Raw genomic sequence first — 69648 nt, forward strand, 5'->3', positions numbered from 1 at the left:
ACAAGTACAGCCTGGAGAGAGCAGGAACCTATACTCTTGAGTTATCTCTGAATTCCCTCTTCTATGCATGTCTCTTGGGATTGTACCTTTAATAAAAGTTTTTCCTTGTTTACTGTTAGAATTTACCATCTTAGTCTCTGCTTCCTCTTCTCCTTGTCTTTTAACTACTTCTTGATGTAGCTTTTTCCTTTGAAAACAGGAAAGAACCGGAGGCTGAAGCAGGCCAAAGAAGAAGCTCAGGCTGAAATTGAACAATACCGCCTGCAAAGAGAGAAGGAGTTCAAGGCCAAGGAAGCTGCGGTGGGCCTGGTTTATATTCATTACTGCTTTCGTGTCTTGAGGCTTTCCTCTTCTTCCCTTTTCCCCAGGTTCTCAAAATACACATCAGAGCACAGAGATTGTGATTCTGGTTGAAAATTGAAATTTTGACTATTAAATGTCCAGGCTGAGTCTCTTAGGTGATCGGTTTTTAACTAACTTTGAATCCTAGTCTTCACTTACTCAGATCATTTCACAAATATCTATTGAGCATGTTAACCTGTGCCCAATGTTAGGGAACCAGCTGTGAACAGAAATAGACACGGTCCCTGCCTCATGGAGCTTAGCTTACAGTGTGATGGTCAGGGAGACAGTAATAAAGTGGGAGTCATGCAGACCTACAGCTGTGAGAGGGGCTGTGGCAGTCATCATGTCCATCAGCTGGAGCCCACTGCAGTATGGTAGAGACACTTAGCAACAGTGTGGGCTGGGCTATGAAGCAGAAGATGGCGTGCAATACTAGTACAACAACAGTCACAAAGCAGGGAGAATTCTGGAAAGGGGAAAGGCTGGAGGAGGGCTTCACAGAGGAAAGAAACTCTATCAGGACTCTTGGATACAGGTGGCAGAAAACAATTCAAACTAGTTTACACAAAATGGAATTTATTGGCTTACGTAATTAAAGACCCAGGTGAAAGGCTAACTCTGTTTTGATCCAGGAGCTTCAGTAATGCTCTCAGGACATTATTTCCATCTCTCAGCTCTGCCCTTGTCTTTGTGGGCTTCATTCTCAAGTTCTACCTTGTGACCTTCACTGGTTTCAGACACACACCGTCCCACGCCCAAGTCCAGTGATGAAAGGCACATGCCTCCCTTGTTGACGTACGTAGCAAAAGTGTCCTCCATCTTTGGACTGCCCCAGTGCTATTCAAACTTGAAGTGTCCCTGACTCTTGAACTGAGGCAGATTGGTGCTGTCAGTGGTCAGACTGTCCACAAAACATTGTAGCAGTTCTCATGTTAGGGCACCTGCCTCAGCTTATCTGTACATCGGTGCCATCGTTGCTCATAGAGACAGTAGCAATGCTGTGGGGCAGGCATGAGCTCTGAGATTTCCTAGCGGTGTTCAGTGTAACCCCTTCAGCTTGGACACAGCTGACTGAGGCCTGGCTTGTGGTTTATATTCACAGAACAGAGATCATGTCCCCCGTCCCCCACCCCCAGTAGGGTAATGGACCTTTAAAAATAAGAATTAGCAACTGAGCTAACTAATGAAACGCCTCTATATTCCGCCAGTATGAATAGTTACAACAAAGTGCGAAGAGTCCCAAGTGTGGATTCAGGAGGCGCGGGTTAGAGTCTTTACATGTTCACTCCGAGCTCTTTGAGCCTCGGTTTTCTTATCTGTGAGAAGGGGAGTGATGGCCTCCGTGCAGGTTATGGAGGACTAGGTGACATGCGAGAGAAGGCTTTCCCCTTATGCGCTGTCACGTGTGTACAGCTAGGGAGGGTTAGAGTTAATGCACACGGAAAGAGGCAGGAGCAGGTTAGAAGATAGAAGCGGTCGGACACAAAAAAGTTTGTCTTCAAGAACCTGATAGGGAGACTTCCTTAAGCTGTTTCCTCAAGCTCCGGGATGAACTCTCCCCACCCCCATTCCTTCCAGGGGACCCCTCCTCCTGCTCTGTATGTAAGTTGCGTGGAGGCATGTCTGCCCACGCAGGGGAACACGGTGCTCTGGGCTTCCTGTGGGAACCCTTCACCCCATCACTCCCTGTGTGGCCTCAGCATTTGCACAATCCGTCCCTGAGGTCTGAGCCTTCCCCTCTTTCAGCACCCTGGGCCGGCTGCTCCCTGGACAGGGCCCTGACCGCCATTCTGCCTCTGGCTGGGTTGCCTTCTCTGGTCTGGTAAGTTCCGACAGGGCCTGCCTCTCCCGGGGCCTCCAAGAAGAGTATTTTTTATGGCTTTCTCTGTCTGTTATTGACCTGTTAATAAAGGGCTTTTAGTAAGAAGAAGAACCTGATAGGTCTCATTCTAACAAAGTAGGCCTATACTTGACAGAAAGCCAGCCATACTGTGAAGACTGAGGATAAAAGAAAATTTATCCATCACTGTGTGTTAAAGTGTGTGTTAAATTGTGAATGGAGATCGAAAGAGTAAGACATGATTAAAAATTTAAGCAGTAAAACAGGGTGATAATGAAGATAGTCTCCTTCCCACCCAGACCTTCAATTTTCCTCAGAAACCGTCACTATTAATAGTTTCTAGCATATTCTGCTAGAATATTTATATTTGAAAGAATAGTTGTCGTGTATTGATAATACCGGGGAACCTGCTGCTGAATGTCAGAGCTGGAACATGAACCAGTTACGCAGAAACTGTTCCTCCAAAACTGCATCCTCTTGTGTTTATTTTTGTTTTATTTTTATTTTTGTTTTATTTTTAAGCGGCTTTCTTTCTTTTTTAATATACCATGATTTACCTCTCCCTTTTAAAACCACACAAGGAGACACATTTACTAACCACACTAACACCATTTTGTATCTTGCTTTTTTTCTCCTTAAACTGCATATTTTACAGTTCATTCTGTCTTGCTGCACACGTCTACTTTATCTTTCTTTATAGCCGAGAATGTTCTCTGGTAGAGATGCACCGTAATTTGTTTAACCAGTCCTCGGGTATGGGATCTTTGGGTTCATTCCAGTCTTTGGTTAGGGCTGTACGTTAGACTCTGGAGCGTGTGAATATATTGCTCTCCAGGGTAATTTCTGAGCCGTGGAAATGCTGTGCAGTTTACCTTTTTTTTTTTTTTTAAAGATTTTATTTATTTATTTGACAGACAGAGATCACAAGTAGGCGGAGAAGCAGACAGATAGAGAGAGGTGGAAGCAGGCTCCCTGCAGAGCACAGAGCCCGATGTGGGGCTCGATCCCAGGACACTAGGACCATGACCTGAGCCGAAGGCAGAGGCTTTAACCCACTGAGCCACCCAGGTGCCCCTGCAGTTTACCTTTTGATAGATGATTGAAGGTTGGCCACCAAAGTGATTGCCTCAGTTTTTGTTTCCGTTAACCAAGAACACCACTTTCCCCACATGCTCTTCAATCACGAGGTTACATGGCCCACTGCTGATTATTTGTGTTCACTGCTAAGACTTGGTTTCTCCAGAACTAAGGAGGAGGAGCACCGACCTGACCTTCCCTGTGTGTCCTTACCCCCCGACTCCAGGCTCTGGGATCTCACGGCAGCTGCAGCACTGAAGTGGAGAAGGAGACCCAGGAGAAGATGACCATCCTGCAGACCTACTTCCAGCAGAACAGGGATGAAGTCCTGGATAACCTCCTGGCCTTTGTTTGTGACATCCGGCCGGAGATCCATGAAAACTACCGCATAAATGGATAAGGGGAGGAAGGAGCAGCTCTGCGTGCAGATTGGCATGTTAGATACCTTCATGGAAAATGAAGCTTCAGCAAAGCTTGAGTAATTACATCCTTGGGAAAAGGCATTAAATTATTTCTGTATATTATGTTGTAGGTCCCTTTACTTTTTGGAGAATAGCAAATCTAGCTTCTTTGTACAAACGTAGAGCTTATCCAAAGATTTTCTCCTTTTACCTCATATTTCTTAGAAATTTAATGTGTATACGTGGTTTGTTTTCCTATGCCTTTTAGCTCAAGCAACGTATATATCAGTACTTTTCTTTCTTAGATGTAGTAAAAAAAAATTTTTTTTTTTTTTAAAGAAAGAAAGGGATTAAATTTTTTTTCCCTAAAGCTTTCTTGAAGGTCAGGGGCTTTATCTATGAAAAAGTAGTAAATAGTTATTTGTAACTTGTGTGCAGCAGCAGCCAGCCTTAAAACAGTCCTTTCTGGCTAAGGGTAGAACAACGAATACTAGTATATATTGTTCAGGCTGCTTTTAGTTTCTCTTAATCAAAATTATTAGATGATAGAATTCAAGAACTTGTTACATGTTATTACTTGGTGTACTGATAATCATTTAAAAGTAAAGACGTTGTCATGCATTTCCCCCGCTCTGGTTCATTCTTTTTGGTAATGCAGAGTGCACTTTGACCCAGATGTTCTGCAGAACATTAATTAAATTAGCACATGTAGCACATACGCATTTGCACGCATACGCAAGATATTTGTGGTATGTATCTGAGCAGGAAGGAAATCACTGTGATTTCACCCAGCAATCGGTTCAAAAAATAGCATCCGACCAGTAGTAAGTCTGGTTGCTGGAGCTGGAGCACAGATGGGGGGAACTAGTTCTAGCCTGCAAGCTTGGTGGAACTCAGGGAAAATGGTGGGTGTTTGCATCCTGCTAGGCCAGTTGAAACCATCTCTGGGAGTGGGGCCAGGACAGATGTTTTAAAATCTCCCTTGGGGAGGGCCTTCCATTGTGGCCCAACGTGAGAAACAAGTATCTGTTTGGTTCTTTGGCCACTAAGGCAGATGATGGTTCTGACATGGAATGAACTAATATACACATATATGTAGAACGGTGTGTGATTTGTTCCCATTGAACACAAGGATATTCACATGCCTGTACTTGTATATACAGAGGATAGAAGAAGTTAGTGCTAGTCGTTAATCTCAGAAGAACGGTCTGGGCTGTGATGGGAGGTTTTTTTTGTTGTTGTTTTGTTTTTTGCACTTTTCATTTCCAGGGTCCCTCAGCAGTGTCCCTGGCCTCTACCCACTGGTTGCCAGTAGTATCCCTTCAGCTGTGACAACCAAGACCATCTCTGTTGTCAGATGTCCCCTGGGGGCCCAGATACCCCCCCCCCGCCCCCCAGTTAAGAACCATGTCCTAGAGTAATTCTTAAAAACAAAGTACCACCCGTGATTCCTGGAACATTCCAGGTACTCAGCAAAAATTTTCTAATTTTTATGAAATTTGTCCTTTTCCCTCTTATTCATCCTTGATTTGCGTGTCTATTACTAGCCGGTTACTGGTCCGTATAGGATACACTGAAATCCCAGTGGTTAATACAAAGGTCTATTTCTTACACTGTTGAATGACTGCAGGGCAGCTGTTCTGGGGTGTCAGTGACTCAGTTTACTTCCACTTTGCCGCCCTACCATCTTAGCACATGGTTTCCATGATGACAGAGGCAGGGGAAGGAGAAGTTGGCAAATAAGCACCAGCTTTTACACGCCCCGTTCCTGAAATGACACGTGACACTTGTTCTCAGCTCGTTGACCAGCAGGGGTCCATGAACCGACCTAACTGCAAGGGGTCTAAGAAGGGAGAGCCCAGGGATATTTGGATATTCAGTGAGTAAACAATGCTACAGTTGTTACCAGCTTTCTCCATGCTGGCCGATGGTTCTGAGAACGGCACTGGTATTACCTAATCCACATAGCGACTTTATTTTGCGGGCTGTGAGGCAGAGAGGTTGCAAGGGTGAGTGGTGCCGGGGCCCAGACCGAGCCTGGCGGTCTCGCTGAGCGTCTGTGCCAACCCCGGCCTGCGCTCGGCACCGAGCAGATGGAGCTCCGCTTTTATGCTTCTCACCCGTGTGGTCCTTTTCCCTTGACATCTCTCACACCCCAGATTAATTGCTCCTTGGGGCAATTTCTTCTTTTTCTAAATTTTTTTTTTTTTTTAAGATTTTATTTATTTGACAGAGAGATCATAAGTAGGCAGAGAGGCAGGCAGAGAGAGGAGGAAGCAGGCTCAGTGCTGAGCAGAGAGCCCGATGCGGGGCTCGATCCCAGGACCCTGAGATCATGACCTGAGCCGAAGGCAGAGGCTTAACCCACTGAGCCACCCAGGCGCCCCTTCTTTTTCTAAATTTTAAGTAGGCTCCCTGCCCGGCGTGGGGCTTGAAATCACAACCCTGAAATCAAGAGATCGTGCTTCACAGACCAAGTCAGCCAGGCGCCCCTCCTCCGGGCAATTTCGTGTCACATGAACCCAGAGTCTACAAAGCAGGATGCCCTCAGCACTGCCCATTACAAGCACGGAAACTCTGGCCGTTCTGTTCAGTGCCAGTGCTCAGACCTACTTAAGTTCTTGGTAGAAGGCATAAAATGGCTTCTAGAAAGACCTTGTGTGTAATACCTACAAATTCTCTGAAGATGTACCATTCCCACTTCACGGACAGGAAAAAAACCCCTGAGTTTCTGAAAGGTGATGCTGTTTGTCAGAGGCCATACATGGAACCTCTGCGTGTTTCAAGGGAGGGAGCCTAGCTTTTAGGCGCTTCGGTCAACATACAGCGCCCCTGCAGTTCAAGTGTGTGATCCCACTTCCGGGCATGGGAAAGCTGAGGCCCAGAGAGGCTTCTATCATGCTCAAGGTCACAGAGCAGGGAAGTGGCAAAGTGGGCAGCAAGTCCAATCAGATCAGCCTGAAGGCTGCAAAGGAAAACCTTCCCTGCTCTGCCTGCAGCCTTTTCCTGAGGACTAGCGGTTGGAGGCCTCAGCCTCCTAAGGCTACAGCCGACGTTCTCGGCACATTTGGTCTTCTATGCCAGGAGACTGATGGTGCCAGAAGTCAATGGAAGCTTCTTGGTGAGAAGGACCTGCTCCGATGAGTCTGGCTTGCTCTTCCATCTTTGAACTCTCCTATTTTTTTCTCCCCTTCAGGGACAATCTGGCAGGTCTCAGAGTGTTTTTCTCCTCTCAACTGATCTACCACTTCAGTGGCTCTGAAATTACCAAAAGAGCTTCCACTCAGGCAGGCAATTCCAGTTTTGCTCCCTCCCACTCCCCTTCCCCTGGAGGCTGCTCTGAAGAGCAGGAGAGGCGCGGTCTTGACTGAAAGAGTTGGCCAGCGGTTCTGGGAGAGGAAGCTGCCAGATCATGTCAACATCTATCATCTCTGGCTTTTGAAAAACTTCAAATGACACTGGCTGGTAGATCAAATGTCCGTCCGAGGCCATAGCTCACTGTGTTTGGAGGGGATGAGTGAGGGGGATGGGTGGGCTTGGAGGGCCAGGGGCACACAGCCACCCCCCCCTTCTCCTACTTGAAAGTAACTTACAAAGGGAAGAGTGGCAGCATTCTGGAACATGTGGCCGCAGCTGAAGATAAGATTAGGGGCGAAGCCAGGCTGGTTGTTCCAAGTACACGACTAGGTTGGCTACTGTTGTGCAGTTTTCGAAGGTAAAGACCATAGGGTGGAAATCTCTAGTTAAAAGCCCAAATACTTTTAATTGTTCCCCACGCCCTCCCAGCCAGATGCGCGCTCTCCCTCTTTTATTCTCTTTGTACCCGTCCATGGCTCTTGCTTTCCTGTGCTGTGTAGAAACAGATGCCTGACACCCAGGCCTTCCTGACAGGAATTCAGAGTTGTTTTTTTTTTTCTTCTGGTTTTCGACCCAGTTTCCCAACAACAGCACGTGACTTGTCTTACTGCCTGCACACCTTCTGACAAGGACAGCTGTGTGTTTAGTTCTAAGCACCCACGTGCTGGTGACCTATATTGTGTAGATCTCGTTGTGGAGAGCTCACCGCACAGTGGGGCAGCCAGGATTTCAAGTCAACATAATGGAGTCGCTCTCCAACGAAAATTCTGTCAGGTGGGCTTTGGAAATAATTTTAAAAATAGCTTGCATTTACTAACATCAGTTTTATATCAGCAGGCATTCCAGGCATTTTATATACACATTGAATTTTCCCACTGTCTCTTGAGGTAGGTATGATTCCCCTTTACACATTAGGAAACTGAGGTGCGAAGCAGTAAAATCACTTGCCCAAGGTCACAGAGCCAATTAGTGGCATAGTCTGGATTTGAACCTGGGTCTGCCTGGCTTCCCGACCTGAATCTCTGTGTGATGTTGTTCAAACTATTCAGGCCACGGCCACATCTTAAGTGGTATGTTTCTAAGAGAGTCAGGAAGTCGGTGACTCTAGAACATGCAGCCTAAGATCTAATTCCTGGGCTTTGTTTTTTTACTCGCTAACCCAGTGGTTCTGAGGCCCTCCATGGCCCATCTGCCGCCACACCTGAAGACGCCGCCAGGTGGGAAAGAGCCGCATTCCTTCTCACTTCAGGGTGGCAGGGAGTCGGTAGCCAGCCCTCAGACCTGCGTCTGTAACCCCTGCAAACACGACAGAACAGATGTTGCAACTGCTGAGTAACGGTGGCTCTGGCTGGAGCTTGTGGTTACTTGGATTTACCTGCAGCTGAAGTCCTGACGATTCCATTCACTATTTCAGATGCCCGTGGCACATCCTGAGGGCAGGGGGCTGGGGGACAGCTGGGACCGTGGGCGCCAAAGGTTTCTTCTTTTCTGGGGAAGGGGACGTTGAACAATGACCAAATCACATGCTCGGTGTGTCTGTGGGTTAAACAAGGAGAAAGTGGGGGGGAGGTGACTGGCTGGGGTCCGGACAGGAACGGGGTTCCCAGAAGAAGTGCCCTTTCACCTGAGACCTGAGAATGGGTCCATCGTCAGGTGTTGAGGTGGAACAGGGTTTGGGGCTACTTTCCAGATGGAGAGGAATGGCAACCGCGAGAACTGGAAGTGAGAGAGGGCATGGGGTTTAGGAGGAACTGAGAAGTGCTCTGTGTTCTTGGACCTTAGGGGTTTTTGGGGTTGGGGGCAGAGCGGGTAAACAGTCCAGGGTAGGCTGGGGTGGGGACGGGCTTGGGCTCACCACATAGAGCCTTGTGAATCTGTCCGGACAGTGCCACTGAAGCCTGCTCCCCAGAGAACTTGACTGGGTTTTACTCACCTTTGCCTGGATTTTCTTCACCTCTCTCTCTTTGTGTGGGGCCCCTACTGCCTTGTGCCCTGGTGCCAGGACTCACTGAGTGCTGACATTCCAGAAAGGCGAGAGGCGCTTTGCCTGGCTGGCCAAGGATGCCGCTCACTTCCACGGAAGCCTTCCCTGTAGGTGCTGCATCTTCTAAGTCTTATCATCTCTCAGCTGAGCAGATACCGTTCCCCTTCCAGAAAGGAGGGAACCAAAGCTTGGAGGGGTGAGCCCGCCTGTGCACATTCATGTGTCGGTTAGTGCTGGAGCCTGGAGAGCCAGTTCCAAAGGCCCACATCCGCTGTGCCTCCCCAGCACAGGAGACGGACGGGTCCACATGGGAGTTCACGCTGGAGTGACATACAGTGAGAATGCGGAGTCAAGGTCACCTGGCAGAAGAGGCAGAAGTATGCTATCTGGCCTTGGGCGGGAGGTGGGCCTTGCTGGAGAGGCAGGATTTGGATGGGTGCTGACTGGGCCACACACCTGTCATAAGACCCCTTTCAAGGTCCATCAGCAGTTAGGAAAGCTCCAATATCCCACTGGCTCTCACTCCCACACCCCCAAATCATGTTTTAGGAAATCAGGCAAACTGAGTAGGAATCTTGTGTTCCCTGCTGCTTGGTACAATACCAGACACTTAGCAGACACCCAGTGTCCTCTGTTGCCGAATAAACGAATGAACTTCATCTCTAACTACCTACTGTCTGGATCCTCACTCGCCTGGGGAGTGAGGACGCCTGGACAGCATCTGCGCCTCTGTTCCTCAATCCCTGCTCTCTGGCCCCGAGCACTTCACCTCTGCCTCTGGCCGGGCCACAGCCAACTAAGTCTTGTGGCCTCAGAGGCCCCCAGCAATTTGGCAACATCTGTTCAAATTAAAAATGCATCCATTCTGACTCAGCAAGTCCACTTGTAGAAATGCAGGCTGTGGCATGTACGCAGCCCTGTGGTGACCATCCTAGCAAGGCCAGGGAGCCAGCGGGAACCCCCATGTGTCCTCCGGGAAAGAGGGAGGCTTCCTGCAATATCTGGAGGTTTATGGGCCCCGGAGAAGGGAGGCAGAGCGGAGTGTTCCGTCATGAAGTGATGCCAGGGAACTCTCTATGGAGTAATACACAAGGTCAGTGCTTTCCCGGGGCGCGGCTGGCGGGGGGCACCTCTCGCTGCAGACCTCTCAGAGTCCCGAGTGGTACAGGCGGGGGCGGCAGCCAGTGCCGAGGGAGCCGCTCTCCTGTGTCTGGGGCTGTGAACGCTGCATACAGACTGTCTCATGAGAGATTTACACAGGCCCGTGAAATGATCTGTTGTGTCCAGAACACGAAGACACCACGAGGCGAGCTGCTTGGCAGGGGAGGATCTAGAAAGCGGGCGGAATTGGCTTGGAGCTCAGGCAGCCCGACCCCCCGCAGATGCTCTTCATCGTGATGCGGCTAGGATTTTTCATTCGAGAGCAAGCCCCCGAGAAGTTTCTGGTCCCCAGACCGCCTCATTCGCCGGGTGCCCCGCCTGCGTTAGACGGGCGAGAGACCCCAGGTGCGGAGGCTCGGGAGGGGCGGCCCCAGGACCCGAGGGCCCAGAGGCGCGCACGCGGTTGGCGGGCCCGGAGGCGCTTCCCGGCGGGCGCCCGGCTGATGCAAGGGAGCAGGTTTCCCTCTGGGCCCCAGCAGCCCGGCGGGCGGCCCCTCCCGGTGAGGTGACGGCGCGGGACGGCCCGGCCGGGGGCGGGACCCGGGAGCGCGGCAGGCGGGGCGGGCGCGGGCGCCGGAGGCTGCGGCGCGGAGGGGCTGCTGCGGCCGTGACCTTCCGCGTCCCGGGGCGGCGGCGGCGGCGGCGCGGCGGTGAGTGTGCGCGGCTCGGGGCGCGCGCCCGGGTAGCTGCGCGGGCGCGGGCCGCTGCGAGCCCAGATTGGAGCGACGCGGGCCTGGGGTCCGCGGCGCGGGCGAGGCCGGGCTCTCCGGCCTCCTGGGGCTGCGTTCCCGCGCGTGTCGGGCGTGGGAGCTGCTCTGCGGCGGCTCCTAGGGGCCCGGAGCCCGGGCCGGGGGCGGGGATTTCCGGGGAGAAGGAGAGACCCGGGCAGCCGACCCCGGAGAGGACTTGAAGGCAGAGATCCGGGTGAGACAGCTGCCCAAGGCCAAGGCCAAGGCCAGTGCCATGTGTGGCAGCACATCCCGGCCCCAGTGAACCCTGTACCGCTCAGACTCCATCCTGGGCTGGCTCTTTGACCTTGGATAGTTCACTTTCATTTCTGGGTCTTACTTTCCTCGTCTGCAAAATGGAGAGCTAGGACCTATTGTCTTTCAAGGCTTTTCTACCCCAAAACTTCTGTGACAGGCCCTCTTATGGCCTTTTGTTGGGGCTTTCCAATTTAACAAAAACAAAACCTGATCTGTGAAAACTGTAAGCTATTTCTCGCTCTCTCTCGCATGTCCATCCCAGGGAGGCACACGGTTCCTAGGGAGACCGGCATTCTGTCTCCAGAAATGGAGACCTTTGCTCAGGGACTTAAGGATATCTTCCTTTGCAGGGGCTCACCAGCTAATTAAAAAAGAAGCATGACTGGAAGGTCTGGTTAAAATGCAGAATCAGCAAAGGAAACTAAGGAAACCGGGGAGTGGATGACCAGTTAGTTGCAGGAGCCTCGAGGCTGTGTTGACTTGCTGGCTCTGCCTCCGCCCTGTTGTCTGGCTCTGTCTCCCCAGTCCGCCTAGGGATGGTGCAGGGCCGAGCAGAACGGCAGGCCCAGGACACACGGGAAGGTGATGGGTCCACGTGTGCCCAAGGCTGGTGTTTGCCAGCCTCCCTTCCCCCCTCTACAGCTTCCAGGCTGGACCAGAGGCTGCAGGGTGAGTGCAGAGGGTCCTCCTTGGGCCCATCCTGGCCTCTAGTCTGTACCTGTCTCTGCTTGGCAGTCCCTTCTTTCACCTCCACCTTTGCAAAACCTTTCTCCCACCCCAAGCTACTGCCCGCTCTCTCTGACTGCCTTGTTTGGTCATTGTCTCTTTTTTCTCTTTCTCTGAGTTCTTTTTATTTTATTTATTTATTTTATTATTTATTTATTTATTTGACAGAGAGAGAGAGAGAGAGAGAGAGAGATCACAAGTAGGCAGAGGGGCAGGCAGAGAGATCCCAGGACCCTGAGATCATGACCTGAGCTGAAGGCAGAGGCTTTAACCTACTGAGACACCCAGGGGCCCCTCTCTGAGTTCATCTTTCCCACCACTTGGGATTCTCGGCAAGGGAAGGCTAACCGAGGACTTTAGCTTTTATTTTTGGTGTTTGAGTTGAGATAGCACAGGGCCTGACACCTCAAGTTTCTTAGGGAATGTTTGTGGAGTAAAAATAGTGACGGCTGTATTCCTTGGGCGATTCCTATTTGCCCTTGCTCTGATTTCCTATCAAATGATATTAGAATTCCTATCTGTACTGCTCTGAGTGATGTACGAGCCTGAACTCCTTTAGCCTCAGTTACCATATTATCCCCTTTCACATGTAATGAAACTGAGGCAGAGAGAGTTAAGTGACACGCTCCAGGTGACACAGGTGGGAAATGGCAGGACCCTAGGGGTACTTTTTAACTATTATTTAACTATTACTCGTTATTTCAGATGAATGAATGAATTCTGATTGAGACTTTGCAGGAGGCTAATTGGGCCAGCTGGGGTGCTGGGATTTCTCCTCAAAGGCAATGCCTCCTTGTGGGATTTTGCAAGTATGGGAAACCTTCCAGGGGTGGGGGTGGGGGGCTCTCTGGACAGCTCCAGCCTGTGGGTGGTTCCTCCTGCCTGGAGGAGGGAGGGTGGGCTGCTGGGTCCCACAGGCCTCTCTAAGACTCCAGTGCAGCTTCTGTGGGCTGCAGGCTGTTAGCTCTGACATCCCTGAGATGTCTGGGAAAAGTGAGTTTTCTTGTCTGGGAAATGGGCCCAAGGATTCTGTTTGCCTGGTGGGCCCAGGAGGTGACCAGAGGAATCAGAGAAGGGCTTCAGAGATTGTTGAGATGGTCAATGCTGGGCTCACTTCCTCGGGCTGTTGTTGTTGCTTTTAGGCTTCTTGGGGGGGGTGCGGTTTGCAAACTAAGAGGAAGGAAGTGAGGGGTGGTGCAATTGACTGGTTAATGCTCTGTGGTGTTTGGGAATGCCTGCTGCAGACAGGCTCGGGGCTAGGGGAGGGGGAAGATGCAATCTCAGAAGCCTGTAGAAGTTTGCCCCAATCACCACCTTTTTTCCCTTTCTTTCTTTCTTTTTTTTTTTAAGGTGAATTAAAGAACAGATTCAGAGACAGCCAAGCCTGGGTCCTGAGGCTCAGAGCCTAGGAATTATGGGCTTGGACTCTGGAGTCAGATGGCCTAGGTTCCCCTCTGGGCCCTATAGCTTCCAGCCACTCCACTGTGGGCAGGTTTCTTTACATCTTTGCCTCTCAGTTTTCTCTCCTTCTTAGGCAAGAGGCCTGTTGAGTGAACAGAGTCCTGGATGTCATTCCTGGGCAGCTGGGCTGGGTGGGATTCCCTGAAGCCTGGTTACAGGGGAGGACAGCAAGTCTCAGGGAGGAAGTAAATACCTTGCACAGAGTGAGTGGCTGAGCCGGGATTCAGACCCAGGCTCTTTGGTGTTCAAGTCCTTGTTTTTTTGTAACATTTTGTTGCTTTTTGGCCTCAGCCCAGTACAGGGCAAGTGTGTGATACTTGTTAGTCAGTGGTTCATTTTTTATATTCTTGGTGGGTGGAGGGGGCTCCCAACTGATCTTCTGAGAGCTTAAAGTCACAGCTGGCTCGAGGTGCCTGTAGCCTGGTGGGTCACACAGGTCCTTGTGTAGGAAGTTGCCCCCTTATCTGGTGGAATGTTCTGCTGTCACCATCTTGAACCATCTTGAACTTGTCATTTTTGAACCAGGGACCCCACATTTTCATTATGCACTGGACCCCACAAATTATGTAGCTGGTCCTTTTTAAAAGACAGAGAATGTAGGGCGGTTGGGGGTATGGGAGTCAGGCTCCCCTTTTTAGGGGACCTGCGCCATGGCGGTCAGCCCTCGGGCCAGCTTGGACCCAAGCAGACGTGGGTTGACTGGATACTTATTTTCACCAGCGTCAGGAACCATGGCAGCAAAACCCAATTCTGCTGGACTTTTCACCAAGACGGTTAGCCAGGCCAGTGTGTCAACCCAGGGACTCAGGCCTGGTTTTCCTTGGTGATAGGTAATTCTCAGGGTCCCAAGTGGACACATAGCTGAAACAATGAGCTGGCAGGCTCCAGCCACAGTGTGTGGCATTGGAAACTCTGCTTTGGTGTCAAGAAAATCCCCATGAAGGACATTTCTGCTTTACTGATAAAAGTGCCTTAGGCTCATGATCACGCCACTGTGCTGTCCCTGACCCAGCTCCCAGGGCTTTGGAAAAAGCATTTCCCAGATCTCTCGGAGCTAGATGCCAGGAGGATGCATTGCTTTCCTCACCGTCCTGTTTCTTGTCTCCTTATAGAGAATGGGAACTGCTACTGCTCGACTGACAGTATTTCTCTTTTAGCTTTGGCCACCTGGAAGCTCAAACCCAAGTTCTTGGCTCAGGCATGGCAATTGCACCAAACCTCTAAACACCACCAATGAGAACTAGTAGTTGTGGGATGGCTTCTTTGTTCCAGATGCCCTTGTCTATGCCATATATATATATAGATATATATATGATATATATCTATATATATATATATGATTCTTCGGAGCAGCCTTGTGGGGAAGATACCAGTGTTTAAGGATAGGGAGCTAAATCTCTTGGAGGCTACACCACTTGCCCAAGTTTAGGAAACTAGTAGATGGTGTATGTGTTGTTTACATCGATTAGTCTGAACCTGGAGCCCATGCTCTTTAGCACAGACTTCTGTTGCCTCTGCTAGGGACCCTGATCACCTGAATATGTGGGTATTTTTTGTTCTTCATGCTTGTTATTACTATTATTTTTTGTAAACTGTTTCCCGCCATCCTGATTTTTTTTTTTTTTTTTTCATTTGTATTTTGTGGTGACTTCTGGGAAGCTATTTGAGATCCTTTGAATAAACAAGGCTTTCCATGATGGGTATATTGGTCCTGTGCCTGGCTGCCTGGGGTGCCTGGGTGCTCTCAGTAAGGGAACAGAAATCCCAGATGCCTGGGAGTAGGGCATGCTCAGGTCATAAGCTCCTGGTAAGTGCCTGGTTGTGTCTGAGCTGGAGAAGACCCAAGACCAGAGGGAAGTTTTCAGTTCTCCCTTGGAGGAGGGTTTTATTTCTTTCTCTTCACTCCTGAGAATGCCCCTCAGCATGGTTAGAAAGGGGAATGACTCTTGGTGGCTCTCTCTGGCCTTGGGATGACTTTGGCCTTGGAGAGGCCATGGAGCCCAGCCTGCCCAGCCCTGAAGTTCTTTCTTGTGCTGTTTTCTGAAGGCAAGCAAAGCTGCGTTGGCTGCTCCAGAATGAACCACAGCTCCAAGAAGGGGAAGTAGAGCCCAGCTGGCTCTCTGCTATGGCCTGTGAACCACAGATGGGCCCCAGCGGGGCAGCCAGCCCATTGCCCACCTCCTCCCCTGGCTGGAGTGCCTTGCCTGGAGGGAGTCCTCCAGGCTGGAGCCAAGGTAAGGTCATGACCCTTTTCCCCCTCCCCCTCTCCCAGGATGCAGGAGATGGACTCACATATCATGATGGAAGGGAGGGGAGTAGAGAGCAGTAGAGAGTAGAGAAGGACCTTTAGCTAGGGGTGGACATTTTGGGATACATTTACAGGCCAGTCTGTCATTTCTACCCATTCTCTCTATCCTCCTCTTGGAGACCAAGTCTCCATCACCTTCTGCTTGGACCTCTGCCACCATATCTTCCTAGCTGATCTCTCCTCCTTGCCTCTTTCATTTATGTGGCCTTTAGAGAGCCCTTTTAAAAATGCAGAACAGACCCTGTCACTTTCTGCTTCAGTGTTTCCCACAGGACTTCGTGTGAAGATCTGTCCATCACCAGCTTGCAAGTCCTGTGTTAGTGGTTCTTGCTGCCCCTGTTCTCTGTTCCTGGCATGCAGTCCTGCCTCAGGGCCTTTGCATCTGCTCCTTCTTCTGGTTGTTATGCTCTTTTCTTGCCTCCTTTCCTCTGATTAATTTCTAGTCCTGCTTCAGAGCTCAGTTCAGATATCCCTTCCATGGGGAATCCTAAGTCAGGACTCTCTGTTATATTCCTGTTGCTCCCTATAGTGCTTATCCTAGTCTGTAATTAAGTAATGACCTGTGTCATAAAGTGTCCAACTTCCCCACTAGAATGTCAACTCCATGAGGGCAGGGGCTCTTAGTTGTCTTGCCCATCCCTGCGTCTATAGTACCTAGCACAGGCTCGGCCCATTGTAGGTGCTCAGTAAGTATTTTGTTGAATGAGCAGAATGAGTGGACGGCTAGGTGTAGGCGTTGTGAATTGTGGCTGGTTAGTTTACTCAGACGATTAAAACTTCTTTTTTTTTTTTAAAGATTTTATCTAGTCACTTGACAGATAGAGATCACAAGTAGGCAGAGAGGCAGGCAGAGAGAGAGAGGAAGGGAAGCAGGCTCTCTGTTGAGCAGAGAGCCTGATGCGGGGCTCGATCCCAGGACCCTAAGACCATGACCTGAGCCGAAGGCAGAGGCTTAACCCACTGAGCCACCCAGGTGCCCCCGATTAAAACTTCTTAAAAACAAGGGTTTCTTTTTCTTTTTTTTTTTTTTTTTAAAGATTTTATTTATTTATTTGACAGAGAGAGAGAGAGTGAGAGACAAGTGTGAGAGGGAACACAAGCAGGGAGAGTGGCAGAGGGAGAAGCAGGCTCCCCACTGAGCAGGGAGCCAGATGTAGGGCTTGATCCCAGGACCCTGGGATCGTGACCTGAGCCAAAGATAGATGCCTAATGACTGAGCCACCCAGGGTTTCTTTTACTACTACTGGTATTGGGAAAGCAGTTTACACACCCACATGCACACACATGCACGCACACACACATGCACACACACCAGTAGAATGAAATGGGGTGAAATAATATTCCTTTAGAACTTGGAAGACATCGCTCCACTGGTTTTTGGCAAAGGAGCTCCTTTGGAGGAAATTGCTCCCTGCCCCGCCCCCACCCCCACCCCCATATGCGTGCACACTTGTGCAAGTGCCTACTTCTTTGGTAGCTTTTCAAGTTCTTGTTCTTATCTAGGTGTAAAAAAAAAAGTATCTCTAAGTGGAGACTTGCTGTTCCCACTCTAAGGAACAGATGAGAGAGATTATTGCTAAGAATCCAGGAACTTGGTTCGAAAGGCAAACAAAGACACTGCAAGAAGTCTTGGCATTGCTGGGCCGGGCGCTGTCCTTGGGATGCAGAGAGCCAGGCTGGGGGAGCAGCTGATGTTCCGTAGGTCTGCTGCCCTGGTCCGTGTGGGTTTTCTCTTCTGTGCTGTGAGATGCAGAGCTAGTCTGTGGTCCCACCTGGCCTGCCTGCCTGTCTTTCGGGCACTGCCTTGGATCTAGCTGCTTCCCTTTCTCACTTTCATTTCCCTGGTAACTTTGGGCAGGTCTGTTCATCAGAGGCTCTGTTCCCTTTTCCATGGTAATGGTTTCCATCGTTGGCGGCTCTCAGAGGATGGGATGAGATTGGGACCCTGAAGCCCAAGCCCAGTGCCAGGTGTGGGCTCGACATCTGGAAGCTGGTCTTACTTCATCTGATTCTGTCTTCTTACAGCCTTTATTTCCTTTTTGTCCAGTTTCTCTCATTTGCTTATTTTTAAATCTAATTTTATAATTTTATCTCGTCCCATTTTACCTCTATGAAGTCACCTTAAATCCTTCCTGGAGCAGGTGTGGGAGGGTCAGGAGAAATACAACTAAATCCATTTGGGGGCGGGGGGGAGGTGTGTGTGTGTTTGCTTTATGACAACTTTTGAGTCCTGACAAGCTTGCTTTTGAATGGGCAACAATAGTGGCCAGTTATGTTGTGCCAGGCCTTTATTTTCATCCTCTTACTCCTCTGTAAAGCCCTCTGAGGTGGATATGACCCCCCTCCAAGGGAGGAAGCCAGCCAGGGATTTAGGTCACTTCTTCATGGCTCCTCTGTGAGCAAGAGGCTGGGCCACACTTTGAATCCTAAAGCTCTCTAGCTTTTGCTTCCCCCACCTTGCCACCTTGCCTCCACAACCCTCAGCTCTTGCAAAGACCTTGGGAAAAAAAAAGACGAGGAAAGCAAGTAAGGTTCTTTTTGGCCGGGGGTCGAATATCCTGTCATCCTTGAGCTCATAGGCGATACCCCAGAACATTAAAAAAAGAACCCTGTTGGGGTTGGGGACCAGAGTTCTGTCCTGTCAATTCATTATACATCAAACATTTATTTATTGCCTACTGTATGTAAGTACCGAACCCAGCTCAGGGGATTCAGTGATGAGCAGAACCAGCGTGGGAGTACATAGTCTGGTGGGGAAGATAGACTTTACTCAACTAATTAAATAAACATGTAAGCAAATAATTGCAAATATATGTACTTATCCTTGATGAGAAGAGCCGCTCTGAGTAGGTTTAGCAGGACTTGATCTGTTAAGGATAGTGTCGGGGCAGACTCCCTGAGGAAGTGGCTAATGAGTTGGGATGCCCATGATGAGTAGGATTTAACTGTGTGAAGTCCAATGGAAGTGTTCTACGGAAAGGGAACAGCATATGCAAAGGCCCTGGGGCGGGAGAGAACACTCCGTGTTCCAAGAACAAAGGAGGCTGGTGTGGTGTGACAGAACTGACTGGCCTGAGGTGAGTTTAGCAGGAGGTTGTTTCCCTTAAGGGTTGGGAGAGTGTGTTGAGGAGGTTGGTTTTTGTCCGTAGAGCACCAAAAAGCTACTGAAAATTTTCCTTAGAGGACTGATGTCTTCCAGTTCACAGGGTGGTCATTGTGTGGAGAGTATATTGTAGGCTGGAGGAGTGGGTGTAGAGACACCAATGAGGAGGCCGCCACAGGGCACAACGGAGAGTGAAGGTAGCCTGGCTCAGGCTTGTGTTGGACATGCCAAGAGGTGTTCTGTTGGCCCAGCTGGCAGGGCCCAGAGACGGGCTGCGTGAAAGAGTAGAGAGAGTGCATGGGCCAGGAATTCCTAGGAAGGTAGGACTAGTCATTTGGCTTTGAAGACTCAGGGATTGCCCAGAGCTAGCCTCTGAGGTGACAGATTTGGGCAGGCAGCTAACATACTTATGGTTTGTGCTCTTCTGTGCTGCTTTATCTTCTGAGCTGTGCCCACAGAAAACATGCCAGCAGATCCAGTCCCCAGCCTTGCATGGCCGAACAGTGGCATTCCCCGGCCCCATGGCTGCTGACCTGATGGGCGGCTCTCGGGGCCTCGTGCTGTGGTGGAAGGAGATCTCGATCCTCCTGTCCAGAGTCTCTGCACTCAGAATGGAAGGTAGATGTGGCTTCATTCCATGGCCAGTCCTCCGTGGGCCTGAGGGGGTTTCAGTACAGAGCTTTCGCCCCAGCTGACCTCGTTGGTCTGGCCTCCTCGCCGCTGGCCTCCTTGCCATCCTCGCCGTCCTGCGGGAGTGTTTAGATAGCTGTTGTGACCAGGCTGGACTAATGTGTGGTGTGTTGCTTGAGGTCAGACTTAATTCAGTCGGTGCTTTTGAAATGTTGAGTGAGTTGCAGACACGCTGGGGACGGGTTACCAGTAAGTTAGTTCTGTGGTGCTGGATCCCCAGAGTGGGTTTTTGTCGCCACAGAGTGGCTCGCAAAACACAGATCCATTTTCTTATGGTTCTGGACATTGGAAGTGCGACTGGCATTGCCGAGCCACAGGCCTGGGGTCAGCGTGTCGGCAAGGCTGCTCTCCTTCAGGAGCCCCGGGGATAGCCTGTTTCCTGTTCTAGCTTCTAGAATTCTCACAGCTCCTCAGCCCATGAACCTTCCTCCACCTCCAGACCAGTGGTGTTCCATCTCTGTGCTTTTCTTCTCCCCATCACACCTCTCCTGACCTTTCCGCCACAGCCTTCCTCTTCCATTTTTAAAGAGCCTTGTGATGACATCGGGCTCACCCAGACAGTCCAGGAGGATCTCCCTATTTCAGGCCAGCTGATTAGCAACCGTAACTCCATCTATAACCTTCATTCTCCTTTGCCGTGTGAGGGAACATATTTCACAGGCTCTGGGGAGTACGGCGGGGACACCTTTGGGTCTCCTTGTTCTGCTGCCTCAGTCAGATGGAGCCCACTGGGCGTGTCATATTGGGGTGAGCTTCCTTTGAGGTGATCATATAAATGTCTGATATGTCACCTTCTCCAGTAGTTAGTTGTTCAGTCTCTGTTTAAGTCTCTTTCGTGATGGGGAGCTCACTATCTCCAATTCTTTGTGTGGACAGCTCCCATTCTTGGTAAGTTCTTCCTTCTGTGGTCTTGCCTTGTGTCTGGATTGCCTCCACGCTCTGGTCCCAGTTCTACCTTTGCAGGGGTCTCCTCTCAAGTTCAGTGCTTCTCACATAGGGACTCGGGGACCGCCATGATGTCCCTCCTTGCCATGAGAAGGGCCTCACCGCCAGAGGAGGTGATGCCATCAGGCTCTGGGCTCGTGCACAGTAGTTCTCACCCAGCCAGGTGAAGCTTCTGGTCTGCTTTCAGAGCTCCACAATGGCCAGGTCCTCACGGTTCTCCGGATCGACAACACCTGTGCACCCATCTCCTTCGATCTGGGCGCCGCCGAGGAGCAGCTGCAGACCTGGGGCATTCAGGTGAGTGCTGCTTTTCTTGAGCGCCTCTGCCATTTTCCCTTCCTTCTCTCCTCCTGCCTGTCTGCCCGTCCATCTGTCCGTTCAGCCAGTTGTTCACAAAATATTCGCTCAACACTGACTCTGTGCTCCATAGGATGGGGCAGCTAAGGAATACGTATGAGAAGGGTCCCCTCCTCCCCGATACCTCACTTAAGGGATACGTGTTTTGGGGCATCCATCCTTTGCCAGGCACTGAGCTGGGCGCTGGGTACCATGGGGGTGACCAGGACCTCACGCCTGTGCTTGCACTGCTCATGGAGCCCAGCGCAGGAGATGGCCTCGCGCCGGGTAAACCAGGACAGCGGGATCAGTCCTATGCCAGGCAGAGGACCATCCAAGGTGCTGAAGCCATTCACAGGAGAAAATGATGAACTCATCTGGGGGAGCCCTGGTTCGGAAAGCATCACGGAGGAACAGATACTTGATCTGGGGTCTTGAAGGAAAAATAGAGGAGTTTGCTGGGTAGACAGGAGGAAGGGCATTTCTGGAGAGGGAACTGTCTATTGTATTGTCTATTGGGAGTGGTGTCTATTCAAAGGAAAGTTGCCTGAACTTATTAGATGGTAATGCCGCGCTTTCAAGCATAGTGATTTGAGACATAGGCTTCTCAGACCCGTAGGTCTGGGTGCAGATCCAGCTCTTCTGCTTCCTGCCTGTGTGACTTTCAGCAGGTGACTTAACCTCTCTGAGCGGCTGTTCCATCCTTTATAAAACGAGGGCCATATTCATCCCTATTACAGAGGGTTTTAGTGAAGAGGAAGGAAAATACTGCTTGAGGGATAGTTGCACTGTCTCTGGCACGTAGTACATGTTCTGTACATTGTAGGTATTGCTGTTGTTACAAAGTAGCCGGAGGTGTGGTGTCTGTCTTCCTGGTCACTAGACCCTCCCCTGCACCACCTAGGGAGGACTGGTTGTGGAGGGGAAAGATACACTGTTAATTTGACCCTGAAGATTTGAAAGTTTACTTCTTTCGAACTGAATTGCATTTGTGTTTCAATAACATCTTATCACCTAAAGGGAAACTTTCCAATTCACGGTACTATCCGCAGACCAGCAACAATGGCTGGTTTATCACCCCCTAGTCCCTTCCAGCCTTTGTCCAAAAGAACATTTTTCTTAAACCGTTGTCTGTAGATGGGGTTTTCTTTTCGTTTTTTTCTTTTCTTTTCTTTTCTTTTCTTTTCTTTCTTTCTTTTTTTTTTTTTAAGATTTTATTCATTTATTTGACAGAGAGAGATGTGAGAGGGAGCAAAAAGCAGGGGGAAGGGGAGAGGGGGAAGCATGTCCCCCACCGAGCCGGGAGCCCAATGCGGGGCTGGATTCTAGGACGTTGGGACCATGACCTGAGCCGAAGGCAGACACCCAATGACTGAGCCACCCAGCTGCCCCCCAGATGGGGTTTTCTTAACTGGGGAACAGTTTATGTATTATTCTACCATGTTTCTAAATATCATCTTTAATGGTGAAGTTCTGTTTTCTTAAGCAGTCCACTTTTTTTTTTTTTTAAAGATTTTATTTATTTATTTGACAGACAGAATCACAAGTAGGCAGAGAGGCAGGTAGAGAGAGGAGGAAGCAGGCTCCCTGCCGAGCAGAGAGCCCAATGCGGGGCTCGATCCCAGGACCCTAGGATCATGACCTGAGCTGAAGGCAGAGGCTATAACCCACTGAGCCACCCAGGTGCCCCAAAGCAGTCCACTCTTGTAGGGCCTTTGTGTGCTGTGCCATCTTTTCAGGGGCTGGGGGGCAGGAAGATGGCAGTTTTCAGTACAGTGGGCTGCACACACACACCTGTTGAAGTAGCACATAATCTCTGGAGTAGGCAGAACAAAGGTCCCCCCCAAGGTCCTATGTATATGCACATTTATAACATATATGTTAGCATTGTAAATGTGGTATGTTATTTAATATGCAAGCCCCCCCCCACAAGGTAGATATTCTTATTGTCCTCATTTTGCAGAAGAGGAGCCTGAAGCTCAGAGAAGTGGGGTTCCTTGCTCCAGGTCACGTGGCCCATGAATAGAAGGGCCAAGTTTTGGACCCAGGCTCCTGACTCCAGGGTCTTTGCCTTAACTTAAGCTATCATGGATCTGCCGCGAGGTCCTGAGCCTTGGGCTGCAGGATCCCCCCAGGCCGTCCTCTTGGATCTCGAGTTGCCCCACCTCCCCAGTGGCACCCAGCCTTCCCTGAGCTGAGGGCAGCATCCTGTGATTGCCATTCTGAGCGCTCCGAGCTCCTCGTTCTGCCTTCCGGGGCAGCCTGGACTGTGCCTGATCCCCCTTCCACCTGACAGTCACATGAACTGGAAATGACTTGCTTGCATGCAGGAAGAGGGTGGGAGTGGTTCTCTGTGCCTGATTGGTCTCCTTCCCTCGTACGGCCAAGCAGGTCCCTGCCGACCAGTACAGGAGCTTGGCCGAAAGCGCCCTCTTGGAACCCCAAGTGAGAAGATACATCATCTACAACTCCAGGCCCATGCGGCTGGCCTTCGCTGTGGTAAGGGGGGGAGGGGGGGCGGCATGCCGACCCTGCTGCGGTGCCCTGTGGCGTGGCTGAATTTGGCATTGTGTTCCAGAGCCTGCTGGTGTGGGTAAGGGGCTTGGGGCTGGTGGTCCAGCTACCTGAGTATGGCAGGACATACGGACCTGGATGTGGTGTAAGGAAATCGGTGGGAGAGAGTCGTAACCAGATCCTCGTGTAAAGGATGGGAGGCTGAGCTTACTGAGGCCAGAGTTTGGGACTGATAATCTGAGGACCCACCAGTGAGACTTCGGACTCAGAGTCTGCTTTTGGTTAAGACTTGTCTTCTCCCTGGGACTTGGTTCCCCCATCTGTTCAGCTGATAGGTCCATTTCAGCTCTGATCATATATACAGGAGTGTGTAGAAGTCTCTATATGTATGTGTGCATGTATGTCTACACATGAAGACACGTGCATAGAAACCTCCTATCTGCCTATAGCGCTGCAGACACACACACACACACACAGAGGTGCAAAGAGCAGAGCCAGTATTTGAACCCAGGCAGTCTGATTTCAGCATCTGTGCTCTTAACCACTCTGATCTGCCACTACTCTGTGCTCTTGACTCCCATGTCTGCTGCTAGGGAAGGGAAAGGAATGGCCCCTGGCATGTGATCATTTTCTAACAAGTGTTAGGCTGTTCCCCACATTGTCTGATGAACCCTTAAAACCTGTGAAACAGGTATTATCCCCATTTTACAGATGAGGAGATTGAGGCTCAGAGCATTGTTGTTTTTTGTTTTGTTTTTTTTAAGATTTTATTTATTTGACAGAGAGATGTGAGAGAGGGAACACAAGCAGTGGGAGAAGGAAGGGAGAAGCAGGCTTCCTGCTGAGCAGGGACCCCGATGGGGCTCGATCCCAGGACCCTAAGATCATGACCTGAGCTGAAGGCAGATGCTTAACCGACTGAGCCACCCAGGCACCCCCAGAGTATTGTTAATAACTTATCCAAGGCCACACGTAGTGGTTGAAGGATCAGTGTGGGTTTCTGACTCAAATTATCTCACTCCCAAGACCCTGTCCTGCTTCTACTTTATTTCAAATCAGGGTAAGCAGGGATTCAGAGGAGCTTTCCTGACTCCTTGCCTCTACTGTTGCTATGGACCAAGGAACAAGGGCTCCACCTCACAGACCCCGATCTGTCCCTCCTGGCCCTGTGAGCTCTTGGTCTCTGAGGAGGGTGTCGGATGTGTCCCAAAGGTGTCTCCCTTTGAACGGAGCGGCTTCATTTGACCACCGGTACTCCTGATCGTGCTCTTTCTCTGGTATCTCGCAGGTTTTCTATGTGGTGGTGTGGGCCAACATCTACTCCACTAGCCAGATGTTTGCCCTGGGGAACCACTGGGTGGGTGTGCTCCTCGTGACCCTGGCCGCCATGAGCCTGACCCTGACCCTCGTGCTCATCTTCGAGAGACACCAGAAGAAGGTGAGCTGTCGGGAGAGCCCAGCCATGCTCCCTCCGGAAAGGGCTTGCCGGCAGGAGAATCCCAATTCCCACCTTTCTCTTCTCCTTGCCTCGGAGAATTTCTCCAACCATGACAATTCATGCAGGCCCTTGTGCCCAGTGAGTGAAAGAAATGACATCACGTGTGTGATTAATTCCTCTCTGTTTTTCCTTGTCTAATCCCTGGGGGCTGTTTTTCTGGAAGCAAGCTGTGTTTTGAGAGCATCTGGGGTGGGGGAGGAGGGCACTTCAGGTTCACCGAGCCCTTTGATGCTAAGAATGGCCAAGCTGGCATTGAATGCCAGGGCACTTAGATCCCAGGCCATGTTCTCGGTCAGTATCCTATGGCATTGGCGGTCTGCAGATGGCTGCCATCTCCAATGACCAGAAACACAGTGGCTTAAAACAACACAATGTGTTATCTTAGACTTCTGTACTTGAGGGATTCGTCCTTTCTGGAACCTCTAGGGGAGAATGTACTTCCTGCCTCTTCCAGCTGCTGGAGTCCCCCCTCCATTTTCTGGCTTATAACTCCTTTGTCCATCTTCAAAGCCCAAAATGGTGGGTCTAGCTCTCCCCACATCTTTGACTCTGAGTCCTTGGGCTCCTTCCACTTTTAAGGCCTCTTGTGATTACATTGAGCTGCCAGATTATCTGGGACAATCTCCCTTTTTTAAGGTCAGCGAGTTAGCAACGTTATTTCTACCTATGACCTCAATTTCGCTTTTGCCGTGTAACGTGATTTGGCTACACGTTCTGGGGAGTAGGACTCAGGCACCTCTGGGGGCCATCACTCTGCCTGTCACACCGCCACTGCCTTTCCAGCTGCTTGAGAAGCTCCGCCGGCTCCCGGCATGGAGTTGGACCGGAGATCCGTGCCTGCCTGACTTGGGAGGAGAGGGATGCTGGGCAGTGTGGTCAGAGTTTGGGGTATGAATTACGTTTAGTTCCTGAGCTCACAGGGACAGTTAGGAACTTTATGGCTTAATCATCCTGAAAAGATCTTTGTTGGGCTTTGCAACAAGGCTGACGAAATGATGCTGCCCTTGGGCTCTGTTGCAATTTTCATGGTTCTTGTGCTGGGCATATAAAAAATAAATTAAACTGGCCGCACCTGCAGCGAGAAACTTCTCTTGGCGAGGGGAAGAAGTAAAGCATCCTGCCTTAGTCAGAGCAGGGGAGCTATGTGGCACCTGTCAGGGGCTTTAAGGAGGCAGTTCAGAGAATGCCCGCAGTGGCCGTTTTGTGGCCTCTTCTGTGCCTGCCTTGTTCGGCTGGTACTCACAGCACCGAGATGAAGAGGACCCCGTGTCTTTACTCAGAGGGGCAGTGTGGAGGCCCTGGGAGTGCGGTGGCCCTCCTGTCATCCGTGTTCGCTTGTTCAGGGAACCCAAGGAGGTTCTTTCACTCCCAATAATAACCATCATTTAATGAGCACCTACTATGTGCTCTGTGCTTGGCAGTTGCTACCTATGGCTGCCAACTAAACAAGGAGGCAGATTTGCCTCTGCCGTTGGCTACCTCTGCAAGCTGGGGTAAGTTACTGACCCTTTGGGGCCTTAGTTTCTTTGTCTGTGTAATGGGATAGTAATTGTAGCTCCCACAGGGCACCCAGCTGGCTCAGTTGGTAGCGCATGTGACTCTTGATCTCATGGTCGTGAGTTCAAACCCCACTTCGGGCGTAGAACTTATATTTTAAAAAAAGTGGCTCCCTATCAGGTTTTTGGGAAAATTAAATGACTTAATATGTGCCAAGTACTTATAATCATGCCTGGTATAATGGAAATACTCAGTAAGTACTAACTGTTAGGATTATTGACTCTGTTTGCCAGTGGGGAAGCCACTGCGTGGAGAGGCTCGGTACCCAGTCTGTGTTCACACGGGCTTCTGGCTCTTGCCTCAGCTCGAGGATTTCTTCCTCCTCGGATCCCTCATCACTTGGACCTTTCAGCGCCTGCTTCCTGACTACCATTGTCCCGCTTCCTGTCCTGCTTGTACCGTAGCATCCTTGAGAGCCCAAGCATTTTGCATACACTGCCTTGTTTTCCCCTTGTTCGGGGTGTCATGAGCCCTTCTCAGGGTTGGAAGGTCTGTGAAGGCTTACAAGACCCTGCCTTGAATCGTGGACGGAATAAAAGCATGTTGCTAAAGCATGTGGGAAGTTGTGGCCAACAAGGGACCGGGGAAAATGATATCTTCGACTCAGTATCAGTATCAAACTGATGTCAGGAGCTGATGGGCATTGTGTGTTCGTTCTTCCAGGCGTTCTGCGTGGGTTAGCTCATTTCATCCTTATTGCGAGGGTGTTTCTCTCCCCTTTTGGAGATGAGGAGACGGAAGCAGAGAAGTGGGGGGTAATTAGGCCAAGGTTATCAGGTGGTGAGAGGCAGAGCCAGGGTCAGGGTCTGAACTCCTGCAGGTGCAGGTTTTGGAAAGAGTGCGTAACCCTTGCTAAGTCTCCAGGCGAAACAGAATGTGCTAACCCCATGTTTTCATAGTCGTGGCATCCCTGGAAAATTCACTCTATTTCAGACCCATTTAAAAGATAAAAAACAGTCTAGGTTTCCATGTCAAATGGAGCTGGGTTGGTCGCTCAGAATTGTTAAGTAGGTTTACCTGTGTTCACATGCGGTGGGGAATGTGGAGTCTGGGTCGGGTGGGAGACTGTTCTTCCGAGTGTGGGATTGTCTCTCACGGGCCATGGCCTTCAGTGGAAGGCATCCCTGCCCCTGTCCCTAAGTGCCAGCATTGCCCATCCCATCCCTGTGACAACCACAGGGCCTTTTTGCATTCTCAAAAGCTCCCTACAGGAATCCTGCCCTCCTAGGGACCTGGATTGTCCATGATGGGGTCATGATCTAGTTGTGTCTCTAAATCCTTATGGGGTCTCTACTTCAAACCAGCACTTTGGGTCCTGACACCGTTCTTCCTCTCCCTCCTCCCCACTGCAGCCTGTTTAGTGAGCATCTACTCAGTCTACTAGATCTATGGTGTCTGGTTGGTTTGGGTAGGAAAGAAGGGGATGGATTCCCGGAGTCTCCTTCCGAGGGCCAGGCACTGTGCTCAGTGCTTTGGAAAGTGGGTGCTTTATTTACATTAAATAAGCAGCTTTCAAACCCACCCACACCCTCCCCCTGCAGATATCTCTGTTAGCATACTGGACTGTGTCCTGGGCACTGGGTTAAGTGCTTCACACACAGTCAAGTTCAAGCTCACCACGTTCCCAGGAGTCAGGGACACTCTTTCTCCTTATTCTGCAACTGAGCAAAGCAAGACTTGGGGAAGGATCATAACTTGTCCAGGGCCACACAGCTGGGAATTAACAGGGCTGGGCTTCAACCCAGGGCTGTCTGACACTATGGAATTTATTGTCTCCCAAACCCCACGATCCCATTTTATAGGGGACATGATGCATAGATCTCAAAGGTCAGGACTGCCCCATGGTGTCTAGAGGCAGTACAGTGTGAGTATTGCTCTGGACCCAGGAGCTCCCCGGCAGTGTGGAGATCTGGCCATGAGACCCTTGTTTGTCTTATAGGCCAACAACAACACGGACCTTAGGCTGGCAGCTGCCAATGGAGCCCTCCTGCGACACCGGGTGCTGCTGGGGGTGACGGACACAGTGGAAGGCTGCCAGAGCGTGATTCAGGTACTGTGTCTAAGAGTGACCTCGGCTTGGGGCGCCCGGGTGGCTCAGTGGCTTAAAGCCTCTGCCTTTGGCTCAGGTCATGATCCCAGGGTCCTGGGATCAAGCTCCGCATCGGGCTCTCTGCTCAGCAGGGAGCCTGCTTCCTCCTCTCTCTCTCTCTGTCTGCCTCTCTGCCTACTTGTGATCTCTCTGTCTGTCAAATAAATAAATAAAATCTTTAGAAAAAAAAAAAGAGTGACCTTGGCTTGGAGACCTGCGTTAGGGCTGGCTTGATGCGGAGAGGGGGCCTCCGGATTTCCCTGTCTGCGTGGTATCTTGGAGTCTGCTAATGACTCAAGTGTGGGCAGCCCTTCCCCTTCTCCCTGCTTCAGCGTTTCTTCCCAGAGACCCATCTCTGGGTGGTGACCCGCAGCCTAGAAGCTGCACAGGGCAGGGCTGGAAGGAAGCTTGGAGACTGTCTAAGCCACGCTCCTCATTCAGCATTTATTCAGGTGACAGAGGGGACCTCCTCTGGGCCAGGCCCTTCGGCGAGCCCTCAGGGGCCCATGCAAGGTTCCTGGAGAGGCAGGTCAGACCCTGAGGCTTTGTCCATCTGGCTTGGTCATTTTTTTGGTTCAGGTGCCCTGGGAATATCTTAAGTGACAAGTATGAGGTCACACAGGGGGTCTGGCGCATAGCTGGGGCCCAGGTGTCCTGACCCTGGCTGGCCTCTACCCAGTAGGATTGCTGGATCTCAGCGCCACATCCATGTTCTCACTGGCCCCCCTCTTCTGCTCGGAGCCCAGGGGTGGGCGTGTGGGCGGGACCTGGGAACAAGCTCCTTGTGCACGTGACCTGCTCATCCTACAAATAGTTATCGACGTGCCAGGCCCTGTTCTAGGTCCTGAGGCTGCAGCAGAGCACAGACAGGCGTGGATCCCTGTGTTATGGGGTCTAGCACACCTGAGATAGTGTAGGGCAGAAGGGGATCTTGCCTGACCCCGTGTGTGTGTGTGTGTGCATACATGTGTTGAGCTCAATGATGTCCCAAGATTTCTGGTAATTCAAGTGTGATGTCATAGACTGGGAGCTCCTGGAATCTGGGGGTCCTTTGAGTCTCATTTGTTCCCAAATCCCTTTTATGGATTGTCACACCGAAGTGCCTTGGCATGTGTTAGCTGAACACATGGATGGATGGATGACTAATATACAGGCACATCCTTGAAAATAATTGGGGCTATCTGTCAAAATAAATAACTGACAAAATAACTTCAGTTTCAAAGTAGTGTCTTAGGATGAGCTGATAGGGTATCTTGGATTTTCGTTCACTGTATCCGGGATGGGGTGGAGTGTGGATGGTCTGAGGGGTGAGTCATGATGAAACGAGAGTAGCCATGAACTGAGAGCCCCTGACCCAAGCTCATGGGCAGTTGGAAGTCAATGACGTCATCTGCCCCACTTTATATGTGCTTGGAAGATTTCGTAATAAAAAGCCAAAAAGAAAAAAAAAAAAAAGCCAAAAAGAAATTTGTTTTACAAAGCTTCCCTTGGGACCGAGACAATGAGAGAGACTAGTCGGCAAGGGGGTGTGAGACCCTGGGTCCCATGGGTCCGTTACTGGGAGGGGGGAGGTCGGGGATCCAGAGGAAGTGGTGGGTGGCTGGAGGCGGGAGGCGTGGGCCACCAGTGTCTCACAGAACTTCTGTGGTGATGTGAGACCAAGGTGGACCCAACAAGGTGTAATGAGTATATGTGGAGGGTTTGGGCCTGGATGTGTTTCTCCTGACCTTCTGGGTTCTGGGGACTGTTGAGGTTGAGGGGGAAGGAGAGGTAATGGTAGGTAAAAATTTACCCCACTCCCCTCCTCCCAGAGCACCCAGGTTGGATCTCCTTCCTTGAGCCTTGAGCCATGGAGGTGGGTAACTGGAGGGTTTCACTCATCTGCTTGTGGGGCTCCAGACAGCAGGGCACCCCAGCCCCTAAGGATGAAGGGCGTAGACCCAGATGAATGCACGATGTCCAGGATGATCTGGCATCTCTTGGGGTGCTCAGAGACTTGGAGCAAATGGAGTGGCGGCCATCTTGAACAGGGTTTGACATTTTCCAAATGCCCATGTGAGGCCTTTTCCTCCCAGCCGTACAAAGGAGTCCCTGCTATACATGCGACTCTGGGAGAGAGCAGAGAGGCACGGTCCCACCAGAGACTGGAATAGATTTTCTCATCCACAAAAGGGTGGACCCCGGGTGAGGAGGCAGGAGGTGGAGGATAGTGTCAGGGACGGAGAGTTCAAGGTCGGGCAGTTCAAGGTCGGGCTGTCTCTGAGCCTCCGCCGTTGTGGCTTCTCTCCCCAGCTCTGGTTTGTCTACTTCGACCTGGAGGACTGTGTGCAGTTTTTGTGTGACCACATTCAAGAGATGAAGATAAGCCAGGAGGTAAGATACCCTAAGTTAAAAACAAAAATAATCCTGGAGGCCAAATTGTGCAGATTGTATTTCCTTAAGGTTAGACGAATGTCTAAGGAAACGTTACTTGGAAGGAAGAATGCCTACATGGAATCAGTGGTCGTTTCTGCCTCGGGAATTGTTACTTCTTAACTAGATTTCAGTTAGCCTCCTTTTCAACTAATTGAATTTTCCACATTTCCTAGTGTGTGCATATATTTATTCACAACATAATAATTATATTAATAACTAATATAAAGATAACAAATAATAAAGATTCTGGCAGAAGGAAATACCACGTATTTAGATGACTTTCCCGTGTTTGAAATGCCTTCTACCATTTATGATCACGGTGCTCTTGCTCTGATCCCACACACAAGGACACTGAAGCTCTGACAAGTCCTGCAGCCCCCACCAAAGGCAGCCTCAGGGCCGGTTGGTGACTTCAGGATTGGAGCACAGCCCTCCTGTCTCCGAGTCCCGGGCTCCTTCCCTGGGATCAGCCTTTTCCTGGGCCCTGCAAGGGCTGTCCTGAGTCTTGAGGTCAGGATTGTGGTTTAGCCTGATCCCAGCCCGTTCGTCCCTATATGGTTTTGCGCAAGGCCTTTGAGCTGTGCTTTGCTCATTGGCAGGGACCCATGACCCAGGCTGCTTTGAAGAGCAAATGAGAGCATGGAAGGGAGAGTGTTTTGGAAGCTCGTAGAGACCGTGTAGAGAATCTTGTAGGTGGTTATCTGACTTCTTGAATGTGGCTCAGTTCCAGATTGTCCTGAGGTCAGCACCTGAGTCTGTACATGGCTCCATCCGTCCTCTGTGGGTCTGCAGCGCAGGGAGCAACTCCGCCTCCGACACACCACCCGTTGGGACACCATCCACATCCCCTCTCTCTTTCTTTTGCAGTCCTTGCTGAGAAGCAGATTGAGCCAGCTGTGTGTTGTCATGGAAACTGGGGTGAGCCTTGAGACAGGGGAGGGGCCTGAGAACCTGCTGGAGGAAGCGCCTCTCCTGCCCGGCGGCCCTCATCCCGAGGAGCGGCCCCTCATGCAGACTGAGCTTCGCCAGCTTGTTCCTGAGGCTGAGCCAGAGGTAGGGGCCACCTGGGATGCTCAGGCCACCTTCCCTCCCAGGGTATCTGTGTGGAGTCCGTGTGGGGCCTCAAATTGTAAATCTCAGGGAACATGACTTCGCTGAGTTGGTAGGGGCCATACAAATCTTCTAGCCTACTAGTTATCAGTATTTTTTTTTTTCCCTTTAAAAATTTTCACTTTAAAAATAGTTTACAGGAATCACTTTCTACTTCTTGGTCTTTTTCCCGCATTTCTAAATACCTTGGATATTCTTTTTGGTAGTTCCATGGGATATCTAGTTGCATGTTGATAGGTCGTAGCCTACCGAGCCATAAACGTGTTCATGAATATTCAGGTCATTTTTAAAATCTGTCTTTCAATCAGTTTGTCATCTATCCATCCACCTACTTAAGTTGCAGTCGGGTATATAAATCTTATATGCATTTCTGTTGAATTCCAGTGCCCCCAGCCCCAGAGTTCTGTCAGGTCCCGCCACCCAACTCTGTTGGGTATGGCCACGTGTTGGTAGACCAGATATCTGATTTTTTTTTTTTTTTAGCTTATGTCCTCCCTGAGGACAGACACACTATCTGGGAAACATACACCAAGGGGTACCCTCAGGCATTCTGTGATGGAGGGATGCACTTGCATTTCCTTTTCAGGCAGTAGATTTGGACTAAAGGCCCAAACCAGCCCAGACTTTCCCTTTTGCCTTGGTGGGCCCCTAGGGCGTCCAGCAAATGGGACTCCTCAAAAGAGAAAGTGATAAATATATTAATCTCTTCACTTGAATCCCACTGACTTTATTTTAACTTTCATTTTATTTACTTAATTTATTTTTTAAAAGATTTTATTTATTTATTTGGGAGAGAGAGATCGAGCACACGAGTGGTGGGAGGGGCAGAGGGAAAGCACCAAGCAGACTCCTGCAGAGCAGGAGTGTGGGACTTGATCCCAGGTCCCTGAGATCATGACCTGAGCCAAAGGCAGGCACCACCCAGGTGCACCCCCCCCCCGACTTTTTTTTAAAGAACAGAAAAGATTGATAAGGTCATATACTTTGCTGTGGCATGCCTGGGTTTATATGACATAGCCTGTTAAATCTGATGGGTTTTTAAAATTATTTTTTCAAATTTATTCAAAACAATGATAGTACGATATCCTGTCATGAATATCAAGTGTGTGTGCACATGTTTTTAAAATAGCTTCCCCTTATAACTTAGGTAAGGAAAATATAATCAGTTCCTGAGTCTCAGCATGGGCCGGACAGACCGTCATATTTCAATAAGAAACCAGCCCCTGTGAAAGAGAAGTAGTTATCATCACCTCTTACATCCTAACAGATTTCTTACCATGCATAAAATCCTTCAACGTACCCTCCCGGGTATGGATTATTTTTCTTTCTTCCTGGTTGGGTGAAATAAGATTCCAAGAGGTCAGCTGACCTGCCCAAGGTCAGAGAGCAAGGGAGAAGGTAGCCAAGCCCCAAACAGAAGCCAGCCTTGCGAATTCTAAGTACAATTTTCTTGCCACAGTTCTTTGCCTCTTATGCTCTTGATTTTAGACAAGATTGGCCAGCAGACCAGTCTGAGTTAGGGAGTGGTAGACTCCTTGGGGTTTTCAGTATTTTTCTAGCACCAGGGATGACTTAAAGGAACCAGCAACCCTACAGAGGGAGGTGGAGTTTCTGCTTTCTAGAATAGTGATAATGATGGTGATATTGGCGACATTGAGCACCAGGCGGGAGGTGGGAGGCTTTCTATCGATTAGTTCCTTTAATTCTTCCTCCAGCTAGACCAGCTAGATGCTGTGATTTTCTCTCTTCTACTGTTGAAGAAAAGGGCTCAGCAAGGGGAGGTGACTTGTCAGGGTCTGTTAGAAGGTACCAGGCAGAAATGGCCACTTTGATTCGGAAATCCTGACTCCCTTGACATGAATAGCCTGATGTGACCCACACCTTACTTTATTACTTTCACACTGGACTCAGGGATTGTGAAACATGCTCAGTGCCCGGCCGAGGACTGGAGCATTTCCTGTGGGGTCCCAGCTGCCAGTCCAACAAACAGAACTTTAGAGATCCAATGTGTTAATAAGAGCATGCATTAAATCCAATTAAAAACTTTTTTTTCTTTTTACTTTTTTTTTTTTTTCATCACAGTAAAATATACATAATAGAAAATTTGCCACCGTAACTGTTCCTAAATGTACAATTCAGGGTACATTTGCATACATTTGCATACATTTGCCTTGTTGTGTGAGCATTCCCATCAAACATCTCTGGAATCTTTTCATCTCCCCAGACTGAAACTGCATACCCAGGAAACACGGACTCCCCCATTTCCTCTTCCCCTAGCCCCTGGAAAGCACATTCTACCTTCTGTCTCTCTGAATGGACGATTACCTGTTTCGTATAAGTAGACTCATAGATACAATATTTGTCTTTCTTGTGATAAATCTCTGCTTTTTAAAAGCAAACTCTAAGTACAGTGGGAGTGCTTGTCCCAAGAAACCCAGCAGGTGCCTGGGATGAACTGAAGGACCTGCCATCGTCAGGATGATTCCCTCTCCCCACCCCCGTTTGCTAATGATTTTCTTTAAATGCATCACTTTGACCTCGTGCACTTTGTAGTCCCGCGGTCATCTGAAGCTGGGAACAGTGCACGCGTGTGTGTGATTGGTTGGTATAAATCAGCAGTCACTTCTTTTTTTTTTATTTTAAAGATTTTATTTATTTATTTGACAGACAGAGATCACAAGTAGGCAGAGGCAGGCAGAGAGAGAGAGAGGAAGAGAAGCAGGTTCCCTGCTGAGCAGAGAGCCCTATTCGGGGCTGGATTCCAGGACCCTGGGATCATGACCTGAGCCTAAGGCAGAGGCTTTAACCCACTGAGCCACCCAGGCGCCCCCAACGGTTACTTCTTTAGTTCTTTGAGGCTCCATAGCTTTTTTGTGGTTATTCTTACTGCCTCTGAGCAGTGAGCTCACCCATTTCGGAGGTGAGGAAGCTGAGGCTGCAGGCACCCCATGGGGTGAGTAGTGGAGCTGGGGGTCCAGACCATTCCAGGCGTCTCCTAAGAGCTGCAGGTGAGGACCTGACAGGGTTCTTCCCAGTGAGCATCACTGCTGCTCTGGGGCGGTGAGGACCACTTGGCTTTCTCCTTGTGCATTAGATGCTTCTCAGCGGCCCTCACTCTGCTCCCCTGCCTCTTCTAGGAGATGGCCCAGCAGCTGCTGGCAGTTTTTGGTGGCTACTACATCCGGCTCCTGGTGACCTCGCAACTCCCCCAGGCAGTGGGGACACGACACACAGACTCTGCGAAGATTCCTTGCCCCTGCCAGCTCATAGAAGCCCATATCCTGGGCGCTGGGTGCTGCCCTTTCCTGGCCAGGTGACCTAAGGAGGAAGGCACCCAGCTTACTGTGAGACCGAAGGTGAGACGTCTGGAAGGCTTTTCGGAGCCCCAGCTGGCTGATGGCGAGCCCAAGGTGAGGAGAGAAGCATCTAGAAGCACTCTGAAGAGTGTCACTCATGTCAGCAGCAGGGGTGTCGTGCTCGCTCCAGGACTCTGCACAGAAAGGCCTGTGGACGTCCTAGGCTGACCCATGGCCTTTCCAGGAGCCGCTGGTTGCTAAGCTGGTACTCTTAGTGCTTGTAGACGGAAGGCCACTGTCCCAGGCCTTTCATTGTTTGGAGAGCCCAGGAAATGTGAAGAGGGTCTCCACTGGGCCAACCATGCATCCAAAGCTCGGTCTCCGATGATGCTCCCATCCTCAGCTACTTCATGTCCGATGGGGAAACTGAGCCTTGGAGAGGACTCTGCTCTCGGTAGCATTGCCTTGGCCCTCTACGGTTCCTAATCTGATGGAAAGAAGTCAGTTCTCAGAATATTCTCCACTTTCAAGTCTATGAAAAACAATGGTCCCGTGTTGTTTGCTACAGATGTCCAGGGGACAGAGGAAAGAAGCCAGCAGCACATGACTGATGATGGAACTCTTTGGAAAAGATTGATTCTGTCTGACTTGAGGGTGTGTTTTGTTTAAAGGCATGCATGCTTGTGGTTGTGGGTTTGTCCTTCAGGCCTAGAGCCACAGTCCTCTGTTTTCTGACACTAACACAGTCCTGGAATGAAGCACAAATCTGTCACTTTTGGTGTTCCATGAAGAGCTTGGGGGCTTCCAGGTTCTTTGCTCCTGAGTAAGTTTGAAGACCAACTAGTCCATAGGCCCAAATCCAAAGACCTGCCCTGGCATGGAAAGGCTCCCCAGCCTCCAGGACCCAGCCCTCAACTGTAGCTTTGGCTTCATCTCCCACAAAACTTCTTGCTAAGTTGAAACTCTTTCCTGGACTAACATACCTGTATTCTGTTGTGTCTTTTGAACGCCTATGCATGCTTCAAAGCCCAGCGTTACTTCCCCTCCTTCAGAAAGCCTTTCAACATAGAGCATACCCTGCTTCTCTGCCTCCTTTAAATTCTTAATGTAGCTGCTGCCTTTGTTGAGATTTTAGGTTATTCTGTTTTCCTATGTGCATGTGTATTTTTCGAGCTAGAGTAAGCTCCTGAAGGACAAAGATCTCACCTTATAGCTTTTTTGCATGGTCTGGACCTGCTAAGGAAGAAAAAGATCCCATGGATTGAGTGCTTTGTCATCTCCATAGTAACATTTGCAGATTGTGCTCTCTATTCGATTGAATGATGAGGTTGGCACTGACCTAGGTTCTGGTTCCGACTGACATTTCTAGCTGTCCTTAATTTACCCATCTCTATAAAAATGGGTAGACAGTGGACAGATTGGATGATCCTTAATTACCCTTCCAAAGCCAAAGTTCTGACTTCTTCTGTTGCAGTCTAGCCCTTGCCTGTTATGTTTTAATCTACATGTAGAAGGTCCTCTAGCTTTGCATGACTGAGGTGGCCCAGACCTGATGGGCCTTTGGACAGAACATGGGCTTAGTGAGCAGGAGACCTGGATTCTCATCCCGGATAGGCTGCTTCCTAGAAGCATGACCATTGGCTACATCACTGACCAAGGGCCCATTTACTCCTTTACAAGCGGATCTGGTGAACATGAATTGTGTGGGTGCCTTGCTGTGTAAGAGACCAGTCTGACCATTTGCTTTCTCTGAGCCAGAGAAGAGAAATCATGGACGTAGACCCACCCTGGGAAGGTGGCCATTATACACATTTCCCTTTAGAGATTTCTCTGAGGGCAGCTGTGCTCAGGCAATCGACGTCCTTCTCACCTGCCGCAGAGGAGATGCGGACTGGGAATGGGATCTGTTGAAGCCTGTCTTTATTGTCCTCCCATAAAACCCTGGTAAATCTCCTAAGAGAGTAAAAATGTGTAAGTAAGAAGTAAGAACAGTAAGAAGAAGAAGTAAGTAAGTAAGAAGAAGTAAGAACAGAACAGCTGTTCTTCCAGTTCAAGGCTGACTTACAGACCCGCCTGGAGGGGTTCTTCCCTGCAGAGTGTCTTGTGGTCTCACTTGGTGGGCGGAGAATTCAGGTGTGTCCCCACATACTTCCTTTGCATCTGCCCCTTGGTTTCCTCGTTCAGAAAATCCTGTGATCTCTGGCTTGCCTGCCTCCCAGGGTTGTGTGAGCATCCGAATCCATAAACGGACGTGAGCTCCGTTTTAAGGCTGTGTGCCAAGGACAGGCACGGAGGCAGTGCGGGTGGTGCAGTGTCTCACCGGGGGAGCGGAGGGTGTGGCTCAGAGCTTGGATTCTAGACGGACTCAGATCCAGGTTCTGCCACTTGGAGCAGTGTCCTTCCCAGCCTTGGGTGTCATTCCTCGCGCGTGGAATGAGTATAGGTGTACCTCCGAGGCAGGTATTGTGAAGATTAAATGTAAAGTACTTGCAACTTTGAGTTGCAAGCCTGAGTAAGAGCACAATAAATTGTTGCTATCTGTATACATATGTATATATTTTTAATCTCTCACTGTGTCTTGTGTACCACAGGTGCCCAGGCTGTATATTTATTGATGTAGTAGGTCATTAACAGTTAATGTTTATTCAGTCTGCATCAGACCTCAGTTACTCCAGCACTGTGGGGCGTGTTCACGTGGATAAAGCTTCTAGTCCAGTTTCTCTGAAATTCAGTCGCGAGGGACAGTGTAGCAGCAAGCTGATGACTTCGGGCCACCTGCTCACCGTCTCTAATCCTCCTGTTCCTCCATCTCCTCATCGGTAAGGGAGGGTGTGAGAACAGAGGGATTAACCCAGGTGTTGCTTGGGAAGTACAAGGTCTGGTCCGTAGTGTGGTTGCAAGTCAGGGCTCCGTCAGCGATCGCGTTTCCCTGCCGCTGCTGCGTGCTCTTTGCTCCCCGTGTCTGCCAGAGCAGGCTCAGACCTGTGTTGTTCAGCTCTGCATCCTTACCCATTCCGGTGTGCTTGTTCTATCGGTGACTGGGGGAGGGAAATCTCCAAGTATAATGGTACATTGTCTGCTTTGCCTTTTACTTCTGACACATTTTTTTTATTACATTGTTTTAAAAAAAATGGAGATTAATTCCCATAGCATAAAAAAATCACTTTTTTAAAAAAAGATTTTATTTATTTATTTGACAGAGATCACGAGCAGGCAGAGAGGCAGGCAGAGAGAAAGGTGGGAAGCAGGCTCCTTGCTGAGCAGAGAGCCCGATGTGGGGCTTGATCCCAGGACCCTGAGATCATGACCTGAGCTGAAGGCCAGGTCACTGAGCCACCCAGGCGCCCCTAAAAATCACTCTTTTAAATATCTATTTATTTATTCCAGGAGAGAGAGAGAGAACGAGCACACACATGAGTGAGGGGAGGGGCAGAGGAAAAGAATCCTGAGCAGACTCCATGCCGACGAGCAGCCCAGTGCAAGGCTTGATGTCATCACGCTGAGAACCAGCTAAGCCCAAACCAAGAGTCTGACACTTAACTGAGCCACCCAGGCGCCCTCCAGAACTCACCGTTTTAAAGTATGCAGTTCAGTGGTTTTCAGTATATTCACAGGATTGCCTGACTATCACAACTATTTAATTCTGGAACATTTTCATCACCTTCCTTGCCCCTCCCCCCCAAAGCCCATACCCATTAGTAGGCACTCCCTGTATCCCTTCTCCCCAGCCCTGACAACCACTGATCTGCTTTCTGTCTCTGGATTTTCCCCTTCTGGACATTTCCTATAAATGAAATCACACCTTTATGTCCTTTTGTGTCAGCCTTTTTTTAAGCAGTAACGATATTTTCAAGATCCCTCCATGTTATAGCATGTGTCATTATTCCTTATGGTTAACGATTAATTCCTTATTATTCCTGAATAATATTCCATTACATGGCTATATCCCATTTTGTTTATCCCTCTTCAGCTGGGTTGTTGCTACTTTTTGGCTTCTGTGAATAATGCTGCTGTGAACAATTATGTATATGTTTTTAGGTGAACATCTCTCTTAGTTCACTTCCGACAAGTTTCGCTCTGTTGTCACAGGCAGACAAATGTAGGCTTGTTAGAACTTCCCAGTGGGTTGTCCCTTTTGTCTTTATACAGTGTCCCTCCTTATCTTTATTAGATTATTGCCTTAAAATCTACTCTGTCTGACACATTAGCTTTCTTTGGATTAGAGATTACACAGTATATATTTGTGCATCTTTTACTTTCAATTTATCTGTGTTTTTGTAGTTAAGGTGCCCCTCCTGTGGACATGTGGGATTAAAAAGAATCAATTCTCTGCCTTTTTTTTTTTTTTTTAAAGATTTTATTTATATATTTGAGGGGCGTCTGGGTGGCTCAGTGGGTTAAAGCCTCTGCCTTCGGCTCAGGTCATGATCCCAGAGTCCTGGGATCGAGCCCCGCATCGGGCTCTCTGCTCAGCAGGGAGCCTGCTTCCCCTTCTCTCTCTGCCTGCCTGTGATCTCTGTCTGTCAAATAAATAAATAAAATCTTAAAAAAATAAAAAAGATATTTCTTTCTTAAAAAAATTTATTTATTTATTTATTTGAGAAAGAGAGCAAGAGAGAGCGAGCACAAGCGGGTGGGAGGTGGAGAAGCAGAGGAGGGGGAAAGCCAATGCGGGGCTCAATCCCGGGACCCCAGGATCATGACCTGAACTGAAGGCAGATGCTTACCGGACTGAGCTACCCAGGCGCCCCTTGGTTCTCTGTCTGACACCACCACGGACATTATGTAGCTCATAGCCAATACTCGTTTAGATTTATCCCTGTGTTTACTTTTCATTACTCTTTATCTGTTACCTTTTTCTTACTTTGTTTCTTTCTGCATTTCCACACATGTATCCATGACTCTTCTCCTTTTCCTGGAGCTACTTTTGGAATTTTTCTTTAGTCCAGGAGAGCACTGCATACATTTAGAACTACCTTTGGCATTTTCCTTCCAGAACAGATCCTCGGGTGACAGGTGGAGTTTCTGTTTGCCAGAAAGCCTCTGTTTTGTCTTGAATTTTGAAACATATTCTTGGTGCCTCAAGAATTCTAGGGCACTACGCTATTTTCTTTAAAACTTTGGAAGATGTCAAAAAAGCCCCACAACCACACCAACTTTGGAAGATGTCCCTGGCTTTCCTTGTTTGCATTTGCAAACTCAGCTCTCTGTCCGTGCTGTTCAGATCTGTTGTCTGCTCGAGGCCTGGACAGGGGTGGTGCCTGCACTCAGGTGTAGCTTCCTTTCTCTCTCCTCTGCTGGGGCTCCCCAGGCATCTGGAATCCCTGACCTGGCTTCTTCTGTTGTAGCTTCGACCTCCTTCTCTCTCATCTCTCCTACCATGTGTCCAACACCTTTTCTCTAAAGTTCAATGGCTCTTGGCGTTTCCCATGCTTTTGCGTGATTCAGCCTGAACATTGGCTTTTTTCTTTTTTCTCTTTTTTTTTTCAGTCTGAACGTTTTCTACTGGTACGCTCTACCTCATTCCTCCCGCCCTCCTTTGTGTTACCATCGGTTGTTAAGCCTTTCAGTTGAATTCATTTCAGCTTGCCTGGGATCCAGTCCTAAAATGTTTGACTTTTTAATACAGGTTACATTGTTCGGAGGAAATTACCCATCTTGTCACCTATTTTCTTCAGTATGTTATTTATTTAGTTAGTTACTTTTTAAAAGATTTTATTTATTTATGAGAGAGAGAGGGAGAGAGGGAACGCAAGCATGGGGGAGTTGGAAGGGAAGAGCAGGTTCCCCACTGAGCAGAGAGCCCAATGGGGGGCTCGATCCTAGGACCCTGGGATCATGATCTGAGCCAAAGGCAGATGCTTAACTGACTGAGCCATTCAGGTGCCCCTTTCTTCAATATGCTAAAGTGGATGTTTGCTGACTCCAGTTTCTGGTTCTTCGGTGAAAGGTGTTTCATTTGCTTTTCAGTTAGTTGGTCTTTTCTTTTCTTTCTTTCTTTTTTTTTTTTTTTAAGATTTTATTTATTTATTTGACAGAGATCACAAGTAGGCAGAGAGGAAGGCAGAGACAGAGAGAGGGGGAAGCAGGCTCCCCGCTGAGCAGAGAGCCTGATGCGGGGCTTGATCCCAGGACCTGAGATCATGACCTGAGCCCAAGGCAGAAGCTTAACCCACTGAGCCACCCAGGCGCCCCGGTCTTTTCTTATCTTCTGGTGTTCTTGGTATCTTTTGATTGAACGCTAGACTCTTTTTAAAAACTAAACAATTTGAAGAGATACACAAGACTTTGAGTATTCTTTTAGAGTGGATTTACTTTTGCTTCTGAGAAAAATAGGGCTGGGATAGATTTGACTCCGGGTTTCAGTCTTAGTAAGGCCTGGTCTATTTCTGGATAGCCCTGACTTCCCCTTCAGGGATTTTAACTGAAAACCTGTTTTCTTCCTTGTTTGTTTGTTCTTTAAACTTTTATAACCAGGACTTCTCCTTTAGAGTGAATTCCTCCTGCAGGGTGAGCCCTCAACCTCCAATTTTGGTTACCCCAATCTGTGAGTCTGCTGAAGGTTCACCCCAGCTTTTTGGCCTCTTAGGCTCTGCTTAGAATTGGCAGATGCCTCGAGGAGGTCAGGACACTCAGTGTGTATTTCATCCCTCTGTACTTCCTTTCTCTCCAGGACGTTGGTCCAACTCCTCACTGCACTGGGAGCTCTCTGATGCATTCAAACAGATGTAAGAAAACTCAAAAAAACACAACAAACAAACCCCCAAACTACAGCTTTTTAAGCTACTCTCAGCAGGAGGGTTGGTCTGATACAAGCTAGTCTGCCACAGTCAGAGGTCAAATCCAGCTGCGAGTTCTGTTATTATTTTTACTGTTATTATTTGAAAATCCTTCAAAGAAAGAGATCACCCTGAGGCCAAGAACCCTCTGACAAGCCCCTAAGATGTGAGCCCCTTCTCATCCCTCTGGGGAGACCTTCTAAATGATCAAAGCAGTAAGTGCTTTGGTGGCTCCCTGGGGAAGGAGGGTGATCCCTTGGCATGGCAGGCAGGTGGGGAGGAACGGATAGGATAAGAATCTGGTTCAGAGGGTGGGTCCTGGGTGTGCAGTGCGACAACTGGCAGCAGAAGAGGACCAGGGATAAAGAGGCCCCAGGGGAGCGTACTTTCCACCTGACTGACGCTCCTGGGGAGTCTTCCCCTAGTGGAACAGGAGCTCGAGCCTAGTGAACTGATTACGCACACAGTTCGCAAGCCCTCCTGCTTCCTTCCGCCATTGTTCTTTTATCCTTTCTGGCTATGTGTTTCCAGCCTCCTTCCGGTGGTGGCCCCCTAGACATCCCATAGCTCTTACAGCTTGACCTAGGGCAGGATGAAATGATCTTCCGTGTGCTGTCAACTTGGCCTCAAGCCCACCTCCCATCTCAGTTCTCTGGGTGGCAGAAGAAGTCCAGAACCTCCTTTCCCAGAATCTTCTTCTCTGTGTGGTTCTGAGTTAGGAACTGGCCAGCTTTGCCTGAGAAATTGACTGTAACTTGGGACTCTCCTCTCCATCCCAGGGCTGCTGGCCTAGTTCAGGCCATGTCACTGGCTGACTGCCCTGGCCTCCTCTCCTGAGGTGTTTGTGGCAGTTGGGGTCCAATCAGAAGGCAAAAACTACATGGTCATTTGAATATGGGAAGTTCGGTAGAAAGAATGTTTAAGTGTAACAGGGAAGTTGAATAATGGATGGGTAGGTAAGAAGTCAAGAGACGCCAAAGAATATAGAAGAGCATGTGGGAGGAACAGCTAGCCCCCCACCCCAGCCACCCCCTTGGGTGGAAACAACCTTGAAGGGAGAGCCTTCCACACCCCGTCCCCAGCTGATATCTGGACCTTGTTGGGAAGGACATAGCTGTGGCTTCCTGGGTGCAGAGAAATCTCTGAGTTGCTGAGTTGATAGAATGTTCTAGAAATCTACACTTTAAGGAGCCAGGGAAAGCTATCACAGAGAGAAGGAGGGACTTCCCAGTTTGTTGGTGGGCACTGGGATAAGGTGTTGACCTGCTAAGCACTACTTACCACCATGCAGGATCTGGGTGCTGGAAAGTTGTCTTCACTGCAGGAACCTGATTTTGGGGAACTTTCTGCACAGCAGGAACTGGGTGCTCGGGAAGCCACACACACGACCAAAACCACATGACTGGAGGCACAGTGTGGGCTGCAGGAGCGGGCTAAGATGAGCACCAGAACCAGGAGGGAAAGCCCTTCTTCCTCCAGTGTCTCCAGCGTCTCCTACTGACAAAGATTAACATTGCACCAGTTGCTGAAGGAAAAAGATCTCCAGGGCCCAGCTCCCTATTCAAAGAGCAGGTAATGTCAATAGTCCATTTGGGAGCCAAGAGCAATGCCTGGATGTCACTCCCCTGTCACTGTGAAGGGCAGCATAACTGGTTCAGAGGGTCAACTCCAGAATCAGGCTTCCTGGGTTCAAGGTTCATCTGTGCCACTGCTTTTAGTGTAACCTTCAGAGACTTCTATAAGCTCTTCATGTCTCGGTTTCCTAGTCTGTAAAACCAGAGCCCTATTCGTACTAACCTTGTTGGGTTATCATGCTCGGGGAGTGGATATTTATAAAGCACTTGGAAGAAGCAGTGACACGGCAGTCACTAAAGCAGACTTTACACGCTCCTTCAGATCTCTATCCTTTAAATTGCAGCCAGGATGGGCTTTCCATTGTAGGCGTGCGTTTTCGTCCACAGTGCTAGGGCATAAGACATTATTTTCTTTCTGTCCTTTCTGAGGTGGGGACCGGCCCAGGGAGAGCTAGTCAGAGAAGCTCTCTTCTTAACAACTCACTGTGTCCATATTACAAAAATCAGAACTAGGGCTATGTCATTTTGTTCATCTGTGGTGCCCCCATCATGTTCAGGAGAGGGTCCGACCTCCTTCCCAGGGAGCTTTTAATGATCCCCTGCCCCGCTCCCCTCCCACCCCACCCTGGCTCAGGCTTTTACTTGGGTCATTCCAAACATGGAAGGTGGCTACCCTCACACCCTACCATGTTCTGCCTCTGTTCTCCAACTTCGTTGATTTTGTTCCCTCCTTCTGGAATACCATCCCCCCTCCTGTTTGCTTGGTGAATTCCCTTTCAACGCTCAGAAAACTCAAGCAGCCATCTCTTCCAGGAAACCTTCCCCCAAACCCCAAGTTTGGTTGTCACATGCTGCCCATTCTTTTGCTCCCCCCGATTGTCCTGTTAGGTTGAGGTGATATGCTTCTGTGCCGGTTCACTGGCTGAAGTTGGAGCCACGTGGGGTTGCTGACATGTGACTAGTGTTTGTGTGCTCTGCGTTTCCACAAACATCTCGGTCGCTCTGCACCAGCGATGTATCACTCTGGGGCTGCTGGTCGGTCACAGAGTTGTGCACAACCTGCCCCACTGTTCACTACGGCCCTGAGCACCAAGTGGAGTCACATAGCAGATGACAGTGGTGCCCTCAAGCTCTCAAAATGTATTACAGTGTCCATTTAGAGCCACCTGTTAGCTCTCCCTGGCCTCTCCTAAGCACTTCCTTGCCAGGTTGGTTAGGAGTGACGGAGAACGTTTGAGAATGATTAGACCACATTTCTTTTACAAGAGATACCTGGTTCTAATTGCTCCACATTCAAAGGAATCTTGGAAGCAGGGCTGGGGGAAGGGAAAGGAGGAGGGACACAGTCCTGCGATGCAACGAGAGACTTTAATTGGACGCAGCTCCTCACGCAGGGGCCGCAGTGACTCTCGGTGGTGGCCAGGGGTGGCTCAGATGTCTTCTCCTCCAGGGGAGTTTCCGAATCCATCTTCATAGCTCCTGCTCACCGCACTCTTCCTCCTGGAGGAGCCGCTCAGGCAGCCGCACAGCATGGGGGCCGCCTTCTAGAAATCAGGGTCTCCTGAGATTGCACGCTTTCAGCATCCACTTGTTGGTGGGGTGGTGTACGTATCTCTTTTGGAGACCATTCTTGTGAGGATTCGTGTTCAGATCTGAAAGGGAGAAGGAAAAGGTTGATCCTCGGTAAAGGCTTTGGGTTACGGGTAGATGAACAGTCTGGGTCACATCCCACGTGGGGACTGCTCATGTTATGGATGGCTTTAAAAAAGAAAAAACAAAGAAGTTCTGCTTGCTGGAGCTAAAAATACCCCAGGTTGGGTTGAGCGAGCGAGATTTTGGGGATACTTGTTACACCCCTAGAGCCTCGCTGGACCTGCCCAGAACATAGCCAGTCGGTGTCCGTGGAGTGCCTTCTCCCTAGGGGGCCATATTCTAGGCATGTCTGTAGGTTGGCTCATCTCGTCCTCCCAACAGCCTGAAAGGTAGGAAATGTACTCGCATTCTCCCCAGTTTGTAAAGAAGGGTGCTGAAGGTCAGAGAGAGAGAGAGAGGGTCAGTGACATGCTCAAGTTCAGCTAGTGGCTGAGGCAGAATTTAACTAGTGTGTAGGACCAACACCAGTGGGCTTAAGTAATATCTCATATCTAATAAATAATCATTAGGCTACACTGCTACGGGCTTGGGTAACAAGTCCCACACCCCTCAAAGACTGAAAGAAATCTGATGTGTCCCAGCAGGGGGTGGTTGGGGAGACGAAGCCCGGTGAGGGAAGTCCGGTGTTCTCGCCCGCTACCACACGTCCCCTCCCAGGACCTACTGAAGGTCCGTGGCTGAGGCTGCTGGGATATCCTTGTACTATGTGAGACAACAGTAGTAGAGGACTCCTCGCTGGTCTGGCAGCAACAACAGAAGATCTTTGACGCCATGTCTTGATGGGCTGTGGGAAGAGGAAAGGGCATTGGGGCATCTGGCTCTGTAGCCCCAATCCCAGAAGCCCATTGTTATTTAAGCACTGGGTCATACAGGGCCAGCCTCTCCCAAGATATCAAGCCCCTTCCCCTCCCAAACCTCCTGTAGCTCCCTGGGGCTGCTATGTCCAGGCCTACCTATGTCTGACCAGGCCTTCCACTCTTGTCCATGGTTGTCTTACCCATAGAAAGGAGTTGGAGCCTTGACCCTGCCAGCCTTGTCTTGTAGGGGTGCCTTGTTAAATCAGCAGATCAGCTGATAACACAGCTCAACCTCGCTCGTTCAAGTCCTGGCTCTGCCACTAATTTGCTATGTGGCTTTGGGCTTATCCATGTCTATCTCTGGGCCTAGGCACCCATCTAACAGGCAGTGGTTGGGCTGCACCATTTCTCCAAGGAGATACCTCCAAGCTCTGATGACCCAAAGTTGCACATCCTTGTCTTATTCCCAAACTTCTTTCTCTCTTCTGGTCCTCTGGTCCTCTCCTGTTCTCATCTCCCTTTCCCTGTAGCCAAAGACCCACTCCGGGGAATTTCCATCACGGCGGCTGTATCCACTCCCTGCACGTTGGGTTCATTCCAGGGCCTCCCCCTTGGGCACTGACTTCTCACCTCTTCCGGCCACTACCCTGTCTCACCTGGGTCATTGCAGTGGCCTCCTGATGGGTGTCCCCGCTTCTTCCGCCTTGGTCTTCATTAGTGTCAGCACGGCAGTATTCTCTTAGGATGTAAGTCATGTCATGTCTCACCTCTGCACGAAGTCTCCCCGTGGCAGATCATAGAATCAAAGTTGAAGTCCTTCTCTGATCCTCCACTGAAAAAAATCTATAATCTCAGTGCTACCTTCACCCACCCCTCCCCTGCTATCTCCTCCCACCCTCCCCTTCCTTCTGTCCCAGCTGCTCCTTTGGCCTGGGATGACCTTCCCTGGAGATCCACGGAACTCATCCCTCCCCTCCTCCAAGGCCTGGAGTAGAGGTCACCTTTTCTCGTGAGGCCTTCTCTCCCTATTTAGGCCTATCTCCCCTATTTATTTCTCCCTACTTATTCCCCTACTTCCCCTAAATAAACTCTTTCTTTCCCTCCCATGTCCCCCGTTTGGGGATCAGGTCCCTCTATTCACTTTGTGTGGAGTCAGAGAAGGGGACCCCCCCCCCACCACTGGCCTCTGCCTCCCCTTCCTTCCACATTCAGTCATTCATCAAGGCATTGTGATCCTACCTCATGAATATCTCCTCCATTGCCTGCCAACCTCCACCCCCTGCCCTGGCGGGGACCCCCATGACATAGCTTCCCTGCTGGCCCCTGGCTCACCTACAAGCCGATCTGTCTCCTGTGCCAATCCCATCATCATCCTCAGCCTCAGTCCCTCATTGGCTCCCCTGTTCTACTACTTGAAACTACTTTGTGGTCTGGCTCTGTCAGCTCTGCCAGCCTCATTCTCTCCCAGCCTGGCTCCTTGCCCTCCAGCTGTAGGTGTTTCCGGCAGCGCCCCAAACTTGCTCTCCGTGTGTCACCACTGTGCCTTTGCACAAGCTGTTCTACCTCCGTGTTTTCACTCCCTCACCCTTCCCCTGGAGACTCAGCTCAGGGGCTGCTCCCTCCTGGAAGCCGTCTCTTCCAACCGGGAGGAATTAGGGGCCTCTCTTGTGTTCCCACAGATCCCTGGGCTTCTGTGGGTCATGGCCATTGTCTGTCCTTCCATAAGCGCATAGCAGGTGTTCAATAAATATTTGTTGACTGGACACTATTTTCACTAGCTGCTTAGTTGTGAGAGTCTAGATTCCAGTCTGTGATGCTAAAACTTGTCCTGCATGTATTTGTTGAGGACTACTGGTGCCAGGCACTAGGTGAAGGACATGGCAGTGAATGTGAGCGAGAGATTCTCGCTCTCCGGGGGCAGGGCAGGGTTGCGTCCAATTCACCTTTGCATCCCAGCACCAAGCACAGGGCTTTGCACGGAGTGAGTGCTCTCTCAGTGTGACCGGAGTCCACACACAAGCCCTCTCTGACTGCTGGATGATAGACACACCATTAACTCTACTGTCCCTTCCACTAACAGACATTGTACTCCCTGCTCATAGAAATGGATAGAAACATCCTGATTCTGTACCGACCTCATTGTCCCCGGTGGGAAGTTAACAGGGCAGAAGGAAGAGCCGCAGGGTCCCAGACGCTGACCTTCACTGTGCTTCTTGGACAGGTCCTTTGACATCTCTGAGCTCATTTACCTTTTCAGATGGTGGAACGGAGCCCCATGAAAGTGCCTGTCGGGTCTCACAGCCAAGAGGTGCAGCTGGGGTTTTAACGTAGTTTTGTCTGGTTCCCGAGGCTCTGTGATCCAGGGCCTCACCTTGGCACTTCCAGGGGCAGAGAGATGTTCAGAAATACCATCTCCTTCCCGGAGAGTTGATAGCAGGTGGCTTTTAAGGGGAAAGGCTCCCCTGAAGCTCGGCAGAGCAGTGTAGCAGTTAAGAGCGTACATTTTATTACTGAGATTAGTTGGGATGTAATTCTTGCCTCACCTTGCTGGGTCATTTAGAGCAATTTAACCTCCTTGAACCTCAGCTTTCCTATCTGTAAAATGTGGATGGTAAAACCTACCTCAGAATGTTGTGTGAGGATTGGGTGGTGTAAAGGTGTGACGAGCTTAGCTCAGTGTCTGGCACGTGGTAAGTGTTTCATAACAGGCGGGGATGATGTAGGAGAGAAGCAGGCTGGGGCAGGGTGGGTGCGATGTTGCTTGCACTACCACTACCCGCCTCTAGATGGAGACAGGAGCCAGAGAAAAGGGCCTTTGGGTTATGCCCAGTGGACTGTGAACCTCAGGTGTCCAGTGACTCATAGCACTTGGGCCAGACCTAGAAAGACCCAACAAGGTCCAACGGGAGGGCTTCTGGAGCTGGAGGAGCCCCTAGGGCTCATCAAGCACAAGTGGGGAGGCTGGGGCTCAGAGACAAACCGTGGGGTGAAGGCAAGTTAGGGGTAGTGTCTGCTTCCTATAGCAAAGGTGTCCAGGAGTGATGGAGACATTGTCCCCTTAAGTACAGAAAAAATACCCACTTCTGGTCTTAGATCTAACCTTTGAGGCTGACTCACCTGCAGCTGGCAGAGCAGAGAGGAGGCTGTGATGTCACAGAGCCAGGGAACCAGGGAATGCTGGGAGCAAAGGGGTTTGACTGGACCTCAACATCAGGGAGGAGGGGAGGACTGGATCCTCTCTCCAGTGGTCCTTCCCTCTGTCCGCAATGCCGTGATCTCCACCATGCCCATCAGATTGGCTCGGTGGTCCTGCCTCATGGATCTCTTATCTATCCTAGAATAGTATGCTAGCTGGGCACGTTCTTCTCAGGGGGGGTTCTAGACACTTAAACTAGTGAGCGAAAGTTTGATGAGCAATGGGAGATTCACAGAATCTTTCCCCAAATGACTCATTCATTCCAAAGGGAAAGACAGTCATTTGCCGTGGAAAAGGCTGGCAGCAAAAACCACCTTAAAACAAGAGATCTAGTTAATGTCACCAATGGCAGGACCTACCTCCACCATGTGTCTCCTGATAGGATGCACTGGGGAGGATGCAGTGTCCCTTCTGTGGCCTTCCTGCCACACAGGCAAAACTGGTATATCAAACACAAATTGAGGGATGCTTTATAAGACAATCATGTCTGTGTGCCTCAGAAATGGGGAACTCATGGAGGACAGAATTGTTCCAGATTAGAAGACACAGAGGGGACATGATGACATGGGACTCATGATATTGGATTTGATCTTGTACTGAGCATCAAAGCAGCTGGAAGACATTGGGGGGCAATTGATGATAATAGTATATTAGTGTTGAATTTCATGTTTTCGAGAACTGTCCTGAAGTTATGTAAGGGAATATCGTTGTTCTTAGGAAATGCACACTGTAGTATTTGGGGGTGGTGGGGTCTGATGTGCACCACTCGCTCTCACGTAGTGCAGAAAAAACTAACAGGAAGAGGGAAAAGACAGGCTAGAGCAAGTGGGGGAGGTGTAAACAACTGTGAAATCTGGGTAAAAGGTAAATGGGTTCTTTGTCCCTATTGCAACTTTCCCGTAAATTCAAGATGATTTCAAAACGGGGGGGCGGTGGGCGCCTGGGTGGCTCAGTGAGTTAAGTGTCTGTCTTCAGCTCAGGTCATGATCCCAGGGTCTTCGGATCCAGCCCCTATCGGGCTCTCTGCTCAGTGGGGAGTCTGCTTCTCTCTCTGCCCCTCTACTCCTGCTCTCTCTCTCTTTCTAATAAATAAAATCTTAAAAAAAGATAACTTCAAGATGAAAAAAAAATCTATCCATAAGGCTTAAGTGTTTTGTTTTAGCTTAGTTAGATGGGACCATGTATTTAAAAACAGTAAGACATTTGAAAGAGCTACTCCCTGGTGAGGAGGGGGAAGGAGGAGACACAGTCCCGTGATATCACCAAGGGCTTTAATTGGAGGCAGCTCCCCCCACAGTGGCTTTTTCAGGAGCCGAAGGAATTCTTGCTGGTGGCTCAGAGGTGGCTCAGACTTCTTCTCCTCCTCTGGGGGAGTTTCTGAATCTGTCTTCATGGCCCCCGCTCACCGCCCCCTTCTTCCCGGAGCACCTCCAGCAGCATGCAGTCCTGGAGGCCTGCCTGGGAGCTGCAGACTAGAATGGTCAGGGTCTCCCTATGTGGCATGGCTGGAATGGCCAGTGGTCCTGAGAGTAGCGGTTTAGGTTTCTCTTGTAAAAACCTCTTGGGCACACACGTGTATTCCATTCTAAAAGAAGAAAGGAAGAAATTATGATGCTGGGTGGAAACTTTGCACTGGGCTTGGATGGCCCATCCTGGTCACCTCCAGCCCTGAACACGATCAGATTCTGCAATACTGGGTGAGTCACATGGACCCCAGGCTGGGACTCAGAAGTCCTTTGTGACAGGTACACGTGTCCATAGGTTCATTGGTGTATCCAATGAAGACCAGGGGACTTTCAAAGAGCAGTGGCTTGGGAAGGGAGAGAAACGGGCCCATCCTGCTTCTAACACCAACCTTACTTCCCGATGGACTTTTGGAAAGTCCCTTTCCCTGTGGGCCCCAGTCTTCTCTATACAATGGAAGGTGGGTTTTTAAACTGTTCCACGGAGCCCTGTGGGGGTTGAGAGGCACAAGGAGGGAGGGGCGGAGCTCGCGGGGCTCCAAGGCCCTACCTTGGATTCAAGAGCAGGAGAAACCCCTCTGGACTTTAATTGCAATTGGACTTTATGTGAAACTGTTTGCAAGGGAGGTGTAGTTGTTTTGAGAATTCTGTGATGTCTGCGTGGGGCTGGTCCTTGGCTCTCAGAGGCAGGCCTCCCAGGGTGCTAGTAAGCTAAGCCGGGTCACCCAAGTAGTGTTGGTGCACAACCATGTGGTCTTGTTTTTTCTTTCTGGACTGGGCTTCTGTCCTTCTTCCATGACCCTGAGGTGTTTTGCCCCCTGCTGAACTACCCTCTAGTCCACAAGCATCTTCTGGCATGCACCTGGCTGGGTTTGGGGGTGCACAGCTGTCTTCCTGGGACTTCCCCTCTAGTGGCCAGTGCAGACACGAGCTTAGCAGAGAAGCCTGGATATGTGTCCTTTCCTCCCAGACCTGCAGCTCCTCATGTAATTCCTAGCTCGGGAGATTACACAGGCAGGTCTCAGAATAAGACTGCAGCTTCCTGGTGGGAGTGGTCCTGTCTCTCCTGTCACCCCATTTGGCTTAGCTCACATATCGTGGGATTTAGTCATCGGGACCATGGGGGTTCCTGGTCTGTGTTAGGACCCCTGTTCGGGACTCACCTTCATACTCGTTGTTGCTGGTGGAAGAGGCTTTCTTTTCTGGGTGGATCAGAGGTTGTCCCAAAGGCAAGCCGGAGGCTTCCTTAGCATGCTTGGAACTTCTGCTGGACAGCTCCCCCTTCTGCAAGCCTGATGGTGATAATTCCACACCGTTAGGCGGGGAGGGTCAGGAAAGGTGACGGAGGTGAAGGTGTGGTTCTGATGGGGTGGGGGCCACCTGGGTCTCCCTCCCCCGGTCTGAACGCACGTGCTGGGTTCAACATAATATATAATTTTTCCAAAACATGAAGTTTACCTTTTTCTCTGTTTATAAATGTGAGTACATATCTGTAATGAATATTACAGAAAAGATACAAAATATTGAAGAGTATGAAGCAGAAATAGAAATGCCCCAAATACCTATTCCTTCAGATGTGATCACAGTTCCTGTCTTTTCTCGTGCATATTTTTTTTTTAAAGATTTTATTTATTTGACAGAGAGAGAGAGAGAGATCACAAGTAAGCAGAGAGGGAGGCAGAGAGAGAGGGGGAAGCAGGTTCCCTGCTGAGCAAAGAGCTCGATGCAGGGCTCCATCCCAGGACCCTGAGATCATGACCTGAGCTGAAGGCAGAGGCCTTAACCCACTGAGCCACCCAGGCACCCCTTCTTGTGCATATTTTTATAGAACCCATTATATCCTACATGTCATGTATACATTCTACTTTTTTTCATATACGATGTATCAGAAACATTTTTCTCAGGTCACTAAATTTTAAGAAATAATGGTTGTAGAATATTCTATTTTGCAGATAATTCAAGAGTCATTTAACCAATATTCCTTTTTTGGGGGGGGGTGTTTAGGTTGTTTTCACTACATAAATACCGTTACGGTGAATGTGGTTGTACAGAAGACTTATTTTTTTATACAGACTTCTAAATTCTTAAAAGTAGAGCAAAAGATTGAGCTGTATCCTGTAACAAATACCTCCGTCCTTTACTAAATGCGTAACTACAGCAAATCGCTTCCCTCCTATGCCTGTTTTCAGAGCTGCAAAACGACACGTCCATTTTGGATAATCACGTCCCCTTCTTAGAGTCATTGTGAGGATCAAATCATATCGCTGTTCTCCTGTGTCTGCTCTGAAACAGCGGGGGGGACTTACCTGATCACAGCCGGGTCCCTAAATGCCTAGACGTGCCTTGCACATAATAGGGACTCAGTCACCAGCATGGTTATTGACTTGGAAAAAGGGATTGACATTTTTAAGGTTCTGGGTTTTTATTGTGAAATTATTTCCAGGGGGAGTATTTGAAAGACCCTCCGGATGGATTTCTGGCAAAATTTGCCACGAGAATTTCTCTCCTGCTGTTGAATGGCTCCATCTCTTAATGGGACTGTCCTTACCACCTCACGGGTCTCCCTGCCTGTTGTTTATGGGTTTGGATTAGGAAGCCCCCATCTGATTTTTGGTTGGAATTAGCACTCAGAAGCTGAAGGACATTTGAGGGAATCTCAGCAGAAGGGGAGGAACACAAGGAGGTCTAGAGAGGTTGGGGTGGGGGGGGTTGTTACTGTCTGGTACCCACTGCAGTTCGATGGCTGATGCTCTTGGGTTTGGCTGGGGACCTTGGAGTCGTCCATGGTGTGGGGCTCCTCACAGTCTCTGCAGCATAAGCAGAAGATCTTCGAGGCCAGGTTTTGGTGGGCTGTTGGAGGAGACCAAGGAATGGGGGCCATTGGAAATTCAGCGTGATGGGGGTCATACTGGGTCAGCCTCTCCCAAGATAGAATAGCCTTCCCTGCTCCCAAGACCCACACCCTTCTGTGTAGGTTGCCCTCTCTTAGAATGACTTTCCCCATTCTCTACGGAATTTTCTCACCCATGGAGATGAGTTGAAATTTTACTCTGCCAGCTCTGCCTGGAGGGGGCTCTTGGTTGAATCAGCTGGTCTTGACTTGGAGCCCAGTTCCCGGAGCAGGACTGTTTTCCTAAATAAACATAAGACTGTGGATGAAAAACGCTAGTCCTTTACCTGTGTTCGCACTCTAGGTAGAATCCCCTGACCACAAAATCCCGGCTTATGCCAACCCACAAACACGCTCTACCCCATTTCTAGGTGCGTATTCTTGGGTAGATTTGTTAACCTTCTGGAACCTCAGTCTTTTCATGGGGAAAGGGGGAATGAAGAGTCTGCCTGCAGAAGTAAAGGGTTAAATATGTGACAAGTCACCCCCCCCAACCCCCGTGGTGCTTGGCACACGATAATGCCAATAAATGCCAAGTCAATGGCCATTCCATCCCTTCTCCCTTCCCTTCATTGGTTCGTTGGCTCCAGAATATTCCAGCTGGTCTAGGTCCCAGGAGAACATGCAATGAAGCTCAGTCTTGCAGGTTTAGGTCCTGGTTCCGCCACTAACTTGCTGAGTGGCTGCGGGCAAGTCCGCGTGCATCTCTGAGTCTCAGGGGCTTCATCAAGGAGAAGAGGAAGTTGGGCTAGATGGTGCCTTTATGGATCTTTCTGGTTCTGTTGGTCCAGAATGATAAAACCTTGTTTTATTCCCAAGCTCCTTTGTCTCTGGATACTTCCTGTTCTCACTCCCCCTTCCGTGGCTAGACCCCCTTTTAGGAAATTTTTACTATGGTATTGGTGATGTCCCTCACAAGACCCAGTTCACTGTGTGAGCTGCCTCACTCATGGACACTCGCTTCTCAATTTCTCTACTGCTCTCCCCTGGTCCAAGCCACCATTATCTCTTGCATGAATTAGAACAATAGTCTCCTAACATCTTTTGCTTCTTTTACCCTTGACCTCTTAAATTAATACAAAACCTTTAACTTCTGGCATGTATGCTATTTGACAATAGCACAATTTCTATATTGTGGCTAGATACATCCAGCCGACTAGACACATGAATGTCCCCATTTTGCGGGATCCTTGGACCCAAGAGGTCCTCCAGGGGTCCAGTGAGCCCCCACCTCCAACAGTCTTTGGGATTGGTTGCCAAGTGAGTTTTTCGACACGATTGGAGCTCTGATATTTCCTTGAGCTCTCTTTGATGAACTTATTGTATCTTCTCAGGATTTATAAACAGATAGAAATTTATATAAGGCAATGAGGTCTTTTGTTTTGGATATGCACCATTTAGCAAATATCCTTGCCATTAATATGTTTATTCTGCTGCTTGCTTTAATTTCAATTTCTTTCATGTAAATTCTTGCCTCGTGGGATTTTCCTTCATTCTAGATTGCCTCACATATATTGAATGTTGAAGGAAATGTTTCCTAAGGAAGGAATGGAAGCATAGGTCTGACAAGCTCTCACCACAGGTCAGCTCTGAGGACTAATGGTGGGAGGTCTGTTAGGCGGTGATCAGTGGGTATAAAGGTAATTGTTAAAACTCTGCCTTGGATTCCCACAAATCTTCATGAGCCCCTGTTCTCTCTTGTTAGCTTAATTAATGAAAGGTCACTTTCCTCAGCCCATGTTCTGGAGTGAGGATTTCCAGGTTATTGATCAGATGGCTTCTTTTAGGTTTTCTTAGGGCATGGAATTCAAGACACTACACATAACTGGGGTCAACTGTGGTGTGTCCTCTCCTGTTTGTCATGATCTCATTTACACCAAAGTTGCTGCCTCTTCTTGGAAAAACTCCTGCTTTGTATAGACACTCTCACTCTATGTCCCTTCATGTGTGTTCATACATCAATAAATGGAAAAATTTCACCAGGTGACTTGAAATTATGGGCAGTATGGCAAACCTTTAATGTCAAAAATAAGAGATTTCAGAGGGACTCTAGAAAAAAGAGAAGACAAAAATACCAAATATGCAGCAGAGAGAGCTTCCTTGATTGGTATGTTCTAGCCTCAGAAAGAAAAAAAAAAAGTACTCCTACTCAAACCTTCTGAAACCTACTTTCTTTATATCTCTTTTTCTCTCTCCACCCAGCTTTATTGTTACTACCCACTTACACTCTTTCTATTCCTTCCCGTGACTGCCTAAATAAATTCCCTTCATTTCTGTAGAAAAGAACAATCAACATCATACACTATCCCCCCAAAACCTCTATACCAGGAGGTGGGTCCTGAGAGGCTGAATTCAAATCCTGGGTAACAGAAGAGTTGAGGGCAAAGATTTAGAATCATTCCAAATTTCAGAATGACAGAAAGCGGATGTATTGAACTTGGGATTCTGTTAGTTATTCTCACCCATCTTGACCACCATATTTGTACCCATCACTTCACTTAATGGTTGACCTTCAGAGAAGGGGGAAACATGTTTAGGAGCAGCAGGATGGAAAAGGCCAGAAGATTTAAATAACCCCCTGACACATAACTCAAAAAAGTGGACTTGGGAAGAAAAATAGGAAATGTACCATCTGAAAATATTTGAAAAGTCTTCCTCTTCTGGGTAGATTGAGCAAAGATTCAAAATGGCAAACAGAGTCAAGATGAATTACTGGGAGATTTAATGTAATAGACTTCAAGACACTTTCCAAGAAATTCTAGGGCAGACCAACAGCTTAAGTAGAAGGAGGCTTCCCTTCACTCTTTGTAAAAGACTCAGACCTAAAATAGGGAACTTAGATAAAATAAATTGGAATGGGAAATGCCAGCTTAGATCTCGGGATCATCTTCAAAGAGTCCTCCAAGATTAACCAGAAATGGCCTCTTGGAGAAAACAGTTGGCTCCTAAAATAAACCAGAATCAAAACTCCTCTGTCCATAAAGAATGTGAAGCCTGTTGAAAAAGACCCTTGTATTTACTGTGAGCAGAAAGCCGTGCAAAGAACTCTCATCTCAAGTCTGCCCAGGGATGCCACCCAGCTTTATTGCCACATTCCTACCCTTCCTCTAAACTCTCAAGGGGAATTGTTGACAAATATAGACAGACAATATTGCTTGTTGACATGATTCGTTTCTTAAGTGGAAAGCACAGTCTTCAATGCCAACCAGAACCAGGACTATTCTGTGTGATGAGTACTTGGACCATTCCATGTGTACAACTCCCCAACACCTGCAGTGGACTATGTCATCTCACATGGTGTTGGAAGGAATGGAACCTTTCCGGGCTATCAAATACCAATAGGGTGGACCAGACTTCTGAGGACAGAGAGTCATCCATAGGAGCTGGACAGCCCAAGGTCCTCCTTTTCTCTCACTTTGGCTGACATAGCAAATAAGACAGCCCAAACCCTGGAGTGCAACCAATGAGCTGCAATTCCTTAGCTCAAATTCCCGTGGGTAACAGAATACCTTTGGATTTTATTTTGGTGGATCAGAGAGGGGATGCACTTCTGCTATCCCTTCATGGTATACCTGGATTCATACCACAGGTGAGGTTTCTAAGCCCCAAACAAAGGCAACCTGGCTACTAAAGCAGACACAAGGAATCATTGGAAATTTATTTTCTCAGTCATGCCTAGGAAACTGGATCACAATTCTGGAGCGCCTTCCAGACGCTTCTTTTAATGAATCTAATTATTTAACCCAATAATTAAATTCTTAATTATTATCTTTTTTCTTTTTATTTAAACTTTATTTTTTCAATGTTCCAGGATTCATTGTTTATGCACCACACCCAGTGCGCCATGCTTTTTATTTTTTTTAAAGATTTTATTTATTTATTTGACAGGGATCACAAGTAGGTAGAGAGGCAGGCAGAGAGAGAGGAAGGGAAGCAGGCTCCCCGCTGAGCAGAGAGCCCGACGTGGGGCTCGATCCCAGGACCCTGGGATCATGACCTGAGCCAAAGGCAGAGGCTTTACCCCACTGAGCCACCCAGGCACCCCAACTCCATGCTTTTTTAAATGAATATTGTTCACCCCGCATTTGGTGGCTGTGGCCCAGAGAGCCAAAGGATCTCCTGGGGCCACTGGCTCAACATATAGCTCCATAGAAGATTCAGAGAGAAAACTGAAAGACATCAGGCTAGCTGATGCTCAGACTGAACGTCAGATCACTGTCGGTGGAAAAGGGAAACTGTGTCTTCAAGGAGAGTGGTGGAATATGTGCACAGTCCCTGAAGGTCTCTCGTGAAGCTTTGGTTGAGGGAGAACAAAAGAGGTCGGCTGAGAATAAAAAAGAAGTTCCCACTCTCCTAAGACCGATTGCTCTGTAACCACGGTTAACAGCTAATCTCCAGAAACCTGTTTTAAACTTACCTGTTAATGAAACGTTGCCTTAGTGACCATTCTCCTGAAAGTACGAGATACACAATGGCAGGTACCCTTTCCCACCATTCCCAAGCAATCCTGCCTCTGAAATGCCACCTTGCATGAATTCTCCATCTCCCGGAACCCCTTGTATGACCGCCGTTAGCTTTGACTTTGTTATAAAAGCCTGATTCTCCCTTGTTGAACTGGAAATAAATTCAGTTTTTGTTTCGCACACTGAATGGAGGTCTCTTTTCTCTACAGCAACTCACAGAGGTACAAACAGCCTGGAGATCGTTCCCTATTAGCAGTGCTGCACGGGTTTAAATGTGGGTTTGTTTGAATCTAGCATTAATGCCTTCCACACTTTTACTCCAGCCAGCAATTTCATGAGAAAAAGAAGGGGAGCACAGACTCTTTCTCCTTTGAGTCTTGGTAGCAAAAAGTTTGGACTTTTGAGCCCTCTTCAGAAATGGAAAGTCTTTCAAGGAAGGTAGTGTAGCAGTTACAGGCACATTCTTTGGGGGATAATTCTTGAGGATCTACTACTTATTAAGCTATGAAATTTACAAGAATTTTAATTCCTTTAAGGCTCAGTTTTTTAATTTGTACAATGGGGATGACGATAATAGTATTTACCCTAGAAGGTGGTTGCGAGGATTAACTAATGATGGAAAGTGCTTAGCACAGCTGCCTGGTACGTTGCAAAAGTTACCTTAAAATTAAATGCTGATGCAGACCACGGTGGTGTGGAGTTGAGGCTAGCGGTGGGGGAGACGGTGCGATGCTTCCAGCACTACCACTGTCCGCCTCTAGATGGAGACAGGAGCCAAAGAAAACGGCCCTTGGGTTATGTCAGTGGACTGGGAGCCTCAGGTGTCCAGTGACTCATAGCACTTGGGCCAGACCAAGAAAGACCCAACGAGGTCCAACAGGAAGACTTCTGGAGCTGGAGGAGCACTTAGGGCTCATTCAGCATAAGCAGGGAGACTGGGGCGAGAAGACTGAAACGGTGGGGTCAAGGCAAGTTAGGGATAGTGTCTGCTTCCTATAGCACAGGAGTCCAGGAATGATGGAGACATTGTCCCTTTAAGTACAGAAAAAAATACCCCCTTCTGGTCTCAGATCTAACCTTTGAGGCTGACTCACCTGCAGCTGGTAGAGCAGAGAGGAGGCTGTGATGTCACAGAGCCAGTGAACCAGGGAATGCTGGGAGCAGAGGGGTTTGACTGGACCACAACATCAGGGAGGAGGGGAGGACCGTGGATCCTCTCTCCAGTGGTCCTACCCTCTGTCCATGAGGCCATGCTCTCCGCTGTGGTGTCCATCTGGGCACTGGAACAGAAGTCCAGAAGCCTCCCGTGGAAGCAACTCCAGGACAGCTGGTCCAGAAGGGGCAGACCAGTGTAGGACATAAGAGATGTGGGTCCACCTTCTGTCTCTGTGCACCTGCTCGGTGCTAACCTTGGGCAAATGGACTTCACCTCTCGGCTTTCAACTCTACAGAATGGAAATAGTGCTGATTACATGTCCTAGGTATACTTTTAGGATGCAGTGAGGTCAGGTAGATAAAAGACATTTAGCATGGTGCTAGCTATAGTAAGCGTTCAAGAAATAGTTGTTAATAATACGTGCAAAAATAAAGCGACACCTTCCCAATCGATCTCTCAGATAAAAGTAGAATCGCTTTGTATTTGAGTGCTCACAAAATCTCTCACCTTAAGGGGCACTCTGCCAATTCCTTTATTTAGGACAACCAGGCACTATTTGGCGAAGCCAAAGTAGGTTGAAGCGTTCTCCATCAGTGCTATCTTTGGATGCTTATAGAAGTCACTGATACACAGCCAAGCCATTCCATGCAGTTCTGTAGTCATGGGGTCAGTGGGGGAGGGACTTATGTGGGAGGGGGGCGTGACCTTACTGTTGTAAGTATTGGGTGGTGGGTAAAACAGCCTTTTGAACCTCACTTATAAAGCAATACTCTTAAGACGCAGTGTCGAAGATTCTCAAATCTGGCCGCAGATGAGATCCCGCTGAGGTGTTTTTGAAATGTAAGAATGCCCCGGAACCTAATTAAATCAGAGCTTTTTTTTGGGGGGGGAATGGGGAATGGTGCCCGGGCTTCAGGATTTTTACAAAACTTTCTGGGTGATTCTTGTGTTTAAACAAGACCGAGAACCACAGAACTACTTGGTGGAGATCTCGATGCCTGTAAACAAGTGGTTTTCAGCCCAGGCTGCACTTGGAGTCACGAGAGGAACTTGAAACAATGTCACACCCCATGTCCACTCCAGGCCAGTAAACTCACTATGTGGGCCTTGATAGTTTTTAAAGTTCCCCAGGTGGTCCCCCCAATTATAAAAATTAAGATATAGTTGACATGTAACATTGTGTAAGCTTGAGGTCAAGAACATGTTGGTTTGATACATGAATATCTGTAATGTAATTGTAATTTACCATTTTCAAATTTATTTAATATTTATTACAATATTGTAATACTGTACAATATTATAGCAGTAGCAAACACCTTTATCACACTGCATAATGATCATTCCCTTTTTTTGTGTTGAGAATGACGAAGATCTAGTCTTTTAGGGACTTTGAAGTTTATAATACAGTATGATCTTTTTGACCTTTACTTGTCTTTTTTAAAAAAATATTGTATTTATTTATTTGACACAGAGAGAGAGAGATCACAAGTAGGGAGAGAGGCAGGCAGAGAGAGAGGGGAAGCAGGATCCCCGCTGAGCAGAGAGCCTGATGCGGGGCTCCATCCCAGGACTCTGAGATCATGACCTGAGCCAAAGGCAGAGGATTAACCCACTGAGCCACCCAGGGACCCCTTCCTTGTCTTTTTAAATATGGTATGATTTTAATTCTCCTTCAGTGTTGAGAACCACTGACCTATAGAGCAAATGTAAAAAATCGAAATTTTCTTGATGTTGTATGGATGAGTCCTTTTAGCTCTTCAGGGACAGCGTCATAAATGGGTTCAAAAGCATTAATTTTCAAATAAGAAATGGAGACAATTTACTTTGGAAAGCTGTGTGAGATGAAGGCTGATGTTAAAGTTGTCTGTGAATTGTTTCAGAAAGTGGGTGAGGATAGCAGTACATCCAAATTCATGTATTTTATGTAACATGCCATTGTGAATACATGTCGTACTGGATCCCCGTAACTGGAGGTTGGTTTATTTCACCCATAGCACTGAACATTTGTCTGCGCAAGTTGGCAAAAATACTTTAAGACTTCTCTGCATGAGAAACTTGGGGATTGTGTTCTGTTTGGGTCATTTACCATTGAAAGATATATGGTATGCTTGCTTCCTTCCCTTTGGGTCTGAGTTAGGAGACTAGTCAGCAGGCTCCTCTACTGATTCTTGATCCAGGCAGAGAATCATGAAATCTTGAACTAAGACACTGGCCAGCATTGAGGGAGAGTGGATGTTGAATCTGGTGATTCCATATGTCATGGGCAATAGAGTCAGACTGCCAGGTGAGAGGTCTGTTTTAGCTTGCTGTACGACCTTGACCATTGTTCTTAGCCCCTGGACCCCTCATTTCCTTACCTTTAAAATGGGATGATTTTAAAGGTAATTGAGTTGATGTGAGGAATAAATTCAGCTATGCATGCTGTAAGAAGTCTAGAGAAGAAACAATCAATGGATGTTGCTTTATTATTTTCATTGTCACTATCGTCATTATTATTATTTGATGTTGAGAGGGAAGGATGAGGAGGAGTATGGGCAGATGCCTTTGTGTCTAGCTTTCACTTCTGTGGATGCGAAATGGGAGAATTCAGGGAGAGGAGCACATTTTGGATGAGGACAAATTCAGGCTTTGGAAAACAATCACAAATTTGTAGGAAATTATCGCAAAATGTGCGGAGAGATCCTGTAAACCCTTTACCCAGACTTCCCCAATGTTAATGTCTTGCATCACAAACAGTATCAAAACCAGGAAATAAACATTTTTAAAATCCACAGAGCTATTCAAAGTGTACGGGTTATACGTGGATTGGGACGTCCGCACGTGCATCGCTGTGTGTAATTTCATTACATGTGTGGTTCCTGTGTTGTGCCACAATCCAGACACTTAACTACCATCCCTGCAAGGCTCCTGTGTATTACCCCTTTCTTATCGCACCTACCCTCTCTCCCCACCACCTCTAATCCCTGGAAACCACCAATCCTCCGTTTCTGTAATTGTCATTTCATGAATGTTACATAAATGGAAACATGCAGTACATATGTATCTTTTTGAGGTTGCTGGTTTTTTTTTCTCTCTCTCTTGGCATAATTTGAGGTTCATCCAAGTTACAGTGTGAATTAGTAGTTCATTCCTTAGAACTGCTGAGTCATAATCCATGGTATGAACGGATTACAGTGTGTTTAACTATTCATGGGTCGAGAGATGTTTAAATGGTTTCTGGTCTTTGTCACAAACAAAACTACTGTGAACACTCAGGGACTAGTTTCCATGTGAAAATAAGTCTGGAGAGATGCCCCAGAGTGTTATTGCTGAATCGTATGGTAAATCCAGTTTTAGTTTTGAAAGGAAGTGTCAAATTATTTTCCAGAGTGACTGTCCCATTTTTCATTCCTATTGCAAGGTATGACTGGTTCTATTTTTCTGCATCTGCTAAAGTGCGTTTTTTAACCCCCACCATTTTTTATTTTTTCCACTTAGCCAGGTGTGTGTTGGTATCTCATTGAGAATCAAATGTGCATTTTTCTAATGGCTAATGACGTAGGATATCTTTTACTGGGCTTGTTTGTTACCCACACACCTTCTTTGGTGAAATATCTGTTGGTGCCTTTTACTCATTTTCTAATTGGATTTTTTAAAAGATTTTATTTTTTTTGACAGAGAGAGAGAGCGAGAGAAGTAACACATGCAGGGCAAGTGGGAGAGGGAGAAACAGGCTTCCCACTGAGCAGGGAGCCTGATGTGGGGCTCGATCCCAGGACGCTGGGATCATGACTTGAGCCAAAGGCAAACACTTAACAACTGAGCCACCCAGGTGCCCCTGGATTGTTTTTTAAATTCATGCTTAAAATGACAGCTTTATTGAAATATAACTCATATGCCACAAAATTTACACTTCTAGAAAATTCAGTTTTTATTCTATTCATGGAGTCATGCCACTATTACCACTAATTCCTGAATATTTCAGTCACCCCAAAAGGAACTCCATACCCATTAGTAGTTACTCTCTGTTCCTCTTCCTTTCAGCCCCTGGCAACTAGGCATCTACTTTCTGTCTCTGCAGATCTGCCTCTTCTGAACATTTCATAGAAATGGAATCCTACAATATGTAGTCTTTTGCATCTGGTTTCTTTCACTTATCATAACCCTTTTCAAGATTCATTTGTATTGTAACATGTATCGGTCCTTCATTTCTTTGGTCAAATAATGTTCCCGGGGCACCTGGGTGGCTCAGTCAGTTAAGCGACTGCCTTCTGCTCAGGTCGTGATCCTGGGGTCCTAAGATCAAGTGGGGCTTTGTGCTCCCCGCTCAGCAGGGAGCCTGCTTCTCCTTCTCCTTCCTGCTCATGTTCTCTCACTGTCTCTATTGCACTGTTTCTCCCTCAAATAAATAAATAAAATACTTAAAAAATAATATTCCCTTATATGAATATATCATATTTTATCTATTCGCCTGTTGATGGACATTTCTGTTGTTTCCACTTTTTGGTTCTGTGAATAACGCCGCTATGAATACTTGTGTGCTACGAAGACTTGTGTGCAAGTCTTTAATTGCCATGTTATCATGTTTCTTGGAGATATGTGTGCGTGTGTGTGTGTGTGTGTGTGTGACACACAGATTCAATTCTTGGAGATATATAGACATATGCACATCTGCATACAGATCTATACGTATCTCTCTCTATACATGTATAAGTGAAATTGCTGAATCATACAGTAGCTCCATGTTTAGCATTTTGAAAACTTGCCCACCTGTTTCCACAGCGGCTGTACTGTTTTGCAGTGCTTCCAGCAATGTGCGAAGGTCCCATTCACTTGACATCCTTGGCAACATTTGCTATTGTCTGTGTCTTATTTTAGCCATCCTAGTGGGTATGAAGTAGTATCTCATTATAGGTTGACTTGTGTTTTCCTACTCTCTAATGATGTCGAGCATATTTTCATTTCTATATTGGCCATTTGTTTATCTTGTTTGGAGGAATAGCTATTAAAATCCTTTGCCCATTTAAAAGTTGGATTGAGGGGCACTTGGGTGGCTCAGTAGGTTAAGCCTCTGCCTTCAGCTCAGGTCATGATCTCGGGGTCCTGGGATCAAGCCCCACATCGGGCTCTCTGCTCGACAGGGAGCTGGCTTCCCCTCCTCTCTCTGCCTGCCTCTCTCCTACTTGTGATTTCTCTCTCTGTCAAATAAATAAGTAAAATCTTTAAAAAAAAATTAAAGTTGGATTGAGTTAAAAAAATTTTTTTTTCAGAGTTTTAAAAGTTCTCTAGGTATTCTGGATGCCAGACCATTATCAGGTATATGATTCATAAATATTGCTCCCATTTGGTTGATTGTCTTTTCACTGTCTTGGAAGTATCCTTTGAATTCAGCACAAAAGGTTTTAATTTTGATGAAGTTCCATTTAATTATTTCTTTTCTTTTGTTGCTTGTATTTTTTTGATGTCATATCTAAACAAACATCTAACCCAAGGTCATGAGAATTTACTTCTATATTTTCTTCTAAGAGTTAAATAGTTTTAACTCTTACATGTAGGTCTTTAATCCATTTTGAGTCAATTTTTGTATTTGGTGTGAGGTTGGGGTCCAACTTCATTGTTTCACATGGGAATATCCAGTTGGCCCAGCACTTTTTGTTGAAAAGACTGTTCTTTCCTCATTCAATGGTGTTGGCACTCTTGTGGAAAATCAGTTGATCATAAATGTAGGAACTTAAATTTACTTCTGAGCATGTTGCTGTTGATATTGTAAGGGACAGTCAAATGAAGATTTCTGGAAAGGTTAAATGAGATATGGAGTGTGGTCGATGGTATTGTTGCTTCCCATTCTTTACTCCCACCTATGGTCATACCTTTGCCATAGCACCAACATGGAACACGGGCAGAGTATATTTCTTTGCTTTTGATTTTGGACTTGACTAAGTGACTTGCTTTGGTCAGTGCTTTGTGGGCAAAAGGACAGTATTAGAATTTCAGACCACTTTTGCTCTTCCTTTTCTGCCACTGACACAAAAGAATATGGTCCCATTCATCCATTAGTCCAGGAGGAGGATGAGAGACATAGATCAGGGTCATTCTAGATGCACAACTCAGTTAAGCCCAGATGAGATCAGTCAACCCCCATGCAAGTCCTACACAAGGAAATGATGATAAATGACTGTCGCCACTGAGTTCTGGGTTGGTTAACCTGTGGTTAAGTAAGACACAGGGCATGAGGTCTCCTTACATACACAAGGTACTGTCCACATGAGAGGAAAGACAGAGATTGCTCACTCCACTTTCTTTTAAGTTTTAAGTTGACTTCTGTTTGAACAAGAGCTCTGATCATTTACAGTCCTCAGGATGTTTGCTATACGTGTGGGCATTACTGCAATATTTTCCCGAAGTGTGGGGCACAGTCCCCTGGTGGGAAGTAGGATGATGTATGGTTGAACATGGCCATGATATTATGTAGCACTAAATCCTAGCATGGGGAGAGAATCCCTTTTTAGTCCTTTTGCTTTTATTTTTATTTATTTTTATGGAGGTATAAATGACAAGTAGCACTATGTTAGTTTCAGGTGTACAACATCAAGATGTGATGGCTCTAGGCACTGGGAAATGATCACCGCAGTAAGTCTAGTTACCATCTGTCACCCTAAGTGATTATAAAAACGTGTTTTTTGGTGATGAGAGCTTTTGAGATTTGATCTCTTAGCAACTTCCAAATATGCAATACGATGTTATTAACGATAATAACCATGCTGTACATGGCATCGTGTGACTTATTTTATCATGGGAAGGCTATACCTTCGGACCCCCCTCATCCATTTCGCAAACCCCCACACCCCTCACCTCTGGCAACTACCAATATGTTCTTTACACCCATGACCTTATTGAGTTTGTTCTGTTTTTTAGTTTCACATCTAAGAGAAATCATACCAATGCAGTCCTTTCGATGACACGGAGGGAGAGATCTCAGAGGCTGTCTGCTCTGTAAGCCTTATAAGTAGCTGTGGATCTCTCTTTTCAACAAGAAGAAAACAGCCTACAGGCTCAGAGTCTTTGGCAGCTGACAGCATGAGACCAGAACTTAAGCACCTTGTTTCATTTCTAACTTTATTTTTGTGCGGAACTTTTCCACGGTTGGTAGTCGTTATACATTTGTTTTAGTGTAAAAGAATAAGATGGTTGAAAACCAAAGATTAAGGAAATGATGGTAAAGATAAGAAGGGGAAGCCCTATGCTGTGGGACTACATGGAGTTTAGGAGATACTGATTTGTTGTGTGACAGCAGATCTGTGACCTATATAGTAAACGTTATGGGACGAATTTATGTGTCCCTTCTACACAACATCGTTTCGATGTGAACTCATCTCTTGCCCATACTTTCTAAGTTGGAAATTTGGTTTATTCTTTCAAAGGATATAGGCTTCTCAGTTTCCAGGAATCCTAACCCCTGGGCCCTCTCCAAAGCCCCAAGGTGATTGTCACAAATAAAACCCTTTTGTTGCTCTTACATAATCAATACTTAAGAACCCTTTGGAAAAATCCTCTGTAAATTCACATTCTAAAAATAGGCTTGACTTTTGGATGGCTTCTAAATAAAACATATTTTTCGATTACACTGGAGACAGAAAAAAATTTCCAGTATCATTTTGAGACTTGTGGGAAAATGAAGAGGAGAAAAGTTTCACTGTTCTCGGTGAAGGTTTTGGTATTGAAATGTTGTCATGCTGGCTGGCTTCTGAGTGTGGTGGGGGTGGGGAGGAAGGAAGGGTAAGGACTGTCACCAGTCATTTAATATATCACTTATTACTCAGATCTGACACCAAGTACAAAGGCTGGAGGAGGAAGACAAAACTTGCATCACTGTACCTGCTGTGGGTCCAGGAGAACATCTCTGAAATTCTGTGGTTTCTCTGAGTCATTCCTGAATCATTTCTTTATTACAGTGAAACTTCACACTGGCAGGATTTACTGTGGTGCAGAGACAGAGGGCTTCATTCTGGGCCTTTCAGGGTCGTGACTGAGAGGCCTGAGCTCCCTAAGAGGGGGCTACGTGTCTCTGACAAGTTTCTCCTGAGGCGTTGCACAATGGTGACGGATTGGTTCTCAGGAATGCCTGGTGGGCAATTCCTCTTGGTGCTGAGTTACATTCTCCCTCCCTCCTCTTCTAGGAGAGTGGGTAGAGACAGTGGAGCGGCGGGTAGTGTAGGGCAGCATGTAATGCAGACAAAATGTGGGCTTCCCCCATTCCTTCCAAGGATGTTTTCCCCTTAACACCAAGTCATCTAGGAGGTCCGTGGCCCCAAAGATTACTCACCCTTAGATGGAGTCACACTTCTGCTCTTCCCACTCAGGGTAAAACACTTCCCTTCTCTGTGTTTCATCTGCTCCTGTCAAAGATGGCAGCCACAATTCCCGCCTTGCCCAGGGTGAAGAGACCTGTGTGTGTAAAGTTACTTGTTGCTCTGCACTGTGTGTTGTGTTTTGGAAGGACGTCTGTGCCTTCCCTGCTGTCACACTGGGTTGCCTCTGGGTGGCCATCCACATCCCTGGGCTCCCTCTGGGAGCTTTTATGCTCATAGAGCTCCATCATTTTACCTGATCCAGAGGGGATGGGGTAACTAGCCGAAGGATAAGTGGGCAACCTTTGGCCTCTGAACAGCAGTACTGATGAAGTTCTAGAATCTAGGTGAGGTTCGGTGGGGTGAGGTCCGGAGCCGATGACCAAGAAAGAATTCTTGAGACATCTTTGGTGCAAAATGGTGATTTATTAAAGCACGGGGACAGGACCCTTGGACAGGAAGAGCTGCTGCCCCGGGGTTGTGAGGGATGGCAGGTTGTGTACCTGGGGGAAAGTAAGGGAAAGGGAGGTTTCAATAGAACTTTCATATGCTAAAGAGGGCCTACAAGATACCGGATACTGGAGGCCTTGCAGGTGTCAAGGTTGTCTTTCCCATTTAGCAAGCCATTAACATTCAGATAGTTGGGAGATTCTTAAAGAATGTCACATTTGTCCCACCCAGGAGTGGGGGTAAGGGGGAGACTGCGAGGTGTCAGCCTTTTGCTTGGTCCTCAGCCAGCCTTCTGCTCCCTCATCAGTACCATTGATGATATCTCCTTCTGTTACACACAGATCCCAGCACAGTGCCATGTAGACATGGAAGATGGTGCATAGATATGACTGGATTTGAGTAAGAAACTCTCTTTCTTGTTGCCTTGCTGCTTGAAAGAAGTAAACAGAGGCGAGGGGAGAAAACATACTCTTAGACAGCGATAAGCTCTAGGGGGACAGGAGAGCACTGTGTGATTAGGCAAACACCAAATTCTTGCAGAAAAAAATTTTGTAAAAATAGTCAAGAAGGAAATTCAATGTTTCCAAGTTAGTGGATTTATCTACTGGTATTTCCACTTCCGTTCTTCCAGAATTTTCTCTGTCCAATACTTGGCATGCAACATGTGACCCCCTTTCCATTTCCGACATCTGACCACCTGAATGTGCTTCCTCAGTTGCCACAGTGGATACGTTAGAAGCTGCTCTTGTGAAGGAAGGTTTGAGACCACGAGGGGTTCCACTCTTTTCATGGTCATTCTTCACTTAACCCCTTCGCTTAACCCTTCACTTAACTGATTTCCAAGATGGTTTAGTAGCTCTCTGGGGATATGGAAGAGCTGATTTCTTAAGACTGTTCTGATGAAACCCTGACAAGTGAAATGCAACATTCTCAGAAACCAACAACATAAGACAAATCCTCTGGTCTTGGTAGGTTGGTGGGGGGCTGGTACCCCATAGGAGAGTGACTTCTCCCGCAGAAGTCAGCATGACACGGGGTTAGACCCCACCTTGGGACTGCCTTGCCCAAATATAGGCAAGGATCATTTCATGGGGGAGTTGGAAGGATATTAACATTTCTGAGTCTTAACCATGTGCCAGGGATTGTACTTAGTGCTTTGTTCTGGAGCAATGACCAAGGATGAAATCCCAACTCAGCTGTGTGTTGGCTGTGTGACCTTGGATGTGTTATGTGGCTTCTCTGAGCTTCAATGTCCTTGCCTCTAAATGAGACCATAATACCTCTTTGAGTTTTTTAAGGCTTCTTTGAGATGTTGAACTCAAAGTTCTGGGTCGACATTCCATACCTAATGTTGCCATTTTGATTTTGTTTTTCAGACATTTCATACAAAATTCAGGCAGCCCTGAATTTCATGGCAGACAGAATGTTCTGTGTTTCAGTGAGATTCTGATTTTTTTTTTTTTTTCTCCCAAGGGGAGAGAGAAATAAATACTTGAATCTCAAAGTAAGAGGATTTTGGAGTTGGAAATTAAATGAGTCTCATTTATAAAAATGTAATAACTTTGGCCACAAATCCGGTAATGATGATTTCCAGGTAGATAAAGACAAAGCCTACGGATCTGGGCATTTTTGGAAAGAAGCTGTTTTTATGTATATTAGAAAGAAGACACTTTTACTCTATAAAATTTGAAAGCCTTGAGA

At 48.1% G+C, this 69648-nt stretch overlaps 3 protein-coding genes across 9 annotated transcripts in view; 2 read left to right on the forward strand and 1 right to left on the reverse strand.

The window, feature by feature from the left end:
* The window catches only part of LOC111146191 (ATPase H+ transporting V1 subunit G1), a 7748-nt gene extending 3464 nt beyond the window's left edge, over nucleotides 1–4284 (forward strand). Inside the window, exons 2-3 of one of the 2 annotated variants that reach the window (XM_022501627.1) lie at nucleotides 200–300; nucleotides 3489–4284. In XM_022501627.1, coding sequence (XP_022357335.1) covers nucleotides 200–300; nucleotides 3489–3662 — 275 coding nt within the window. In that variant the 3' untranslated portion in view covers nucleotides 3663–4284. The remainder of the gene's footprint in view (nucleotides 1–199; nucleotides 301–3488) is intronic. The other variant, XM_022501628.1, reaches the window with a different exon arrangement.
* A 6481-nt stretch (nucleotides 4285–10765) lies between these two features.
* On the forward strand, nucleotides 10766–38617 carry LOC111145749 (transmembrane protein 268). 6 transcript variants are annotated; one of them, XM_022500930.1, is made up of 9 exons: nucleotides 10766–10815; nucleotides 15385–15572; nucleotides 20572–20681; nucleotides 23112–23219; nucleotides 24523–24672; nucleotides 28229–28339; nucleotides 30671–30751; nucleotides 31661–31846; nucleotides 35041–38329. In XM_022500930.1, exons 2-9 carry the CDS (start codon nucleotides 15464–15466, stop codon nucleotides 35218–35220), a joined length of 1035 nt encoding a protein of 344 aa, XP_022356638.1. In that variant the 5' UTR covers nucleotides 10766–10815; nucleotides 15385–15463; the 3' UTR covers nucleotides 35221–38329. The 6 variants fall into 6 exon arrangements, 5 of the variants coding, with proteins under 5 accessions (XP_022356638.1, XP_022356639.1, XP_022356637.1 ...); XM_022500931.1 differs by lacking the exon at nucleotides 10766–10815 and adding an exon at nucleotides 11049–11089; XM_022500929.1 differs by lacking the exon at nucleotides 10766–10815 and adding an exon at nucleotides 11468–11820.
* Nucleotides 38618–50351: 11734 nt separating this feature from the next.
* Nucleotides 50352–57306, reverse strand: LOC111146322 (testis expressed 48). Its single transcript, XM_022501828.1, has 3 exons — nucleotides 53323–57306; nucleotides 51825–51989; nucleotides 50352–50783 (listed from the first exon to the last, which is right to left on the reverse strand). The coding sequence occupies exons 1-3, from the start codon at nucleotides 53663–53665 to the stop codon at nucleotides 50680–50682; spliced, it is 612 nt and encodes a 203-aa protein (XP_022357536.1). The 5' UTR covers nucleotides 53666–57306; the 3' UTR covers nucleotides 50352–50679.
* Between the last annotated feature and the right edge of the window lie 12342 nt (nucleotides 57307–69648).

The sequence above is a fragment of the Enhydra lutris genome, unplaced genomic scaffold (assembly GCF_002288905.1).
Source record: "Enhydra lutris kenyoni isolate GAN:26980312 unplaced genomic scaffold, ASM228890v2 scaffoldscaffold13, whole genome shotgun sequence".
NCBI lineage: Eukaryota > Metazoa > Chordata > Mammalia > Carnivora > Mustelidae > Enhydra > Enhydra lutris.

What these genes read in the sequence shown, in the direction of transcription:
- LOC111145749 (XM_022500928.1), top strand. Translation starts at nt 19,271, where the DNA reads ATGGCTGCTGACCTGATGGGCGGCTCTCGGGGCCTCGTGCTGTGGTGG. An exon ending in TGCGGCTGGCCTTCGCTGTG is followed by an intron (nt 23,220 to 24,522) that starts GTAAGGGGGGGA and finishes GGTATCTCGCAG; the next exon opens with GTTTTCTATGTGGTGGTGTG. An exon ending in TCGAGAGACACCAGAAGAAG is followed by an intron (nt 24,673 to 28,228) that starts GTGAGCTGTCGG and finishes TTTGTCTTATAG; the next exon opens with GCCAACAACAACACGGACCT.
- LOC111146322 (XM_022501828.1), bottom strand. Translation starts at nt 53,665, where the DNA reads ATGGGGAAAGTCATTCTAAGAGAGGGCAACCTACACAGAAGGGTGTGG. An exon ending in CCTTGTGTTCCTCCCCTTCT is followed by an intron (nt 51,990 to 53,322) that starts GCTGAGATTCCC and finishes ACCTTTCCTGAC; the next exon opens with CCTCCCCGCCTAACGGTGTG. An exon ending in CAGCAACAACGAGTATGAAG is followed by an intron (nt 50,784 to 51,824) that starts GTGAGTCCCGAA and finishes TTCTTCTTTTAG; the next exon opens with AATGGAATACACGTGTGTGC.